General features: G+C 40.6%; 5 protein-coding genes across 11 annotated transcripts in view; 2 read left to right on the top strand and 3 right to left on the bottom strand.

Annotated features, from left to right (window-relative positions):
* usp44 (ubiquitin specific peptidase 44) overlaps positions 1–430 on the bottom strand; it is a 24,768-nt gene extending 24,338 nt beyond the window's left edge. For all 3 annotated transcript variants that reach the window (XR_008388566.1, XR_008388567.1, XM_053650358.1), the window contains exon 1: positions 1–430. This exon is cut by the window's left edge and continues 3 nt beyond it. The gene's annotated coding sequence lies outside the window, so the exon portion shown is untranslated.
* A 1,556-nt stretch (positions 431–1,986) lies between these two features.
* On the top strand, positions 1,987–8,318 carry depdc4 (DEP domain containing 4). The gene is made up of 9 exons (XM_053650176.1): positions 1,987–2,249; positions 3,020–3,428; positions 3,509–3,660; positions 5,007–5,199; positions 5,438–5,673; positions 5,973–6,115; positions 7,060–7,185; positions 7,316–7,394; positions 7,487–8,318. Exons 1-9 carry the CDS (start codon positions 2,168–2,170, stop codon positions 7,684–7,686), a joined length of 1,620 nt encoding a protein of 539 aa, XP_053506151.1. The 5' UTR covers positions 1,987–2,167; the 3' UTR covers positions 7,687–8,318.
* A 1,534-nt stretch (positions 8,319–9,852) lies between these two features.
* Positions 9,853–40,298, top strand: scyl2 (SCY1 like pseudokinase 2). The gene is made up of 18 exons (XM_053650175.1): positions 9,853–9,967; positions 13,905–14,100; positions 17,116–17,273; positions 18,163–18,307; positions 21,552–21,701; positions 21,935–22,156; positions 22,716–22,832; positions 23,052–23,177; positions 23,456–23,632; positions 28,258–28,380; positions 28,510–28,623; positions 28,718–28,850; positions 29,083–29,201; positions 29,412–29,512; positions 34,132–34,207; positions 34,300–34,389; positions 34,678–34,803; positions 34,948–40,298. The coding sequence occupies exons 2-18, from the start codon at positions 13,924–13,926 to the stop codon at positions 35,578–35,580; spliced, it is 2,787 nt and encodes a 928-aa protein (XP_053506150.1). The 5' UTR covers positions 9,853–9,967; positions 13,905–13,923; the 3' UTR covers positions 35,581–40,298.
* Positions 40,299–42,123: 1,825 nt separating this feature from the next.
* Positions 42,124–49,922, bottom strand: si:ch211-244b2.3 (uncharacterized protein LOC557230 homolog). Of its 4 annotated transcripts, none has more exons than XM_053650774.1 (15): positions 49,080–49,922; positions 48,898–48,945; positions 47,204–47,321; positions 47,046–47,071; positions 46,813–46,867; positions 45,486–45,627; positions 45,244–45,394; positions 45,011–45,131; positions 44,826–44,904; positions 44,562–44,694; positions 44,334–44,439; positions 44,179–44,254; positions 43,956–44,019; positions 42,776–42,896; positions 42,124–42,602 (listed from the first exon to the last, which is right to left on the bottom strand). In XM_053650774.1, exons 5-15 carry the CDS (start codon positions 46,823–46,825, stop codon positions 42,547–42,549), a joined length of 1,062 nt encoding a protein of 353 aa, XP_053506749.1. In that variant the 5' UTR covers positions 46,826–46,867; positions 47,046–47,071; positions 47,204–47,321; positions 48,898–48,945; positions 49,080–49,922; the 3' UTR covers positions 42,124–42,546. The 4 variants fall into 4 exon arrangements, with proteins under 4 accessions (XP_053506749.1, XP_053506748.1, XP_053506750.1 ...); XM_053650773.1 differs by having other exon boundaries at positions 48,898–48,919; XM_053650775.1 differs by having other exon boundaries at positions 47,204–47,297; positions 48,898–48,919.
* A 2,495-nt stretch (positions 49,923–52,417) lies between these two features.
* The window catches only part of si:ch211-244b2.4 (uncharacterized protein LOC541512 homolog), an 8,389-nt gene continuing 8,306 nt past the window's right edge, over positions 52,418–52,500 (bottom strand). For both annotated transcript variants that reach the window (XM_053650820.1, XM_053650819.1), the window contains exon 10: positions 52,418–52,500. This exon is cut by the window's right edge and continues 486 nt beyond it. The gene's annotated coding sequence lies outside the window, so the exon portion shown is untranslated.

The raw sequence follows: 52,500 nt of genomic DNA, 5'->3' as shown, positions 1-52,500 counted from the left end.
CTCTTTTTCTACAGCGGTATCTGAACTTACACATCGGGTTTAACCGCAGTCGCCATCTTGTCTACAAGTTGTCGCGTGGTGTGCGACATGACGTCGAAGGCCACTGACGTAATGTCGCGCGGAAGCCTTGCGATGACAAAGGCAGGCTTTTCCCTGAATGCGTCAGGAAAGTCTTATTTTTTAAAAACTCCGCATGTTTGATAACTCTGACGTACCCACAAACGACACTTTTGAGAAATCCTGTAGCATATGTCACACGATTTGAGCTTCCGATTATCAACAAGGGCGAGGGTTTCCCTGGCAACACTTCCACGGGTCCTTTCATGTTAGTAAACAAACATGAAAATCCCGCCCAAATACGTAATTTCCGCCTAATTTATTTCACTTCCCCCCCGCGCAGGTCTGCCGGTTTTCAAATCATCGAGTCGAGGGCTTTGAAAGTGAAGTTAAATAATCACGTGACCTAGCAAGAACATTTCCAGAATAAAAAAAAAGATAAACCAGAACAACTGAAGCCCTAGTGGTCCGATCAAATGTCCATCTATTTAAAGTTTATAATAAGTTATATTATTTCTGCTGCTTGTTTGTCTCCTGTAGCTCCCAGCAGCTTGTAACAGGACCACTGAGGTATAACCTCTTGCTGTGATTGTACAGTTCACACTACAGCTGCAGTGGTAAATCTCACTTTATCCTTTATCCCCCCAAATGCACAGTCATTTCCAAAACAAATGATTGATTTGACACAGAATATTGAATTAAATTGGTTTTGGAGGTTACATGATTCTGTGTACATCGAAACGTTGAGAACTGTGAACAAACGACCCTTTTAGAAGCTGTGGAAGAAGCACTTTTATAAACTCAATGTTATTAATTAAGTGAAATGGTGGGCTGGGATTGGTCGCCTGTAGCAGAGCCAGTTATGTTCAACATTGTAACATACATTTTATGATTCGGTGATTGGATAAAGCAAGTAAGCAACCAACCAACAAGTAAAAACAACAAGAACAAATAAAACTTCAAGCCTTATCACATGTTTATTCACTAGCAACTTCAAAGCAAGCTGAGGCAAGTTTTGTTTTTGCAATGTTATTATTATCTTTTGCGAAATAATAATAATAATAATAATAATAATAATAATAATAATAATATATAATAATAATAATATATAATTATATATTATTATTTGGGCGCACGGTGGCTTAGTGGTTAGTATGTTCGCCTCACACCTCCAGGGTTGGGGGTTTGATTGCCATGTTTGTGCGGAGTTTGCATGTTCTCCCTATGCTGCGGGGGTTTTCTCCGGGTACTCCGGTTTCCTCCCCCAGTCCAAAGACATGCATGGTAGGCTGATTGGCATGTCCAAAGTGTCCGTAGTGTATAAATGTGTATGTGATTGACACCCTGTCCAGGGTGTACCCCACCTTGTGCCCCATGCTCCCTGGGATAGGCTCCAGGTTCCCCATCACCCTGTAGGATAATCGGTAATGAAAACGTATGTATTATTATTATTATTATTATTGTTATTATTATTGTTATTATTATTATTATTATTATATAAGTAGTAGTATTAGTAGTAATAATAATAGCAGTAGCAGTAGTAGTATTAATAGCTGTAGTAGTAGTAATAGTATAAATATTAGTCTGAGTATTATTATTGTTATTAGCACTAGATTTCATAGTATTATTATTAGCAGTATTATTATTATAAGCACTAGATTTAGTAGTATTATTATTAGCAGTAGATTTATTATTATTATTATTAGCAGTATATTTAGTATTGTTATTATTAGCAGTAGTAGTAGTATTATTATCAGTATATTTAGTAGTATTATTATTAGAAGTAGTATTATTATTATTAGCAGTAGATTTAGTAGTGTTATTATTCGCATTATTATTATTATTATTATTATTATTATTATTATTATTAGCAGTAGTAGTATTATTATTAGCAGTAGTATTTTCTTGCACTTGTCAGATCTGTTGTAAGGTTGTGTGCAGTACGCTGTCTGAATGTAGGTCGCATGTTAAATCCCAGTGTACTCTTTCCATTTAGAAAACATTAAAATTGTCGTAACACACTGAAACTGTTCCCAGACCCGCGGTTCACCGCCTCCTCTCGTCTTTCTGCCCGGTTCCACGTACCCACTACGTCACTTCCTGTTTGACGATGATGGCGGTGGATTTGACTCCGAGGTTTAGAAGGCTGAATAGTCAAACGAGATGTTTTAACGAGAAGAAACACCCAACAGGTCTCTCTCTTTAATAAATAAATAACTACACATACATAAAGTGAATATGTATTAGTTATATGTAATTTGCTAATTCTAGTGTTATTACCTCACGCTGTGGCGCATTAGGAGTTAACCTGCTATGAGACGTTAGTTAGTCATAAATAAACTTGTCATATGTTCATTCAGTGCTGGGAATTTTGCTGTAACGTTTACTAGCCAAGACACCTCTCTTTAAAACAACAACAACAACACATTGTGTTTGTGTCAACATAAGAAGAGGGGAGCTTTAGGGAAAAATCAGTAGCTTTCCTTTCTTAGTTATTTTCTGATCAGAAAAAGTCAGAAGAAACGAGGTAATGCCTTAGGTTAAGGTTATTTAATGCATTAGTTAACTTGAACTAACTAATAACCTCAACCTCTAACCTTAGTACGCTATAAGTAATACAAACAACATAAAGTAAAGTGCATTTGTATCATTAATTCATTCATTGGGCGTGAAGTCAGAGTACATCCTGGATTAGGCGTGAGCTCTGTGATAAAATAGTCATGTCGTGATTCTCAGGCGTTTCTGTGATGTACAAACTGTGAGCGGTTGCATTTTAAAACCTGTTACTTAATGTAAAGCACTAAGAAAAACTCCACGGTTAAACTGACCGTGAAACACTAACCCACATGGCTCACTATAGATGGACAAGATGAACTGTTGTGTGGAACGTGTCCTGGCTGGATGTGCCACGTGACTGTCTGACTCTCTCTCTCTCTCTCTCTCTCTCTCTGAACTGTGACAGGACCGTTTAGAGCGACACAGCTGTGGCGTAACATCGTAGAGGCCTTACAGACGCAGGTGGAGGTCAGGCGTCGCCGGCAGCACTTGCGAGTACACCGAGACTGCTTCACCGGCTCTGATGCTGTCGACGTGGTTCTCAGCCACCTCATGCAGAACATCTACTTCTGCACCAGCGACGTGACACGCCTCAAGGCTGTCAGGCTTTGCCAGGCTCTCATGGACGCCCGGGTGTTCGAACCCGTTGGTGTGAAGCTCTTTCGCAGGGAAAAAGAGCTGGCCTTCGAGGACTCCGGCTGCAGTCTCTACCGCTTTCTGGATTCCGACGGCCTTCCGGGATCAGCTAAGCGCAGCGCCGGTATGGAGAATGAATCACCTGTGAACCAAACTGGAAAGAAGAAGAAGGGGTCCAGGTCAGAAAATAATTTGATGACACCGTATCAACCTGAATTATTTTTTTTTTATTTCGCTCATAATACATGTGTGTTTAAAGGTTTGATGACTTAAGGACCATCTCCAACCCCTTGGCACTGGGATCCTCAGACAGACGGGTGGAGAGAATACTGAAAACCATTAACCTCCAGCCGTCAATGCCTTCTGGTCTGAATCGTGCTGGTTTATCAACTACCTACCTCTCAAAGCAAGGTAAGACGGGTCTCTGTAAAGGTCGTCTGTGTTGCTATTTTAATAAGTTGCATCACACAGATTTGTTTTTTTACACAGACGGATGAGTTCAGAAAAATCTGAGACCACATTATAAATCTGGGAATTAAAAAAAAATATTTAAAATTGGAAATAAACAGAAGGTTTTAGAACTGTGAAATATTTCAAACAATTAAAGTAAACATTCAATATCTTGACTATTTAATATTTAAGATTCTGCACTATTTCTAGGTCTCTATTTAAATGGAAGCCGACCATGTTAAATGCTTTGTACAAAAGGGCAGATTTTCCTTATGTCTAATCTCTTTTTGAGACGACGCTCCAATGGATTCGATCTAAAAAGGATCATAACGTTTTGCACAAACTTGTGGAGTCCACACCAGCTCGAGTGCGCACTGTCATTAAAGCAAACATCGTTGTTGTCATTGATGTCATTTGTGTAATGCAGATTGTTGTATTAAATTACAAAAGAATGCAAAATAGAAGCATTTTCACTAGTGCTCGCTTGGGACATGCTGCCTTTACACCTAATTACTTTATGAAAGGCAAGCTACCTTTAGAGAGCTACGTTGACCTAAAGTATCAAGTTCCATCCAATCAAAATCCCATTTCATATGTACACTATATGGCCAAAAGTATGTGGACACCCGACCATCATACCTATATGTTGTTCCTCCAAAAAACAGTAAGCCACAAATTTAGAAGCACACAATTGTATAGAAAGTCTTTGTATGCTGAAGCATTTGATTCCCTCTGCCCTGTGTGTGCGGAGTTCGCATGTTCTCCCCGTGCTTCGGGGGTTTCGTCCGGGTACTCTGGTTTCCTCCCCCAGTCCAAAGACATGCATTCTAGGCTGGTTGGCATCTCTAAATTGTCTGTAGTGTGTGAATGGGTGTATGAATGTGCCCTGTGATGGGTTGGCACCCCGTCCAGGGTGTCCCCCACCTTGTGCCCAGAGTCCCCTGGATTAGGCTCCAAGTTCCCCACGACCCTATGCGGTATGGAAAATGGATGGATGGATGGATGGATAATTAGTCCAAATGCACAGTCAGGACCTGGCTGTATAAAACACCATCGGTTTGTTGACAGTGGTCTAAATTCGAATCCATATGCAGCACTTGTATTGCGGAAGTATTTTAAAAACACATGTATACATGATTGTAATTATACCATTAGAGATGCACAGAATTTGATCATTTTTAAATCTATTCAAGTCTGTTTTTGTCTTATTGTGTAAAGTGCCTCGATAAGCTGCTTTAAAGGCGCTATATAAAAATAAGGTTTATTATTAATATTATTATTATTATTACCTTTTTGTTTTTTTGCAGTGGTACAGGAAGTGTGGAAACAGCAAACCCTCCTCCAGCTGTTGCAGTTAGTGGAGGTGCCTGTGTTGGACTGCGTCCTGACGTCGCCCTCCAAACCTGCTCCTCTTCGCACGCGTTTGCTAAGGAACCATGACCTGGTCATCTCCAACACCTGCGTGGACCGGGAAGTGTCCCAGGTCCTCAACCTGCCAGAGTCAGTGTCCAATATGAATCAAGCAAAAGCTGAGTTCAGTTCAAGCAGAAATAAATAATGCAGTTGATTCTGTGTGGCCATTAGATAACAAATGAATTAGCCAATTAGTGGAATATAGAAAACGTTCGGAATGCCACTTATAGATTTGCAGTTTTAACATTATATTTAATCCACCTATGTTGGTACGTTACTGTTGATAAACGTAAACATATTCGCCTTGTGTCTTTGTGTCTGAAAGGCTGGACTCGTGGCTGATGGCGGCTGCAGACTGTCTGGAGCTGTTTCCGGATGAGGTGATAGTGGTGATAGGAGAGCAGCTGCTTCAGGTCCATGCTGAGGAGGGAGACGAGAGGCTGGGCGCCTACAAGAAACTGTTATTCGACACCATAGCCAAGTACTACAACAGTCAGGAGAGAGTTCCCCTGCTGGCTGAACGTTACCTGGACATCCACGTAGGCATCCTTAAGCTACTCGGTAAACGCCATACCGAACACAAGAACACTGAATATAAAATATTTAATGATTTTCTAGCTTGAGCACCTGTTTTTATACCTCGTTAGTTTTCAGTTCTATTTCTTTGCACATCTGAGAGGAAATAAAATGCAAAACGGGATATTATCTTAATGTGTTTTATTGATTATAAAATATTAAGCTGAAACGTCGAATCCAGGAAAAGTGCAAGTGATTAAGAAATTTTAAAAAAATTTTTGTTTGTGTGTGAATGCATTTTAATGTGATGTTTTTATGCCCGTGTGTGTGTGTGTGTGTGTCAGACTCAGGTAGGGTTGAGGATGCTCTAAAGGCGTCTCAACTGTGTCTGCAACTTTTGGACGCCAGCTCTAGGAACGAGTTGCGCAGACTCCTGACCTTCATGGCTGAAGCCGCAGACCCCAAGGCCTTCCAGCTACACAAAACGGTGCCATTCAGTTATCAGTTCCCTAAAATGAACTCTGTTTGTCTGGAGTTTATTACAGTTTTAATATAGCATAATCGATCACTTATTTAAGACGGGGTTATGGTTATAAACGTCTCCGTTTTGTTTAAATGCCATTTCTGGAGAAGTCATTTTTCTAGTTGGTAGGAATAGTTTGGCTAGAATAAATGGTACACAATTTTCCTCCTACCCCAAACGTACTCGATCATTAAAGACGTGATGATTGGTGCGTGAAGTGCCTTTAGTAATAATACTCTTGAGGTCAGAAGATTACACAGAATCTGCAAAATGTTAAAAATAAAAATAAATAAATAAGAGGGATCGTAAAAATTGCATTTTGTTTTTTATTATATACTTCTTCAGATGTTTACATATAGTCCACAAGACACAATAATAACTGAATTTACACAAATGATCCAGTTCAAAAGTTTACACACGCTTGATTATTAATACTGTGTGTCGTTACCTGGATGATCAGCGACCGTGTTTATGTTTTGTGAGAGTTGTTCACGAGTCCCTTGTTTGTCCTGAGCAGTTAAACCACCCACTGTTCCTCAGAAAAATCCTCCAGGTCCTGCACATTCTTTGCTTTTCCAGCATCTTCTGTATATTTGACCCCTTTCCAGCAGCGGCTATATGATGTTGAGATCCGTCTTTTCACACTGAGGACAACTGAGGGACTCGTACACGACTATTACATAAGGTGCAAACATTCACTGATGATCAAGAAGGAAGGAATGAACACGATACATTAAGAGTCAGGGGGGTGCAAACTTTTGAACTGATGATCAGTGTAAATTTGGTATTGTTTTGTCTTCTGGGAAACATGTAAATATCTTGTATAGCTTCTAAAGGACAGTACTGAATGAAAAAAAAAGAGAAGAAAAATCATGAAATGAAAATGTGTCCCATTTGTCTGGGAGCAGATGGAGAACAGGTCTCTGATCAGCAGGACATTCATGAAGGCTGTGCTTCAGAGTAAAGACGTGTCTCGTGTCCAGTCTGAGCAGCTCCTACTGTTTCTCACGGACCACCGTTTACACCTGTTCAAGGTACCGTCACTCCACTCATTTCCTGGAAAAAGACAGGCTTGCATTTTGACTTGTGTTCGTCCTGGAATCCGGGCAAACCTTACAGCCTGCCTGTTCTTATTTCTGTTTTGATTTGACACACCGACTCTAGATGCCGGCGTCTCTGATCGAGGCGGTGACGAAGGCCCTGCAAACCCTGCAGCAAGGCCAGGATCCGAACAGCGTAGCACGTACGTTTACGCAGATGACACATTTCCTGACCGTGCTGTCTGGATCGAGCGTGCACACTAACACCTGTCTCTGTTCTGTCGTTGCCGTGTAGCGTTCGCCTTCTGTCAGCAGATGTCGACACGTCAGTTCGAGGAGCGACGAGAGAAGACCACCTTCGAGAGCCTGAAACAGCTCGCTGAGCATATCACACTCAGTAACGAGCTGTCGATCAAACAGAAGAGGCGGCTCATCAAGGAGTTTCAGAAGCACCACCCAGCAGTGTTTCTCCACCATTTCTCCTCCACCTTCTAGAACACGCACTTATGCTTTAAACGGAAACTGCTCTAGTTTAGTATGCAAGCCTAATCCAGTAGAATAACACTGGCGAATCGATAGTCGTGTCGAATTGTTTGTCCTGCAGCTGCACTGCGCACGTTCAGTTCTGACAGGAAATCGATATCGCTGAAATGCACTTAGCTAGAACTCATCATTCTTAAAACCCAGCCCCTTTTTACAGTGACGCTGCGCTTCGGCGGCTGATCACCTGCGCCGATGGTCACGAAAGGTAATCTGCCACACCCGCACACACCAGTGCGGTCATCAGTTGCCTTAATATTATTATTATTATTATTATTATTTTTTAGTCATGTCTCATGTTATGATCAGGAAAATATGGTCCTAAAGGTTGCAACGGTATTTTTAGTTGCTAGCTGGACTGTAGAAGCATTTCTCTAAGCTCAGATGAAATATACTCTAACGGCACTTGTTCAGCTTGTTATGATGGGTTTTTTTAGGTACACTATCGTCACTGTTTCTGTACAGTCTTTCCTTCTTTTTTGCCAAACCTCCACAGCTGAGAATTACTTGAATGGATAATAATCAGGGATGTGCTCATTTAAACAAAAAATTTGTATTAATTAATTAATTAATTAAATAGTTGAGTCAGGTTTCATGAGACAGTAAAAGTAGTAGATCCACTGGATGGTAAATGTAGAAATTTTTATGCCTTAAAATGTATGATCTGTGCAGTGTCGGTGGTAATTTGTGGTTTTCTAACGTAGAAAATGATCTCTGTTGTGAAATGTAGTCTACTTTAATTTATTAGAGCCATTCATGACACTAACACTTACATTGTGAATGTAGGAAACGAATTGTATTTTCTGTCTGAAAAGAGTTTTAACACTATATATGCTTTCTGATTAAAGTGATCGTAGATTTTGTGAAGATTTGAATGGTTATACAAGGGTGCAGAAATTGTATGAGAAAATAATCAGAGCCGGTATAGGTGGTAGAGTAATAATAAGGTTGTGTTATTGCATTAAAAAAAAAGTCTGTAGACACTTGACCATCGCAGCCATATGTGCTTGTCGAACATCTCATTCTAGATTCACTGTTTTAATAAGCTCCACACTAGATTTTGGAGCGTGGCTGTGGGGATTTGTGATCATTCAGCTACAAGAGCATTAGTGAGGTTAGGTACTGATGTTAGGTGAGGAGGTCTGGGTTGCAGTCAGTGTTTCAGTTCATCCCAAAGGTGTTCAGTGGTGTTAGGGTCAGGGCTCTGTGCAGGACACTTAGGTTCTTTCACTCCACACTTAGCAAACCATGTCTTCATGGAGCTCGATTTGTATGCAGGGGCATTGTCATGCCGGAACAGGTTTGTGTATCTTAGTTCCACTGAAGGGAAATCATAATTCTACAGCATACAAAGACTTTCTATGCAATTGTGTAGCAACAGTTTTGGGGAAGAACAACATACAGGTGTGATGGTCGGGTGTCCACATACTTTTGGCCACACAATGTGGAAGCACTTCAAATTTCTGGGATGTATTCGAAATATAACCAGGATTCAGTGTATTAGTTTTCCTATTGTTTTGTGTTTTTTGTTTTGTTTTGTTTTGTTTTGTTTTGAAGTTGGAGATGCTGTAAGTGTCAATACATGATTTTGAATAAATATTGCTGAAATAAAAATTTGTGGCTAATCTGATGATAATTATTGATCAAGAACCTTGGGTGTACTGAAAAAAAGTAAACCTAACTATGAATTTTTATATATTATTATTATTATGATTTTTTAAAAAATATTTTATTTATATACATTTTTATTGTATTTATTATAAATATGCTATATTTGATATTTTATATATGATATAAAAATATGCTGTAACCTGTTGTCTAAGTTATTAGTAGGCCTAGTTATTTTTTATCGTAATATTATTATTATTAATAATATTAATCTTACTGTAGTTATTGTTGTGATGAGACTTTTGTTGCACTAACAGTTACTCTACATTCAAATGCGGAAACAGTGTGACCTGCTCTTAGTGGACCAATCTCTAATAGCACCCTATTCCGTATCTAGTGCCCTACGTAGGGTGTAAAAGCCATTAGTTCATCCCCTACGCAGTGCAGTAAAGCCCGTGAAGCTGTTTGGGACACAGCCTGAGTGTTTCTAGCTCCACAGAATGACTGTTCACGGGTTGTTTTGATGTAACTGATCAAGGCTGCTTTTTCTCGGGCGCTGTTGATCTTCCTGTATTATTATTTATCGAAAGCGGAAATCATTTTGCTGTCACCTGATAACGGATAAAGGGTAAGAATGATTAATTGATTAACCTGTATGAAATAGTCCACTTCGTGGGTGTGTGCTCTCGTTTGACGAGTTAGCTCAGTTAGCTTAGCTTTTTCCGCATCGATACAGTGTCGGCTAAGCTAAGCTAACTGGCACAGGTTGATGGACCAGGAACACGGTGTTGTTATAATAATAATAGTAATGTTTAAAGTGACCACTGTTTAATCTTTAGCCTGCTTTTTAAACTTTATTAGGTTAATTGTTATTATTAGGCACTAATTAGTTCACCTTTTACAGCAGGTGGAGAATATCGTTAACCCTCACAGGTGTCTTTCTAACCCCAGATAACGTCAGCTAACATGCTACAACTGTTTGTTTTTACAATGATTTATTGTCCAGTTTGAGAGCACTGGGTTGTATTTCGAGGCCCAGCATGGAGTTCAGATGTTCCTGTCGGAAGTAATTATTTGTAAAATAGGAGAAATCAGTCGTCATGGTCTGAGTCACCAGTGCAATAGTCTTACTACATCTACACTTTAGAAACGTCACTCCTAGTGTATGAATCACGTGAGACGCAGACAAATCACTTGTGACGCAGGCAAATCACGTGGTTACATCTCACCGTTGTAACGTGCTGAGGGGCTTAAACCAATTGGATGGCTGAGGGGGCGGGGTTACTCTCCACTTTTCTGTTCATTTCAAAAGTACTGTTCGGACCTGATAAGATTTCTGGAAGTGTGTTGCTGCCTTACAACTCCAGGGTCCGTCAGGGTTCAATCCTAAACTCAAGTTACTGTCTGCGTGGGTTTCCTTCGGGTTCTCCGGTTTCCTCCCACCTCCCCAAAAAAACATTCCAGTAGGTGGATTGGCTAAGAAAAATTGCCCCTAGTGTGTGAATGTGTGTGCATGGTGCCTTGTTCCGATTCTACGGTGTTAGTCCTGCTTCACACCCAGTTTTCCCAGTATAGGCTCCATCTCCACTACAACCCTGACCAGTGGTTACTGGTTTCTGAGTGGTGCAGCGGAAACCGTGCTCCCTATCCTCTGTGGATCGCGCGTTTGAAAGGCGGGCATACTCTGTCCTGTCAATCACAGCGACACTAGCCAATTATCGGCATCTGTGAGGTCGTGTATGTGGAAGAGGGCAGAGAGCGAGTTCAGCGAGACCGCGTGAGCAGCAGTTCAAATATATGCGGTTGCTTAGCGTCAAGTGTCTCTTGAGGGCGACGTCCATGTTAATCTGGATAAATTTGGAAACGCATACGTTTTGTCCTTCTGTCCTCACTGATTCTGAGCTTTTGGAAAACGCTCTCCCAAGTGGATGAATTTGAAGACGCCGTTTTCACGTTGTACTGTATCGTGGACCGATAAAACGGAGATTAAAAAACAGTGACGTATTTTTTTAAAGTGGCGTGACGCAGTCACGTGACCCGTTGAACTCGAAGCGAACGAGATGGTGGACGATGTTGTACTGCAGTTGTTGTGCCTGCTATCCAGTTTGATAGCTTTGTTAAAGATTCATGTCGCTTTGTGCAGCCTTCAGATTGCAAGCTTCTTACGTTTTTCACGCATTGCTGTACAGGGATGTGAGCGTTTTCAGACGTTTCAGTGTGGACGAGCAATTTTTGGAAAACAACAACTTAGATGGCGTAAAACATAAAAATGCAGTTTTCAGATCCAATTCAATTTCGGATTAGTGTGGACAGAGCTTGAGGAGATACGTGGTTGGGGGAAGGGTAATAGGCGAACTACTTTTGCATCTGATTTGAAAAACCGTAACAAACGTTTTTTTCCCAGGTTATTCCTGTTTCAGTGGACTTTGCTTTTCCCCCACACAGCTTTGTCCTCTATCTGAACTGTCTGTTTGTAAGCGATTGGAACAGTTTAATGAGGTGACGACAGCCAGTCGATGGTCTGCAAAGCTGCTACAGTAGTGTTTAATTCCCTTTACCCGACTCCAGATGTGTGTGCTCACTGTGAGATAGCTAGGGAAACCCTTGACTGAGACACACGTACTGATCTATCTGTGGACTTGTTGACCGTGAAGGCTTCCAACACGTTTGCTTTGAAGTTAAGAGACAGTAGTCAGTGTATTACAAGCTCATTTCTGAACCCTTGGTCGCGGATTTACAGACGGATCGGCTCCAGCTACATTTTGCCTTACAGATTGTAAGAGCTCTGACTGGCTGATTCGATTTAAACTAAAGTGTGTGTGTGTAAACTACTCAAGTTACATGTAAACTTGGATATACAGACGTGACACTCAATATCACTTATCACAGCGTGTGTTGCCAGGTTTGCTTAATTTCACCCTGAGGGGTTTTAGACCGCCCGTTGTTACTGAGAGAGATGCGTGTTCGGATAAATACTTTTGAGACAAATGATTGCTTTTTTTTTGCGACAGCTAACCCGTACAAGTCCGTTAGACAAGACACCATTGTCTGACATTCGCTTCTTTAGTTCTGGAGCTACAAAGCAAATATAGTGAACGAAAACCTTTTTTGTAAATCCGTGTATAAAACCTCATCCAGTTCTTCAGTAATGTAAGAGAATCACTGCGGTTGAGGGCACAGAGTGACTTGCTTCAATCTATAAACATGAAGAAACATCACGACGTACCCGAGTGTTGTGACAATTTGGGGGCGGCCATCTTGTTCAACACTTTTTTTTTTCTTTTTACTTTTCTATAACAGCAGCTCAGCCAGTAGTGCTGGCTGTAATACAAATCACTGGTACTCATTTTTAGGATTCCTCTGTCAGGAGGAAACCTCTTGTTATTGTTAGTGTGCTTCTTCTTATTATTCCTCTTCTTATTCTTATCTCCCTAAAGTGCCCAATAACTCAAGATCTGAATGGTAAAAAGTTTTTAAATTTGGCACATTGATACTACAGGCCATGAGTAACTCCCACACCACAATTGGCCCATATGAGCCCATAGGTGTCACTACAGGTGACGCTCAAATTCTTCGTATTTTTCCCTCCACCCTGTAAGTCCAAAATGTCTGAAAATTGGTATACATGCCTTATTTCTCACGAGGAGCAAAAAAGCCATTGGGACCCATAAATAGACAAATAAAAATTTGTCCAAAACTACAAAAATCTTCTCATGAACCATAGGTCTGATTGACTTGAACTGTTGTACATATGTGTGGGATACATGTCTTTCTATAGGGTGATAAGCAGTAAGAAATCCAAAAAAATAATGAAACAAACATTTGAAATTATTCGTTAGGTATATTAGATTTCCAGTGGAAAGGAAACATTGGACACTATTTATGCCTTGGTTGTGGGACGTCATTGGATGTAAGAGGGAAATTATGAGCTGATCTAAAAAATTGGAAGCATGCCTTTAATCTCATCAGATGTGGTTGCAGTAGCTGTGATGTCTGTACAGGAAGAGGATGAGGTCGTCGTCGTCTTCTCTAATGTTCTTCTCTGTTCTTTGACCGATCTTTCCATTTTCATTCATGTGCTCTCAAACACTACGCTCACTGAGCTGTCAGTTTGAAAACACTCTCTGCTCTCTGAACCGGTCATCTTCTCCACCTTTTCATTCTTATAGGCCTCTCTGCATTGACGTAAAGCCTGTGTGATTTTATAAGGCTTTTGTTATTCACTCGTAAAGACAAAGGCGAGGGAGGGGGGGGAAAAAAAAAGCAGATGGGTGTGTGAGCTAGCGTGAAAGAGTCCACGAGTAAGTGCGAGCGAGATATTTGGCTGGGAAAGGAAGTGTGTGAGAGAATAGCGCATAACACTGCGTTGCTTAGCACCTCAGGATGACTCTGTGCCCAGGCACTGCTGCTCAACACAGAGGACACCGGTAATTAACCTTGTCCCGTCGGAACACATCTTGTTAGCGTACATTGTTGGATCACTTGGCAAACATAGATAGATACGTCTGGCAAATACGTGCGTGCACCTGGTGCCGTGTGATAGACTTCTTCTCTGATTCTTGTAGGTTGACGGCCGCCTAAACCATGGAGTCCATGCTCAATAAGTTAAAGAGCACCGTTACCAAGGTGACGGCTGACGTCACCAGTGCCGTGATGGGAAACCCTGTGACGCGGGAGTTCGAAGTCGGTCGCCACATTGCCAGCGGAGGACCGGGGATGAGCTGGAGAATCTACAACGGCACGAAGAAGTCCACCAAGCAGGTGAGGAAATTCAAGTGGCGACAAAGTGAGCGATCGTTTCTTCCTCATACCTACTGCACGGTAGTTACACTGCAAATGCTGAAGCTACCCACTTAACCAAGTAGCTCAAGGCAATAAAACACTGATCTGTTCTCTGGTACATGATCGCTGTCTATGATGATGCTGAAGGATTTGATTTTGGAGGGTAAAAAAGGTGTGTGTGTGTGTGTATGTATATATATATATATTTCATTTATTTTAGTTTATATTGTGTATAAGTATTCATGCGTTATTTTTTATGGATGCACAAAAAGCACTGAATTAAACTACGGTCCTCAATTAATAATAAAAACTCCCTTTCACTTCACCTTGTGGTTTCTGTTACTCGCTGCCTTTAGACATATTATTTTACTTTTGATCATGTTTTAATTAGACATTACAGGTCTTACTCGCGCTACACTCTGCATCAGCACGTCTGCATCATGCGTGAGGAGCACCGCGGCCTCGTTACTAACACATCTCTTCCGTTATAATAAACGACAGAATTTACACTGCAAGCGCGCGAATACACCATATAATGGCAATAAACTTAAATTAAACTAAACCTTTTAAGCAACTCGCACCAGTTCCCCCTGCCCCTTACACACAGTGGAGCATTTTGGATATAAACATGTTTGTGTTCGTGCAGCGCTGTTTGATCTCCGCGGTGTTTAATATAAAATGCCCCCCCCCCCCCCCCGCCTTAGAGGACTTTCTTCCTCAGTCATGTGACGACTTCGTCTCCGTCTGATGGAGACTGAGGTCATGTTGGGAATTAAAGGTAACGCTGACAGAAAATAAACTGAAGAAAGTCATCGTATGTGAATCTGGGTGTCTGCTAATGCTAGCGTGCGTATGACGTCATGCGCCATCTCCTAGAAGTGGCTTATACTTCCGGTTAGTGTAAAAAAAAAAAACGCTAGTGTTGTATTTTAGATGATATTACCTTTCTTAAATCCACACACACTACACGGTAGTGCAGAGTGCACAGTGTAAGTGTACAGTACTTCATTTGGGACACAACTTTACTATTTACTCTCCGAAGCGTGTTTTCGGAACAGAAGTTATGTAATGAGTAAATCTCCCCCGTGCCGCACGCAGACCAACTAACGCATAATGAGATTCGATGACAACGATTTTCATAATCGATTAGTTGTTGCAGCTGTAATATATATGTATATGTATTACATATAATAAAATACCAGACATTATGCAACCCTCCACCAATCCTTCACCAACCCTGGTGTGTGGCGCGTTTTCCCTCTCAGTGCGATTCACTGGTGAAGGTCCGGGCAAACCAATCGCACTCTGGAGTGGACTGAAACAATCACCTGAGTGAGGTGGTCTCAGTCCAGTTCCACTCGAACTCTAGTGAGAAAGCGATTCAACCCTGAATCCCATGTTGACTTGGGAGCTGAAGTGCCTCAACGTGTTCTGGAAACTAATAGCAGGATGCGATGCACATAATAATTCAAACTAGTTATTAATGTTATCATCTATCGTTTATCGAGAGCCAGCTCCATGTTCTCCATGCTCGGGTGATTTCTATATGTGCTTGCCAAAGGTTTGTTTACATTTGTGTTTTTCCCTCCCTTGCTGCATTTCTGGCCAAAGAATGTTATTCGATGTGTTGACGTAATTTCCACTGAAACAGGAAGTCAGGGCGGGACATATCGAGTGGCTCCTCCCAACCTTTTAAATAGCCAGTAGCGTTTAGCTTACCTCACAGCCCGGGCTAAGCCGTACTTGACCGTTAGTACCGTGGAATAACGTCTGTCCCAAAGCCGTAATCCGGCACAAATACCTCCCTCCTTCGACGTGGATGAATTCAAGCCGTTTCCTTCTTAATCAATTTACAGTTGGAATACTGAATAAAGCGCACATGTTCGAACAGCCTGAGACGTATTTACAACCCACGCATGCTGATATGATTCCTCTCTCTCAACAGCGCCAACTTCAGTAAAGTGATTTTCATAAAGTTGGGGGCGGGACACTTCGGATTCTAGAGAGCGTTCGATTGGACAGAAAATCTGAGTGCAGAATGATGTCATCATCATCATCATCTTGTTGGTGGTAGAGAGAAACTGTACATTTTGAACGTGTATATCTTCTAAATGCGAATTTTGTCATTGTTTCACAGCACACGAGCTTCTAGATAACCTTAAGCCTGACGTGTTCATACTGAAATCCACCAAAACCGCCATTTTGATTTCATGAGGACAAAAGTACTTTTCCAATGCAGTAATAAAAGGTTTGCTGGTTTACGAACACCGCTCCTGCACCTTGTTTGAGTACACAATGCATTTATTAGAAATCATCGAGGCCTATTTCGATGTACGGAATATTTTTTTTCCTCGTAATTTTGTTGGACATCCCGTCTGAAACATTCGCGTTATCTTGCTGCAGTGCTGGTTTGGTTTTTGTTGGTTAGACTGCTTTAAAGTGATGCAACTGCTAATGACGCGGCATCTTTATATTTGTTTCCTCATGATGGTGATCTAGCATGAATAATAGATAATACTGGTTCATAAACCTGTGTTGGTTCATGGTGTGGTGTTGCGGTAAACCTCATTGTTTTCCGGACAAACGTTGAATATTTATATGTCGTGAACCCCTCCTGTTGTTCAGTTATAATTCGATTATTCATTTCAAAGCAGAAGGTCCACATTTGAATGTTTTAAGATCCCACATGCCGGTTTAGAGACGTAAAAGGAGTCTACTGGAGCACCTTGTATTTTTGATGAAGAAAAGGAGATTTGAGTAAAGATTAAATGATCATGTATTTTATTTCATTATGTAACACTATTTAACTGAAATAAAATAGTCGAAATGGACGTACTATGTTTTTTGGTGTATGATGAAACGACAGTATGCCGGACCCTATGGAAGCCATTTCACTGAACTGTATGTTGGAGAAACTTTACTACCGTGTCAATAAAAAGAGCCAGAAACTTGGAATAGAGCTCAAGTTCATGAAACCTTGTGTTGTTTATACAGGAAGTAGCAGTCTTTGTATTCGACAAGAAGGTTCTCGACAGATATCAGAAGTTTGAGAAGGACCAGATCATCGATTCACTCAAACGAGGAGTTCAGCAGCTAACACGTTTACGACACCCACGCCTTCTCACAGTCCAGCATCCTTTAGAGGAGTCGAGGTGAGCCGCACACACATTCTGTACAGACAGGATTTACAGCATTTAGAGTTCATTCTGAAATATAGCTTTGTGATATGATTTCGTGGCAGAGCGGACACTCTGGCAGACTGTCGAAATGAGCGAAAAGAAGGGAAACGTAAACGTGTTTTTCTCTTTTTTTTGTGAACAGTAAAGCGTCCTCAATAAATGCAGTTCTTGGCTGAAACAGCGGCTCTTGTGTGTAGAGCTTCATCAAAAGGCACGGCTCAGCTTTGTGGGAAGGGACTATGAATAATACATGTAGGAAAGAGAGAATAGGGAACAAAGATGTTCATCTCCTCATATTCACCCTGTACAAACCATATCTGCTTAATCCTAGTGCATAGTACACGATTTTAGCCCCCGATTTTGGGGCTCGTATTATTATATTCTCAGAGGTGAATCGCACAGCGCGAACCCCTCTGAGACTAGTTGTAAGTACAGCAACGAGATAGCAGCCAGCGAGAGCCCGAGAAGAAATCAGATCGGTCTCCTGTCAAGCGCAGCAGATCTGTCATCCATCTGTTTTTGTGTGAGAGGACAAGGGCAGAATGTAAGCATTTGCCAGGTTCTCTTTGCAGAACAGACAATCCTCACTGCTTGCATCACTCCAAACAATGGTTTCGCCACATCGTCTTGCCACATGATAGACATGTGTAGTGCTCATGGCGCTACGTCCACCAAACAACTGATCACAAGCGATCACGTTAACGTCACGTAGCGAGGCCGTGATTCTGAGATGTTGAAATTCGTGTAGTGTGTACATGGATTTATTGGATGAATGGATGAGTCCTCCAGGTGTTACTGTTAATCGTACTCAAATCTCCCTCGCTTTATTTCTTTATGCCCTTTTTTGTTTGTTTGTTTCCAGAGACTGTCTGGCGTTCTGCACAGAGCCTGTGTTTGCTAGCTTGGCTAATGTGCTGGGCCAGTGGGACAATCTGCCTAGTCCTGTTCCCACAGACATCAAAGAGCACAAACTCTTCGACGTGGAGACAAAGTATGGCTTACTACAGGTGAGACAACAGCGAAGGAGAAATCCACATATTCTCGCATTCCTTCTATGAATTATTACATTTACATACAATTTTTTATGGATTTTTATTACATGAACTATGTGAAATTCTTTTGCGGGGTGGGGGGGGGTTTAAATTGTTGCCGTATGGCAACAATGCACAATGGTGGAAAGTATCATATAGTTTAAAAATATCACAAAATTTTGGGGGGGGGGGTTAAATTCTTTCTCTTGAATTCTTAATTATTTTTCTTGAAACATGAAATTTAGAAGATAAGGTGCAACTGCCGGTTTCAGTTCATGAATACACATACCACAGTTCCATTATTGCATGTTGTTGCCATATTTTGCATTTAAACGGAACACTCAAAATATATATATGTGTGTGTGTGTGTGTATATATATATACAGTGAGGGAAAAAAGTATTTGATCCCCTGCTGATTTTGTATGTTTACCCACTGACAAAGAAATGATCAGTCTATAATTTTAATGGTAGATTTATTTGAACAGTGAGAGACAGAATAACAACAAAAAAATCCAGAAAAACGCACATCAAAAATGTTATAAATTGATTTGCATTTTAATGAGGGAAATAAGTATTTGACCCCTCTGCAAAAAATGACTTAGTACTTGGTTTAAAAACCCTTGTTGGCAATCACAGAGGTCAGACGTTTCTTGTAGTTGGCCACCAGGTTTGCACACATCTCAGGCGGGATTTTTTCCCACTCCTCTTTGCAGATCTTCTCCAAATCATTAAGGTTTCGAGGCTGACGTTTGGCAACTCGAACCTTCAGCTCTCTCCACAGATTTTCTATGGGATTAAGGTCTGGAGACTGGCTAGGTCACTCCAGGACCTTAATGTGCTTCTTCTTGAGCCACTCCTTTGTTGCCTTGGCCGTGTGTTTTGGGTCATTGTCATGCTGGAATACCCATCCACGACCCATTTTCAATGCCCTGTCTGAGGGAAGGAGGTTTTCACCCAAGATTTGACTGTACATGGCCCCGTCCATCGTCCCTTTGATGCGGTGAAGTTGTCCTGTCCCCTTAGCAGAAAAAAAACCCCAAAGCATAATGTTTCCACCTCCATGTTTGATGGTGGGGATGGTGTTCTTGGGGTCATAGGCAGCATTCCTCCTCCTCCAAACACGGCGAGTTGAGTTGATGCCAAAGAGCTCCATTTTGGTCTCATCTGACCTCAACGCTTTCACCCAGTTGTCCTCTGAATCATTCAGATGTTCACTGGCAAACTTCAGACGGGCATGTATATGTGTTTTCTTGAGCAGCGGACCTTGCGCGCGCTGCAGGATTTCAGTCCTTCACGGCGTAGTGTGTTACCAATTGTTTTCTTGGTGACTATGGTCCCAGCTGCCTTGAGATCATTGACAAGATCCTCCCGTGTAGTTCTGGGCTGATTCCTCACTGTTCTCATGATCAATGCAACTCCACGAGGTGAGATCTTGCATGGAGCCCCAGGCCGAGGGAGATTGACAGTTCTTTTGTGCTTCTTCCATTTCCGAATAATCGCACCAACTGTTGTCCCCTTCTCACCAAGCTGCTTGGCAATGGTCTTGTAGCCCATTCCAGACTTGTGTAGGTCTACAATCTTGTCCCTGACATCCTTGGAGAGCTCTTTGGTCTTGGCCATGGTGGAGAGTTTGGAATATGACTGATTGATTGCTTCTGTGGACAGGTGTCTTTTATACAGGTAACAAACTGATATTAGGAGCACTCCCTGTAAGAGTGTGCTCCTAATCTCAGCTCGTTACCTGTATAAAAGACACCTGGGAGCCAGAAATCTTTCTGATTGAGAGGGGTCAAATACTTTTTTCCCTCATTAAAATGCAAATTAATTTATAAAATTTTTGACATGCGTTTTTCTGGATTTTTTTGTTGTTATTCTGTCTCTCACTGTTCAAATACAACTACCATTAAAATTATAGACTGATCATTTCTTTGTCAGTGGGCAAACGTACAAAATCAGCAGGGGATCAAATACTTTTTTCCCTCACTGTATATATATATATATATATATATATATACATATATATATATATATATATATATATATATATATATATATATATATATATATATATATATATATATATATAATTGTTTAAAAGACAGAAAATAAATGTTAACTTATCTAAGATAGTGTTAAATTTTTTCTCTCTAAGTAGTTTTGGCTAAATATTGAAAAATTACTCAAATTTTGAGAATCCTCCGATGAGGCGCAATAGTCCAATTTTTTTTATTTCCTACTTGTACAAAATAACCGGAAGATATGTAGAACATGATAAATAAATAAAAAAAGCACTGGGTTACGCAGTGGCCATTTGGAAAACTGATTTCTGGTCCAGAATGCTTGTTTGTGTTTGGATGCGATTCTTTGTCCGCCATTTTATAGACTGCTCTACGGGCCACATCGTGTGGTTCGCCGTTGAATAACGCGATTGGTTGACTAATGTACTTTGTTCACAATAGCGAGATAGGCTTTGTGGTCTGATACAGAATGCTTTCTGGATGTGTGGAGTCGAGACACAGCTTTTACAGATAGTCTTCATGTGAATCGTTAATGGTAGTTGAGTAAAAACACAAATTAAATTAAGAATGCATTAATAAGAACAGTTACAGAGTGCAGCTGTTGTCTGTTAATTAATCCGGCGTATGACCTTTTAAATGTGTAGGAGAATTAATACATTGTTGTAAACCAAAGCCGTCCAGGCATGATGAGAAATCTCTCGTAGATACACTACCAGCATTATCAATATGAATATTGATACGATATTGATTACGATTATACAGTAGCAATAATCGTAGGAATTGACCCATTAATTTGCAGAGCAATAGACTCAAATGAAGTATATTCCGGAAGAGATATGACTTTCCTCTTCTCATTCTATAATATCGCTAAACCCCCACCGCGGCCCGAGGCACTGGGTCTGCAGGTGTAAACATGGGGGAGCAGATTGATTCAGTTGAGTGAAGGCATTGCTTTGTTGCCACGTCCAAGTCAGACAGAGAAAGACAGACTTACGGTCCGAGATCAAATCATGCACAATAGGACAGCGATTGAATGTTCCATAATCCAAAAGTAAGATCATTCTTACCAGTATTTGTGTCGTCTAACCTGGCTAGCTTTGCTAGCATGCTATGGTCCACGGCCTGTGGATATTTCTTTGAGGGACGAGGATCGGAAGACCTGAAAATATACTGAAAACTGTCCTGTGTCTCCTCTACCCAGATTTCTGAGGGATTGTCATTCCTGCACAACGGGGTGAAGATGGTGCACGGTAACCTGTGTCTAGAGAACATCGTCCTGAATAAGAGTGGCTCTTGGAAAATCATGGGCTTCGATTTCAGCATCTCTTCCAGCAACCCATCAGATGCAGAGGTCAGAAACACTGCATATAACACTGCATAACAACCTGACTGGTTATGTAAATGTGTATGGGGCTGTCAGATGAATTCAAAATCCATAACAATCAAAGTTTTCGGTTTTGTTGTTGCTACCCGCCATCTTTAACCCGTCTCACTATATAGGATATAATGTAATGGTGTTGAATGTGGATGAAATCAAATATATACGTTTTTATGTGTGTAAATGTGTTTGCTTTTGTGTCATAGCCCAAATACGTATGTAAAGAGTGGGACCCCAATCTGCCCCCTCTCTGCCTGCCTAATCCGGAATACGTGGCTCCGGAGTACATCCTGTCTGTCAGCTGTGACTCTGCCTCTGACATGTACTCGCTGGGTGTGGTCATGCATGCAGTCTTCAATGAGGGGAAGCCGGTGTTCAAGGTCAATAAGCAGGATATTTATAAGAGTTTCAGCAGGCAACTAGACCAGGTGAGACTAAAGTGCTTGGTGTAAAACGGGGCGTGATTTATTTATTTTTTTTCCCTTTTCCACAAATGTATTCAATCAGTCAAGATGCTTCATGTCTGAAGTCTGAAGTCTTTAGTTTAGCACTTTAAAGGAAGCTGCCAGGTAGCATTTTGAAAAAACTATATGGCTGAATCATCACATTCATCCAGATTGGGTTGCATGGTTCAGGATCTCAGTTTGTTTGGGTTTCTGACATCATATGACTCGCTGTTATCTATTTAAAAAAAAAAAAACAGGACTCGAAGGAAGATAGGTCAGAAGGGTTTAGTATCACGTGTGTTCATGCAGACATATTTGTCTCCCAGAGTGCATTCCATGCTCGTCTTGTAATTCCTCCTCGGCTCGCCCTGGTTCCAAAATTTGTTCTTTGTTTAATAAAAAAATAAATAAAACCTAGTACTGGGGAAACGCCTCATTTCTATTTCGAGTCAATAGCTTTTGGATATATGCAGAGCCCCACATGTAAATCGATAAGATCATTTTTAACTGGAGCCGAGCTCTCTTCCTTCCTCTCCTTCAGTTGAGTCGTCTGAGTCCAGGAGTGCTGAGTAAGATCCCGGAGGAAGTGCGAGAGCATGTGAAGATGCTTCTGAGCGTCACAGCCAACGTGAGACCAGACGCAGACCAGGTGACGAAGGTGAGATCCTGTTCTGCTGCAGCACGTCTAATCCAGCTCGTTAAGAGCTTGATGAAGCTCAGGAGTAAAACCAGGCGCATTGTGCAAAGGAAAGTGCACATTACAGCTGAAATCCGATACGCCTAATTTAACCAAGAATTATGTAACATGAGTAAAGCATTGTATCACATCACGACCAGACGGATATAAGCTGTTTGTGTGTGCTTTCTTTTCTCTCAGATCCCATTCTTTGACGACGTGGGTGCAGTGACTCTGCAGTATTTCGACTCATTGTTCCAGAGAGACAATTTACAGAAGTCCCAGTTCTACAAAGGCCTTCCCAAAATCCTTCCCAAGCTGCCCAAGGCAAGGAATAATGACCATGTGATCTGTAACCACTGTCCCTTGATATTTCTCTCTCAGCTGCTCTTGAATATCCCTGTCTTGTCTCCATCTGACTCAGCAGTACTAAATATACGTAGCCCTGATCAGTCAGGACTCGGTTGTGTAGTTATTAAGCCGTATACGGCTTAAATGTGCCGAGGGAAATGTTTGAGCCATGTGACCTGTGCACGTACCATACATTTGTGGTTGCCATGATTGGGCAGCAGTTTGTGTTTGAGTGTTGTTCTTCTCTTATACAGAGAGTGGTAGTGTACCGGATCCTTCCAGCCCTCACCTCTGAGTTTGTGAATCCAGACATGGTGCCGTTTGTGTTGCCCAACGTGCTGCTCATAGCAGAAGAGTGCACCAAAGAAGAGTACGTGCGTCTGATCCTACCAGACCTCACCCCAGTGTTCAAACAGCAAGAACCCATTCAGGTACATGGTGTATCCAAGAACACATACCCACACACATTATAGTAACAAATGACTTATGATATGTTTAGTTTTATGTCAAGTTACTGTGAGCAACGAGCTGATGCTGCCACATTAGATCGCTTTGTCATTGTGATCTTTTGCAGTTTTTTGTTTGTTTGTTTGTTTTTGGTGGGATTGCCTAAATGATAATGAACTTAATGTTAGAATTATATTGGCCATTGCACTGCACATGCGCACAAGCGTTCATGTAACGACTGCCATTTCTGTCAGTATCACTGAGCGGTGAACACGACTGGAATGAAATGTCTTGAGCACTGTCCTAAATGCTCGCTTTTACAACATCTATCACTTCAGTGAACTTTGAGAACGACCACACGGATGTTTACGGTGTGGCTTTTGAGACACGGCCAGAGAAAAAGTACCTTGTTGCTAAGTGGGGTGCGTTTAGTGATTCCTTATAGTGTAAAATATTCCAAATAATTCTCTGATGACTGTATGTAATGTAGTAACTGCACATAGTGTAATAAGTATTACATTATTAGTGTAATCTAACATTCATAATGTAATCATTTTCTCAAAATGTAATAAAATCTTGAGCACATAATGTAATAACGATTTTCATATTGTGAGAAATTTCACATTATGCCTTTTTTTAGACATAAATACATTGGTATTCCATTACAGTACTTTATCTAAATCTAGTCTTATTCTACCTAGGAAATGCACCAGATTTAAATATTCATGCAATTATTATTATTATTGTTGTTATTATTATTATTTCTGTACATTACTTCAAATTTCTTCAATTACTGTATCTGACAATGAAAAGATACTGACAAATGACAGTGCAATAACACGGTACAATGTATAGCCTACATTATAATTATTACATCATCGTGTTTTTGGTGAGTTTATAATGTAATAAATTTCTCCTAATAAAAAACTCGTTATTACATTAATGAGCTCAAGATTTTTACATTTTGAGAAAATGATTACACAATGAACATTATATTACATTAATAATGTATTACACTGTGTGCAGTTATTACACGATGCTTTATTACATTATGAGTTATCACAATGCCAAACTCCACTGTTCCATTGAACATCCAGCGAAGTTTTAACGAAAGAACAGGATAGAAATCTGTTAAAACACTGCTCAAAAACCGACCGAATCAGACTCTCGTCTGAGAAACTTCCGCATTTGTGTAAATTCTAATAAACGTTGCTTGTCCCAGCTTTCTGTCTCACATCAAAAGAAGCTTACGCAAAACTTTAACCCATATTAAAGATCTCCCACTTTACACTGAAAGGATTAAATAGGGGAACATTGTGGCTTGTAGTCACTGGGAAGTCATCTATTATACAAACTTCACACTACGTATTTTGTCCATAAGCACAACGTTAATTTCAAAGTCTGGGCCTTTTATATATATTTGTAACTGTGAGTGAGGACACGCACACGTACACACGAGATGGATGAGTCCCACGTGTGCCACTATGTTAAGTTAATTCCATGGCTCCACGTTAGTGAGTAGTGGTGCATACTGTAGTGTTCACTGGCACACACACTTCACATCCTTCCAGCTGGCCTATTCTTTCCTCAGTGGATAAGTGTCGTCACTTTTTCTCCTGAACCTCTTTTCTTGTATTCGTTTCCTTCCTTCATGCTCTCAGGCCAGCAACATGGTGAGTGGTCTTTACAACCTGTCGTTCAGCGTGTTGTGATTGTTCATGTTTCATGGTTGCATCATCTGGCGTTTTGTCCAATAGTTCCAGTAGTTCCAGCACTAATAAATTATTCATTACTCACTTTTTATTTGTTTGTTGTTGTTCTGTAGAAGTTAGTAGTGAATATTAGAATATTAGTGAATATGTTGTAGCAATCTGGTCTAACATTAGGTGACTTTTTAGTTAGATATTCTTACTTTATACCATGGTCACTGAAAAACTCATTTGACATTATTTCATTACTTTTTTATATTGGAAACAGCTCTAACGTAGATGCAAATCTGGAAAGTGGTAGAAAATAACCAATTATGCTGTGCAATTATCACTAAAACCCCCCCGCAAAAAAACATGATGCAGTTGAACTAATACGTAATTATACAGAAAGGAATGACTCATAGGCTGCACTGTGAAATGTTTTTATTAAGTTTGCTGTTTTAACATTATTCAGTTTTGATACTTTAGTAATCCTTAAGTCTTTAGTAAGTAAGACATACAAACTTTCTGTTTCTTAAGCAAGATGATACTGTGCCCTCCACTAATATCATCACCCCTGGTAAATATGAGCAAAGGCGGCTGTGGAAAAAGTGCCTCTATTGTTTAACCTTTTGATATTTTGTTTAAAATATTCACAATAATACTCTGCTTTCATGGATATCCAACGATTGCAAGCAAAACACAGGTTTATCAAAAAAAATTTTTGTCAATTCTTTGTGCTAGCTCCCTTTGCCAAGATAACAGTTCTGAGTCTTCTCCTATAATGCCTGATGAGGTTGGAGAATACATGGTGAGGGATCTGAGACCGTTCCTCCATACAGAATCTCTCCAGATCCTTCGAGGTCAACTCTGGTGGACGCCTCTTCAGTTCACCCCACAGGTTTTCTATGGGGTTCAGGTCAGGGGACTGGGATGGCCATGGCAGGATCTTGATTTTGTGGTCAGTAAACCATTTTTGTGTTGATTTTAATGCATGTTTTGGATCACTGTCCTGCTGGAAGATCCAACCACGGCCCATTTTAATCTCTCTGGCAGAGGCAGTCAGGTTTTCATTTAATATCTGTTCATATTTGATAGAGTCCATGATGCCATGTATCCTAACAAAATCTCCAGGTCCTCTGGCAGAAAAACAGCCCCAAAACATTCAAATTAAGACGCTTGAGTGTGTTTTTGGATGAGAGTAGAGGCTTGTTTCTTGAACCCTTCCAAACAACTTGTGGTGATGTAGGTGACTTCAGATTGTATTTTTGGAGACTTTCTGACCCCAAGACGCAACTTAGTTCTGCAATTCTCCAGCTGGGATCCTTGGAGATTTTTTGGCCACTCAAACCATCCTCTACACAGTGCGTTGAGATGATATAGACACACGTCCAATTCCAGGTCGATTCATTACATTTCCAGTTGACTGGAGCTTCCTAATTATTGCCCTGATGGTGGAAATGGGCATTTTCAATGCTTGTGCTATTTTCTTATAGACACTTCCCATTTTGTGAAACTCGGCAACCTTTTGCCACACATCACAGCTATATTCCTTGAATTTGGTCTATGTGTTACCTCATATTTATACCCCTGTGAAACAGGAAGTCATGGTTGAACATTTTCTTGTTCCTAGTCACCCAGGTGTACTAAAAAAAGTAAAATATCAATGGGAATATGCTTTAAATATATTTTTCTCATATGAATTCATAGGGGTGCCAATAATTGTTTTATTAAGGGTTTTTTTTTTTTTTTTTTTTAAATAAACCTGTGTTTTGTTTGCAATCGTTTGATATCCGTGAGAGCAGAGTATTTTTGTGAATTTTTTTAAGCAAAAGATCAAAAGGTTAAACAATAAAGACAGTGTAATAAATAACGAGTTGTGCATTGGCTCTGCTTCATCTGAATTGTGAGTTATCTCTTCCGTAAGGAATAAAAGATGATTGGGAGTGTGCTTACAGTAATATAAATAACAGGGTGGTGTGATACCCTGTCACCTCCCTGAAGTGGATAATGTCTCTATAGCAGCATGTCCTGACGTGTTGTATTACTTTTATACCACAGCAGTGTGCCACCGATTGCCGTGTTTCATTGATTTCTGAATGACAAAGCATATTTTTTTAACCATGTATAGTTCCCTCTCATTTTATGGCGGCTATAAGATTTCCTCACCAAACTTTCCTTTTTTTTCCCCCCCTTCCTCTCTTTTGAATTTAATAACTAGGAGGTTTTTTTTTGGGGGGGGGGGGGGGTTTGCTCAATTTTGCTGCAGATCTTTTCACAGTTTGATTTTGTGCTTTTTTGCGGCGAACTACTCGAATCGGCAAAATTGCAATTGCGCTAAATTGTTTTGCGCGGTCTTTCACAGTGACGTTTGTTGGTAAATGAGACCTTTTAGCCGTACTCATGTTCGACCCGCTGTGGAGGTTTGGAAAAACTTGCAAGCTTCTCCAGATATTGCGGCGTTTGCTTGATTTTGCGTTCATTTCTGCGCTCAAAAAATCCGTGAAATTCTGGAGGGACGTATAAGGCAAAAACATTTTTTTTTTTTAGCTTATCGTGTTGACTTTCCTGTGTTGGAAAACTGTTACACAGCACTGACACTGGAGACTCCATCTACAAATCTAAACTGAACATCCCCTTACCGAAAGCTTCACCATATCAGTGATTAAACATGTTTCTTTGTTAAATAGCAACACATTTTTAAAACCCGTTCATCATGTGGCGTGGCTGCCTTACAAGTCCGTGTGATCTGCCTTGCAGCCGGCGCTTCTGTTAGAGAAAATGAATCGACGCTCAGATTTGAGAATTCTGCAGCGCTGTGGTATAAATCTAGCCTGCCAGTCTGTTTTGGTGTGGACTGTGTTTAAGAGTTCTGTCTCTCTCATCCGCCTTTTTCTCCTGCTCTCTGTTCACGTGCTCAGATTCTGCTAATATTCTTACAAAAGATGGACCTGCTTCTGACCAAGACGCCGTCTGAGGACATCAAAAACAGCGTGCTCCCTATGGTGTACAGAGCACTAGAAGCTCCGTCTACTCAAATCCAGGTAGCCATGCCGTGAGCAGCGTGCATGCTTGCTGAAAATAACAGATTATTGATGTCACATGCTCTAAATAATCAGTGTGCTTAAAACGTACTGTTCAAAACCCGTGCTTTAAAAGGATTTTGTTCGCAGGAGTTGTGCCTGAATATTATCCCCACCTTTGCCAACCTGATTGACTATCCGTCCATGAAGAACGCACTTATCCCCCGTGTCAGATCGGCTTGTTTACAGACTTCCTCTCTGGCAGTGAGTGCTCATTCTGCACGTATAAAGATGAAAAGTTTTGCTTTATGTGGCACATGCATTTTTTTTTCCCCCCCTTCTTGCTTTCTATTTTTAGGTGAGGGTGAACTCCTTGGTGTGTCTCGGGAAGATTCTGGAGTATCTAGATAAGTGGTTTGTCATCGACGAGATCCTGCCATTTTTACTTCAGATCCCCTCCCGTGAGCCTGCTGTCCTCATGGGCATTCTGGGTAATTGGTTTTATCATAATGAGTCATAGGCAGTGTGGGTCATTAATTGAATATCCTGACTTGGATATTTGCGCCCTGTGACTAATAGTTAGCTTTGAGGGCAAACACTACTGAGGATCGAATAACAGAAAATAATTAGGTGTACCACAATGGCACGGAGAATTTGGCCCAAGAGTGGTTTATAGACGTGTGTGTCTGTTTGCAAGTTGTGAGAGCTTGTTTGTTTTTACAGGCATCTATAAGTGCACATTTACCCATAAGAAGCTAGGCATCCCAAAAGAGCACCTTGCAGGAAAAAGTCTGCCTCATCTGGTTTCCCTTAGTATCGACAACAACCTTAATCTCAACCAGGTAAACGCACACAGAAATCCTCTACGCATAAATAAACTCTGGAGGCCCGGCTGAGAACGGGGAACAGCTAACATTGCTTATAATACGACAGAATGCTTGCATAGTGGGTTCTGTACGCACGCACGCACACAAACACACACACACACACACCTGCATCTGCACCTGCACCTGCTTAAAGCCCTTTGATTCATTCAGTTCACTGTGTTTCAGTTTAACTCTTTCATGGCCGTGATCAGAGATATGCTGAGTCGGATGGAGGCGGAGCACAAGACCAAGCTGGAGCAGCTCCACAGCATGCAGGAGCAGCAAAGGTGCCAGTTCTCTCTCTGTCTCTCTCTCACTCTCACACTCTCTCTCACACTCTCTCTCTCTCTCTCTCTCACTCACTCTCTCACTCACTCTCTCTCTCACACTCTCTCTCTCTCTCTCTCTCTCACACACACACTCTCTCACACACACTCACTCACACTCTCTCTCACTCTCACACACACTCCCTCACTCTCTCTCACACACTCCCTCACTCTCTCTCACACACTCCCTCACTCTCTCTCTCACATACTCTCTCACATTCTCTCTCACTCTCTCTCACACACACTCCCTCACTCTCTCTCACACACACTCCCTCACTCTCTCTCACACACTCCCTCACTCTCTCTCTCACATACTCTCTCACATTCTCTCTCACTCTCTCTCACACACACTCCCTCACTCTCTCTCTCATACTCTCTCTCACACACTCTCTCTCTCACACACTCTCTCACTCTCACACACTCCCTCACTCTCTCTCACACACTCCCTCACTCTCTCTCACATACTCTCTCACTCTCTCTCTCTCACATACTCTCTCACATACTCCCTCTCTCTCTCACACACTCACTCTCTCTCACACACTCACTCTCTCTCTCACATACTCTCACATACTCTCTCACTCTCTCTCTCACACACTCCCTCACTCTCTCTCTCATACTCTCTCACACACTCTCTCTCACATACTCTCTCACATACTCCCTCACTCTCTCTCACACACTCACTCTCTCTCTCACATACTCTCACATACTCTCTCACTCTCTCTCTCACACTCTCTCACACACTCTCTCTCACACACTCTCTCACTCTCACACACTCCCTCACTCACTCTCACACACTCCCTCACTCTCTCTCTCACATACTCTCTCACTCTCTCTCACACACTCCCTCACTCTCTCTCTCTCACATACTCTCTCACTCTCTCACACACTCACACTCTCTCACACACACTCTCACTCTCTCTCACACACTCCCTCACTCTCTCTCTCTCACACTCACACTCTCTCTCACACACTCTCACACACTCCCTCACTCTCTCACTCTCTCTCACACACTCTCTCACATACTCTCTCACTCTCTCTCACACACTCCCTCACTCTCTCTCTCTCTCACACACTCACTCTCTCTCTCACATACTCTCACATACTCTCTCACTCTCTCTCTCACACACTCCCTCACTCTCTCTCTCATACTCTCTCACACACTCTCTCTCACATACTCTCTCACATACTCCCTCACTCTCTCTCACACACTCACTCTCTCTCACACACTCACTCTCTCTCTCACATACTCTCACATACTCTCTCACTCTCTCTCTCACACACTCCCTCACTCTCTCTCTCACACTCTCTCACACACTCTCTCTCACACACTCTCTCACTCTCACACACTCCCTCACTCACTCTCACACACTCCCTCACTCTCTCTCTCACATACTCTCTCACTCTCTCTCACACACTCCCTCACTCTCTCTCTCTCACATACTCTCTCACTCTCTCACACACTCACACTCTCTCACACACACTCTCACTCTCTCTCACACACTCCCTCACTCTCTCTCTCTCACACTCACACTCTCTCTCACACACTCTCACACACTCCCTCACTCCCTCACTCTCTCTCACACACACTCCCTCACTCTCTCTCACACACTCCCTCACTCTCTCTCTCACATACTCTCTCACATTCTCTCTCACTCTCTCTCACACACACTCCCTCACTCTCTCTCTCATACTCTCTCTCACACACTCTCTCTCTCACACACTCTCTCACTCTCACACACTCCCTCACTCTCTCTCACACACTCCCTCACTCTCTCTCTCACATACTCTCTCACTCTCTCTCTCTCACATACTCTCTCACATACTCCCTCACTCTCTCTCACACACTCACTCTCTCTCACACACTCACTCTCTCTCTCACATACTCTCACATACTCTCTCACTCTCTCTCTCACACACTCCCTCACTCTCTCTCTCATACTCTCTCACACACTCTCTCTCACATACTCTCTCACATACTCCCTCACTCTCTCTCACACACTCACTCTCTCTCACACACTCACTCTCTCTCTCACATACTCTCACATACTCTCTCACTCTCTCTCTCACACACTCCCTCACTCTCTCTCTCACACTCTCTCACACACTCTCTCTCACACTCTCTCTCACACACTCTCTCACTCTCACACACTCCCTCACTCACTCTCACACACTCCCTCACACTCTCTCTCACATACTCTCTCACTCTCTCTCACACACTCCCTCACTCTCTCTCTCTCACATACTCTCTCACTCTCTCACACACTCACACTCTCTCACACACACTCTCACGCTCTCACACACTCCCTCACTCTCTCTCTCTCACACTCACACTCTCTCTCACACACTCCCTCACTCTCTCACTCTCTCTCACACACTCCCTCACTCTCTCTCTCTCTCACATACTCTCTCACACACTCACACTCTCTCTCTCACACACTCACACTCTCTCTCACACACACACTCACTCTCTCTCTCTCTCTCACATACTCTCTCACTCTCTCACACACTCTCACTCTCTCTCACATACTCTCACACACTCCCTCACTCTCTCTCACACACTCACACTCACTCTCACACACTCCCTCACTCTCTCACATACTCTCACACACTCTGTCTCACATACTCTCACACACTCTCACTCTCTCACACACACTCTCACTCTCTCTCTCACACACTCTCTCTCACACTCTCTCATACTCTCTCTCACACACTCTCTCTCACACTCTCTCTCTCACACTCTCTCATACTCTTTCTTGCTCACTCTCTCTCTCACACACTCTCTCCCACACTCTCTCACTCTGACTCTCTCACTCTCTCTCTCTCTCACTCACTTGCTCTATCTTTCTCTCTCTCTCTCTCTCTTTCTCTCTCTCTCTCATTTTAAAAACTACAAAACATTCACAAAAGTTAGGTTTCTGTTGACTTCGATGGAGACATTTTTCATTTTAAGGCAGAACCCGATTGCTAGATAACTTACTGCGGTTGAGCAGCTTCGACAGCGTGAGTACAGGAAGGATGTTGGTTCTTCTCTCACGTTGATTCGTGGAAGTGAAACAGAGCTCTGTAGAGCTAGTCTCTCTCAGGGACATTTGTGTAACGCGGCGTCACCTTATTATGACCGACATTTGTGTTTACACGTTGTAAAGGACACATTAATGACATGGTGTTTATAACATTATAACGTACTGTGTAGCAGCTCGTTAGCACTGTAAAGCTAGTGATATTGTTTATTAGTTTATTAATGTGGACAGTTTCCTTTCACATGTAACTGTCAGAAATGAATAGTTAATAGTTTTTAGAAAGATAAATAGTTTGTCCTACTACCTGGTCCATTGCTTGTACAGACAATGAGTTTGTATATAGGTTCGTTTTCTACTAGAAAACCTTTTTTTTATTTTTTTTTTTTTTATAACTGTTGACAGGAGCGCCATCGCTGGTAATAGTGTCTTCATTAGAAGAGTTCGGGGGGACTTCATCTCAAATGAACAGATAGACATACTTATTAGATCAAATGCTGATAGTTACTGATAGTTATATTACTGGTTACTGATAGATAAAAACTGATAGTTCAGATAAAAACATTTAAAAAGTTGCCATACAGCTAAAGTATTGATTCATTTTCTGCTTATAAGCTTTTATGTGAAAATATGAGTTTATAAGGGCATGAAGATCAGCACCTGTGTGAGTATGATTTTGACTAATATCCAGCGTAGTGTTGTGAGTCTTGATTTCAAAAAGATACTTTGGCAATCAATCTGTAAATAGCAAACATATTGATACATATTGATCACTAGCTGTAAAGTTCTGATTTCGTCTTTTTTTTACGAATGCAAATCTCTTACCAAATCAAATAAGTAACTAAAAAAAATGACCGGTTGGAGCAGCGTAACACCGACCAACAAGGAGACCAGAGCAGAAAAAATGTTAGTTTATAACAGTTACAGTTAAAGCCACATCTGTACGACTCTGCAGTGGTTTAGCCTTGTCGCTTGAGCCACTAACTTGATCTCGCCAACCCGAGTCAAATGACCAATTAGACAATGTCTGATCAGTGGTGATATTTTTACAAACAGCACGGAAGTTATCAAATGAAACTGTTTCCCATGTTGTAGTATTGAAAATGTATCACAGGGTTTTTTGTTACTTTGTGCAGCTCTGTATGTGATTGTGACTTGGAAAAAAAGCAACCTGAAGAATTATGGGTATGACCTTACAGGGCAACATCAGTGCAAAGAGATTACATTAAGGAATTTCTGGCTCTATTACTGTGTGTCATGAAGAAATATTTAGGTCCTTCTTGGCATCCATCAGGCCCAAGTCAGCATTTTGCTCACTTGTTTTTAGAGCTGGCAGATATGTGAGAGAGAGAGAGGGCAAGAGAGTGAGAGCGAGCGAGCGGGCGAGAGCGCTCGAGCAAGAGAGAGCGAGAGCGAGACTTGTATACAGACACCATGCGGACTCATCTCTCAGTCAGGAAGAGCACAGATGCACTTACAGAAACACATACTATAACAATTTATAATAATACTATAATATCTTATATATTTGAATGTGTAATATTGTATTTATATTATTTATAGGAGCCTTAACCTCAACCAAATAAATGCATCCGAAGAGACAAAGAGCAACCCCAGTCCACCCAGTCAAGTTCGAAACGTGAGTTCTATAGTGTTATAGCTGTTCTTAGTTACAGATGAATTATTTTCATGTCACACTGTAAGGAAATGACCTTCCTGTGCGTCTCTCAGATCGATGACATCTTTGGCGGGAGCTCGACGAGCACAGGAGTGAACGGCAAAGAGAACGGCTCCTCCACTGCCCCCTCCCAGCCCTCGAGAGTGAGTCCAGCACACCACAGACACTGCACTGAAACACATACTGATTACACAGTGTGTGTCCACAGTTCATTACTAATGCCTGGGCAGTTCTTTGTGGTAGAAATTGTGAGAACGTTCTCGAATTGAACTCGCACTACACTTGAGCGATATGTTTTAAACCTTTATGATCTAAATCTATTTTCCTGTCACTATATGTATATTGTACATACCACTACCACATCACACCAAACTCTCGTCGATTACTTTTCCTAGGGTCATGTTTTATTCCTTTATTTTTTTGTGTTTTAGGTGTCTCTGACTCTGGAGGAGAAGCAGCGCTTGGCTAAGGAGCAGGAGCAAGCGGCCAAACTGAGGAACCAGCAACCTCTGGCTCCACAGAGCATTAAATCTGCGACAACATCTACATTTACACAGGTATAAAATGGAGTTTGATTTATAAACAAACATAATTTGAAACCCTCTGACTGCAAAGGATTATTTTGTTGGGAAACGTCAGATCATATATTATCTAAGGTATGTACTTTATGAACAATGCTCCCCCCCCCCCCTCTTTCCCAGGCAAAAGACCTGACCAGCAGTCTCCTGAACAACATGAGCTCGTTGAACAGTCTCTCGCTGACCTCTGGCTCTCGCACAGCACCCATGCAGACGGGTGCGCTCTCATCTGGCTTCCCCTCCACACCCACTGTGGCTGGCATGGGCACCATGGCTCCCATCAGCAATGGCTTCAACCCTCCCATGGGCTTCCAAACAGGAGGCATGGGCATACGGCCTACCGCGCCCGGCCTCTACGGAGGCATAGCCGGCACCAGCAGTACAGCAAACTTCAGTGTCCTCTCGCAGAACCAGAATCAGTCCAGCAAGGCGGCTGACATGTCTGCCCTGGACTCTCTGTTCTCAGGTAACAAGCCCAAAGTCAGCCTCAACCAAATGGTCCCCAAACCAGCTGCCGGCACAGCACCCTCCCCCTGGATCAACCAGTTTGGTACAGCCCAGCCCTCTCAGACTGCGCCCATGCAGGCAGTACCGATGGGAATGACAGGGGCGCAAGGAGGGTTCGGAATGCAGGCTAACCCCTTCTTCAGCCCTCAGAACTTCTCTCAGCCCGCTGCTGCTGCTCCCACCATGCATACAGGCATGCTTAAACAGAGCATGTCGGTCAACAACGATCTGAAAGACCTCTTCGGTTAAAAGGCTTCTTGTTTCCATCTGTCTAGTGACAGGAAGGTTAAAGGAGATGAATCGAGACAGACCATTGTTTGTTTGTTTTTTTTATTGTGCTGGACCTTGCATTCAATCAGAGGATGACCACCAGCCTTAACCAAGCAGGGTCACGTCACACTAGTCTTACAAGTTGCACTCGTTTTGCTGTCATCCCTGTCCGAATATTGCCCGCTAGGCAGAAGTGTGTTCCTTTGGTTTGTTCTCTAATATCTCACACACACACACACACACACACACACACACACACACACACACACACACTCACATGAAAGCAGAATTTTCCCCAAATAAGGAGAAGGCATGGATAAAGCAATGGAAGTGCTTCACCTGAGGAGGAAGCCAATTTACTTGAATGGGAAATGGTGCAGGAATTTGCTTTTTATTAACTTTACACCAACTTCTTGGTGGACTTTTGGAAGAGCGAGGAAATGAAACACATGAGTGGGCTCTGGTCAAAAAGAAATAGAGGGCCTGCTGATTTATTTTATAGCTTTCACAACAGACTTCCACATTGTTGCTCACAGTTGCTAGCTAGCGACTGTTACCAGATTGTTCCTTTGGTAAAGTAACACCACACCAGGACTTCGGTTAATGATCTAAATTTACATCCGTCCTGACGAATGAAAACACAAAGCGGATATCTGCTGTAACTTCTGCTTAAAATAGAATAATAATTTCCTTCATGACGCATTCTTTATAGCGAGGTGTAGGGGTCATGCATTCTCAAGTTTGCGCCAGTTTTATAGTTCTATGCTAACACTCACTCAGCTGTTTTATTCTTTTAGCGTCTAACAGACTGAATTCAGCAGAATTTGATACCCAAACATTGGCGATTGACGAGTCGTTGGTTTTCAAAAAAAGTCATTTTTGTGTACAACTCCTGGCAAATATTATGGAATCGCAACACTTAGAGGATGATCACCAGGCTTTTTTTACTTCGTGTGCTAATAAACAAATCACAGATATGACCCAAAACAATCTTTGTTTAATAGCTGAACATCCTCGTTTTGTGAAACATACCTCATGTTAAAGTTAAATGAAATTATTTTAATTAATGGCCAAATCAATTAGGGGAAAAAAAATGACGGATTCACCTTGTAATTTGCATTTCTGAAACAAATACCAGCACAAGTCTAAAAATTGCTAATTAGTCTGCAGTTAAACGAGTGCTTTCAGACCTTAACCTTGGACTTTGTGAAAGGAAACATGGCACCAACAAGAGAGTTGTCAGTTGAAACAATGGAAGGGATTCTAAAACTCCTTCAAGACGGAAATCCAACATGGAGTGTGGCAGAAGATGTCGGTTGTTCCCAGTCAGGTCTGAAATGTGGTGCAAGTATAAACAAAATGGGAAGGTTATAAAAGGAAAACATACGGGCAGATCAAAGAAGACGCCAAACATCAGGATAGAAAACTCAACGCAATGCGCCTTGAAAATAGAAAATGCACAACAAATGAAAACCACATGGGTGGCAACAGGAGTCAATGTTTGTGACAGAACTGTAAGAAATCGGCCGAATGAAATGGGATTCACATGTAGAAAAGCCAAACGAAAACCAGCACTAACACAAAAGAAAACAAGGTTACAGTGGGCTAAAGAGAACAATGATGGAGTGGATGATTGGATGAAAGTGATATTCGGTGATAAATCACGAATCTGCACTGGCCAAGGAGATGATGCTGGAACTTTTGTCTGGTGCTGTTTTAATGAAACGTACGAAGATGACTGAAGAAAATAATCAAATTTCCTCACTCATCTATGATATGGTGTTGTATGCCAGGACCTCAACAGTCAAAGCACAGGTGTACACTGAAATTTTGGACACTTTTCTCATTCCATTGATAGTAAATAGCCTCGGTGGTGATGAAGTCATTTTTCAGGATGATAATGCATCTTGCCACAGAGCAAAAAGTGCTAAAGCTTTTCTGCAGGAAAAGGCAGATCAACTCAATGCCATGGCCGGCAAACAGTCCGGATCTCAACCCGATTGAAATTTTATGGTAGAAATGTGAAAAACTGGCCCATGACAAGGCTCCATCCTGCAAAGCTAATCTGTCAATCGCTATTTAAGAAAGTTGGAACCAGCTTGATGGAGAATATAGTTTTTCATTAGTGTAGTCCATGTCTCAAAGAATTCATGCCATCATAAAAAGCCCAAGGAGCAGCAACAAAGTACGAATTGTGATTTGTTTTTAAAATATTTTTTTGATTCCATAATCTTTTGCTCTACTTGATCTGGGGGAAAAAATATGCCAATAATGAAAACAGTTTCAGGTATGTTTCAGAAAAGCAGAATGTTCAGCTATTAAACAAAACTAAGTGTGGTGATTCCATCATTTTTGCCAGGGGTTGTAAAACTCCTCTAAACAGCAATTTGATTAAGAAGTGGATTCTGGATCAAAATGGATTATAATGCATTGAAAAATTTCCCCCCATGGCCCTCCCTCATATTTCTGTTACTGATAGGCATCACTTTCGATTTGCAATATTTGAAATGCAATTCGGACCGACGCATTTGATTATATATTGTTTTAGTTCTTTTTAATATGGAAGCTGTTGCATGAGGACTAATACTAATCGATACATCTAGGAAGTTCCCTCAATCGATCCAGTCCCCCAAATTTTCAGTATATAATACTGATATCGTAGCATGAAGCATAATGCAGTGATGCACACTCATCAATTATTTGATATTGACATATCCTCATTTCCCAGTTGCAGAGGCTGTTTGTAAGGTGGAACAGTACTTTGGCTTTGTATAAAATTGAGAAGTTTGTTGCTTGACATCACGTGCTTTCATGGCATGTGTATAAACACTCACTGACCACTTAAATAGGAGCACCTGTACACCTGCTCATTTACAGTATGCAGTTATTTCATCAACCACTCGTGTGTCAGCAGTACAATGCAGATACAGGTTAAGAGCTTCAGTTATTGTTCACATCAGACTTTAGAATGGGGGGGGAATCACCTGGTCTTTTTCAAGTCTTCAACTGTCCAGTTTGGGTGAGTCTGTGCCCATGATTACTGACAGCCTCAGATTCTTGTTCCTGGCTGACAGGAGTGGAACCTGATGCAGTCTTCTGTTGTAGCTCATCCACCTCAAGGGTCATTTCGTGCATGCTGAGATGCTTTTCTGCTCACCACGGTTGTAAAGAGTGATTATTATTATTATTATTATTATTATTATGTCAGGTCAAACCAGTTTGGTCAATGTCCTCTGATCTCTCTCATCAACAGGGCGTTTCAACTTGCAGACCCTCTGCACGCAGGATGTTTTTTGTTTTCCGCACCATTCTGGGATTTTTTCCTCACCAGTAGACAGAAATTGTAAAATCATAAGTGTGCAATTGGGTTCATTCTGATACCAATCCACAGTTTCGGGTTCGCATCAGAGCTAGATCAATATTCAGTGTAGGATCTGTGCATCACTTCTCACCACACGTTTACCGCAAGTGTTGAAGGAGTAAATAAATCACAATTCTGGTGGTTCAGATTTGAATCATGTAGTATTTCAGGAAATGACCACATTCACACACTGGTGCTTGTACCATGCTGTGTAAATGTAGTCCTGACAACGGATGACAAAGTGCGAGGATACGAATGTGTTTAAATGAGAACGAGGGAGAAACGTTTGTATTGTTACACGTATGCTGGAGTTATTACGAACTGACAGTGTGCTATGGTTCGAGTTTGAGCGTAACGGAGCAAATTCTTGTCGATTGCGACAGTCCACGTAGGTGGAGAAATTCTTGGACCCAGAAATCAGGAACGATTTCTCTATATGGCTATAAATTGGATTCTAGACCACTTAGAAAGCTGCAAGTCGTCAGTCAAGTGTAGCGTACGTGTAGGTTCAGTTTGCGTCTGGCTTCGTGTTTGTCCGGCTGCTGCTGTTTGTGCGAGTAATGTCTGTTTAGTGTTCGCGTATCTCCTTACTGATGTGACAGTAGCATTGACACTGAACGGATTCACATGCTTAAAAAAAAAAAAAAAAAAAGAGAAGAAAATCACACATAGACCAACCTAACCTTTTAATCTTTATCATGACCAAATAGATATCATGACTGTGTATTATATTTACATATCATATGAATGCAGTGTATAGTAAACTGAGATTTATTTGACATTGGTTGAGTTTTAACAAATAAAATATAAATTATCTTGGGATCACTTTCATAAAGGGGACCTCTGAGTACAAATGTACAAAAGAAAGATGATTTATGACGAGAGCTGTGCAATAATAGGTCTTGGAAGGGTTTTGTAAAATTGGCTTGAAGTCGATGCGTGTTTTAATCACATTGCGGTCTTCATATATGGACAGTATCGAATCTGTATAATTCACCCGCGTTTCCTTAATTCAGCGTTTCCAGTTACTGTAGATTTAGGCCGAAAGTAAGTCCGTAAACTTGAACAGAATCTCAGAAGATCTTTGTATTTCATCTGTTTCCTTTTCAACTTTCCTTTGCTATGTCATGATCTGGTTTCAGTTTCTGATCAGTAATTTGACCTCTAAATCAAAAGAAAAGAAACAAAGCCTATTCTTCTATCTTTATATTCTACCAATGTAATATGTGTACAGTGTGGCACTTTTGTGAACTTTGTATCGTGTTACGAGATTGTACTGTCTGAAGTTGACAATTTGATGAAAAAAAAAAAAAAACGACAACAAAAAAAAAAACAACAAATCTGTAAATATTTCTCAAAATACACACGCTGATGTTCTCTTTGAAGCTTTTCAGTCGTTTTCTCGAAACAGATTTGATTGTGTAGATTCTTAATTGCAGTGTATAGTTTTGGACAGAAAATAGATTTGAAGAATAACCAGAAGGTTGAAATAAAGATCTTCAAACAACGAGAACTGGCGAAATGATTTTGTGTCCGAGCTCAAACGTGGTAATGAGGCAGCTTCTCAAAAGACGTACACCTTTGTTCAATTAATATATTCAATTTGCATTGGTTGTGAATGATTAATCATCGAGCTCTTTCTGAGCCGACTGTGTGTGTCAACCAGCGTTGATTTTTAAAATAACAGTTAAGATAGATATTAAATGTACGGTTTTCCTTTCACCCCAAATGTAATTGATTAGAGCATCATGTAGCAACCTGTTCAGCATTGCTTTAAATGGCATGTCAAATCATCACACATTCGCTTCAACAGACATCATTTGGCCTCATTGGAAACAGGTTTTAATATCAGAATAACTCTATATTTAAAAAAAAAATTAAGTACAGAAAATAATTATGATATTTGTATCCAAAACGTCTACTTGAGCCATTTATCTGTGCAGAGTGACACTAAACTATGTGCTGAACAGGATAGATTCAAGATGGTTGCTGCGTTTTTTATGACCCTGCCACTAGGTGGTGAAGTTGTTATATTTTTTGGATTGTCCACTTGTCTGAGATTATTGTTATAACAATATGACAAGAACGAGTGGTTGAATATTTGTACCGATTTTTATGGCATTATCACTGTAACCTGCAGATGCACCGATTTTAGATTTCGCAATCGAGCCAAACAGGATCAAGGTCACAGCAAGGTCAAATGAATTAAGTAATTTTTCTTCCATAGCTTCCTTCCTGTTTGAGGCATATTTTAAGTGTGTTTCAGCCATAAAAATTTATCACGAGACGATCTAGACTTGGCAACTAGACTGTTGACAGTGTAGGCATCTAGTTCTGCTTGTTTTTATGTATGCAGCGTCCTTTTGTCTACGGAAGAATCTGACGCAGCTGGAGGTGAGTGTGTGTGAACTTGGACTCCATGACACTCAATTCGCATAACGCTTGATTTGTCTTAGTCAGAAGGTGTTGGTTCATTTTCTATAACAGCAGCTCTGACAGACAAGACAAACCACACATTTATATTAACATGCTCATTTACATTTACGGCATTTGGCAGACGCCCTGATCCGGAGTGACGTACATCTATCTCTCTTTTTTTTTTTTTTTTTATACAGCTGAGCAGTTGAGGGTTAAAGTCCTTGGTCAAGGGCCCAGCAGTGGCAGCTTGGCAGTACTGGGATTTGAACTCAAAACCTATATATATATATATATATATATATATATATATATATATATATATATATATGTATATATATATATATATATATATATATACACCGAAAATTTGCCATATTGTCCAAAATGTCACTTACTCTATATATAAAGTTCTTGTTTATAACCATTAATTGTTTGTTATTCTCCTTTTTAAACTCAAAGCCATTTCCCTAGTACCACAGGACTATCGCAAGAAAATCACCATACCTGTCTTTTTATCATCAGCATAAAAAGTGGAAAGGATCATAGGTTAAATCTCATTTTCCCCTCGAGACCTCGTTTTCAGATTACTTTGTTTTGTGTGCATATAAAACACAAGGAAGCAGAACATAGTTTCATGCTTCAGGTTTCTTGTTTACATAAAGTTTAATGAAAGTGCATGATACATTTTGGCATTTGAGTATTTACAGACAATTTTCTTCAAAATTCATGTTCCATGACAAAAATGGCAGTGATCTTGGCTAATAACCACTGCCAAATAAACGTACACAAATTACCCTCTTACCTGCAACCACGGGATAAAGAAAAGAAAGGAAGTAAGAAAGGAAGTCTACTTAGTGGTAATAGGGGACTGGATGTCTGGGAAGACTAAATCACCAATAAATTAAACGAAAACACAGTCCTACACCCGCACAGGGATACCCATCTTCTATCTTTAGTTCAGAAATGCACAGTTCTGGTCCTATTTAATGCACAGCTTGATCATTTTCCTACTCTAGCAAATCATTTAAACTTGGTTATAAACTGATGAGGTTTTTTTTCAGGCAGTAAAATTGCCAGGACTTCAGATATACAGAACAACAGTTGGGATGGAACAGATGATTACTAAAGTTTTTTTTTTTTTAAATTAATAAACATCCTGAGAAACGCTAGACACGACGGACCGGCCTCCTCGTACCAGTGGACAAGTTTGTTTGGATCATTTCTGCAACAACAACAACATAAGATAGCAGTTAATTTTGTTTTATTATGTTAGGGATAGATTTAGGTGAAGGTATAGCATTAATTCGCTGCATTAATAATTAGTCAGTTGAAGGTCCTCACAAGCATATTATGACAAAAGAACGGGTGTGTGTGTGTGTGTGTGTGTGTGTGTACCTGAGAAGTTGAGGTGGTAGTTGAACTGCCCTGTGCTGTAACTTATAACTCCTGCTCTGTTCTGCTGGTACTGCATTTCAATGTCTTGACTAGAGACGGTACATTCTCCACGCCCTTCGCCCTACACACGCGCACACACACACCAGGTTTACAGTAACATTGGTTAATAGTTGTATTTTCAGCCTAACTTTATGTTGCAGCTTAAAATTTAGCCTTTTGTTCCATTATGAAATAGTTTAGGGGGTGGGGTAAATTTGAGTACACTGCCTGGTCAAAGTATGAAAATGTTCACTGCAGTGTTTTGAAGTAGTAAGTCATGGCAGGCAGTTACTGTCACTGTGCCATAAAAGATAAGAGGGAGCACAGTTCCAATGTGAAAATGCACACAACACAGCTTTACAACACAGCTTTACAACACAGCTTTACAACACAGCTTTACAAGATTTACAGGCCGTTCCAAGTCGCATACTTGTACAGGACTGAAATGAAGTATGGGAGTTTCTTTGTCTTTGTCTGCTGGATAATGGCATTTTTGGTAGGTTTTGGTGCATCATTGGTTATAATAATAATAATAATAATAATAATAATAATAATAATAAAAAAGTATCATCTTCAAATTGAGTTTTGGGTAACTAATGTCTGGCTAGAGTATAGGTATTCTCTAATCTGAACAGTATAAAGGCTCAATAAATTGTTAGTCGATTTTGGCATTGTTAGAAATGTTAAGATTTGAGAACTGTGTGAATTCAAGTGCCAGTTTTTAATATATTTTTTTTATTAATGTTTGCAAATAATCTTTGCAAACAGTGGTTTTCTCCCCCAATTTGGTCACCTGCCAATTCCCACCCAGCAGCCAGCTCTCTCCTGTCATACAACAGCAACAACCAGGGATGGTGAAGCCTATCGCATGCTCTCTACGAGACACGTGAGGTCAGCCAACTGCATCTTTTCAGACTGTTGCTCATGCTGCATCACATGGCAGTGTAACATACTCAGAGGAAAGTATTATCTAACTTAGCACCATAGGCTAGTGTTGCTGTGACAGACAGAGGAGAGAGCGTAATACCATTCCCTTGCCATTTTCCTCCTTTGTCTCCAGGCCTGGATTTGAACTTGCTACAAACAATTTGTTGGAACAGATCTTTTGTATCGTGTAGCCACGAATGGACATTTCTCTTACTTTAATAAAGTCTGCCCAGCAGCCCTTCATGTCTTTAAACTGCCAGCGAGCTTGGCACAGAGTACTGTGGAGGGAAAAGTGCAATGTCATTGGAAACAAACAGCACACAAGCCGATCAGCAAGGTTTTAGATTATAATTAATTTGCCAATTTCGCAGCTCTACAACTCTTTAACTTCAAAGAGTGTTTAGATGTGTTTACACTAAATCATGACGTACCCCTACCTGCTACTGTTCTCATTTGCAGAGATTCTCCGGATAGCTCTTTTTGTCTTAAAAGTGTTGTTGATCTGGTACCTTCCTGTGGGGAAAAAGGCATGCCACATTAAATGCTGATAAACTGTGAGAAAGTTATTGGTTGGAGCAGGTGTGAGACTTACCATTAAAAAAGAGAGTGTAACTGTAGTACCCAGCGTTGAAAACAAGCTGGCTCTGAGGATTACTCTGATACTGTCTCTCTATATCCATACTGTTCAGAGAGGAATGCTTAAAAAAAACATACACAGTCCTATGAACAACTCTGACACATCCTTCACTAAAGATACACTATTCTCTAAAGACTATTGCATGTGAAGACTGTATCTCTGGCTAGGAAGAGCCTCACTCACTGGTTTCTGATACTCTGTCCAGATGCCTTCATCACCCATAAACTGCCAGGTAACCGCAGTGGATGGATTCACAGAAGGTGTAGCTGATGGAAATGGAATCATGGTGGATGTAGACGGTTCAAAAGTGTTCAGACTGTACACAAACACAAAAACATAATAACAACAGGGAACTGAGAAGTTGTTTTGATACTTTTTACTACATTTTCCACAATTATATTAGAGAATAGTCAGTTTATATTCTTATCAACGTTATAACTGCAGCACCTGTTATTTACAGAGGTAAACTTTGGCCTCCTCCTCACTTTCCTCTGTTTATGAGTGGACAGGTTCATTTGCATCATGTCTGTAAAAAAAAGTAAAAACAAATACTGAAGTTGTTGTAATTTTCATGTTTCAAAAGTCTAAATGACCATAAAGCATTCACTGTATTGTATCAGGAAAAGGATTACCAGAGAAGTTCACAACGTAGGAATATTTTCCTGCTTTAAACTGGAAGGAACCTGTAGGGTTGGAGTTATACTGCTGCTCTAAGTCCCGACTGCTTATCGCCGACGTGCCGTAACTCGATCCCTGTGTGGGATGACAAGTGTATGACGTTCAGGAGTTCAGAAATGTCCTGAAATTTCACTAACAGTGTTCTCTGCAATAAATGAGCATCTATATGCACAAAAATATCCCTCACCTGTACCCCATATTCACACCAGTAACTGTTGTCTTTGTAATACCAGCCCACATCTTCTATCTGGTTGTAAGACAGTGACGATAGTCGCCGTACAGCGAGGTCAGCAGAAGGGCCCCTTAATGTCATGGCATCAAAGTCGATGTAAAGAGACCTGTCAAAAATGGGGAAAAGAGCATGCTCATCAGAGCCCAATTAAATAGGCTCAATATAATGATGCAGAAATAAAACTAAAAGAAAATCACCCCATGTGAGTATTAACGGTGATCAGTGTATCAATGGTGATCCCTCTTGCTCCTGGCTGGCAGTAGTTACACTCGATTATATGATCGTTTGCTATCGGGGACCATTGCTGCCCATTATACAGCTGCCACTCGTAATGTTTTCCTGTGAATCAGTAAAGGAGTACATGCATTCAGTCTGACCCACATTGTTCAGTAATGGCCTAATATATGTAGATTTTCATTTCTTTCAAATCCCTTCTTGTGCTCAGTACTATCTTCGCTGGTGATGTTCTGTGAAATTCAAATCCCAGGGGTGTCAGAGAGCCATCCACCATCACTGCTCGGTTAGATACTTGGAACGAATTCTGCCTCACTTCAGAATTAACACTTCTTGTATGAAATTCCAAGGTTTATTAGAGTCAAATTAAAATACAAGGCAAATAAATTCAATTATTGCAATTTTTAGAGGGTGTGGCACATGTCGTATATAATTATTAGACATTGCTCTATACACCCCTTTGTAATTTTTGTCTAATTTTTTTTTTTTATCAAAATTGGCTGTGCTTACAGGGAGGGAAGGACGGGTGGCATACTCTCTCTCCCCTATCAGTCACAAAGACACTAGCCAATCATGGGCATCTGTGAGCTCATAGCGCTTTCCTCAGTTGGATGAGCAGCAATTCGATAAAGTGTGCTTCCTCAACAAACAGTCTGTAATATATATATAATAATATTCTACAGACAGCTTTTAAGAATACAGTCAACTTGGTATTGCTATGTCTTGACACTTGAGTATGTTTACAACTTTTTGGTGATGGCAATAAATAAATAAATAAATAAATCAGATTTTGGCAATAAATAAATAAATGCATTTAAGTACACTTAAAGTCAGTAAGTGACTGAATTTATTCCTGACTACGTTGTAACCCACGAAAAATGCACCAAAAGTTCTCATAAAGGGTTAAATATAAGATATCCTAGAAAGCTATCTACATAATCAGGTGTTTAATCTGCTGTTCCAAAGTTAGGACTGATTTTCCTTTCAGTTTACTTTAACACCTGCTCCCCTAATATTAGTGTCTTAGTCATAAATTATTTTGTGTACTACATAGCATATAGAAGTTATTATCCTTATAATCTCTGCAGTTGGGTTTGGGTTGTATGTTTGGGATGGTGAACGGGATGAGTCTTAAACAGTCTGAAAACACACTTCAAACTGACAGTATACATAAAAACAAAACTTCTGAGGTTCTTGTAAAATTGACTTGATTTTAACACGAGGACATTTGGCATTCTAGTAAGAGTTCATCTATTTTTTTAAAGAGTAAAATAAACATTGTGTTTTTACCTGAAGCATTCATTTGTTAAGGAACTGCTGTATAGTCGTCTTCCTGAAATGTGTCCTGTGTCAGTAAAAGAGAACATTTTAATATGGTACAGTTTTACATTTTAAATGCCAGAAAATGAAGAACCACACTGTTTTATTTCTAATACATGGTAATGTTTACGATATTCAAAGTTATATCTCTACTTAGATAGTTGTATAGGAAAAGTATAACTTTAACTATAACTATTACTTACCAATTCTGTCTCACCAAGGCTTGACACTGAAACAGAGCAGGTACAAACAGAAAAGAAATGAAACTCCAACAACCGGTTAGATCACTTGTTACATAGACTTGTCAATTTACATTTACATTTATGGTATTTGGAAGACACCCTTATCCAGAGCGACTTACGATTATCTCTTTTTTTTATACAACTGAGCAATTGAGGGTTAAGGGCCTTGCTCAAGGGCCCAGCAGTGGCAGCTTGGTGTTGCTGGTATGTGAACTGGAGAATTTGGACATGGAGAAGCTGTTCAGAGATTTGTAAACACAAAGACAAATTTTATTTAATTAATTATTTGTTGTTTGTTTCTTTATTAATAACTGCTCTATCCTGGTCAGGGTCACAGTGAAGCTGGAGCCTATTTTGGAAACACCAAGTGTGAGGTGGAAATACTCCCTGGATGGGACATCAGTATTTATTTGTATGTTTGTTTGCTTGTTTTCATTTTTAAACTCAGAATTTAAAAGTCAGAACTACGGAAGCCCTAAGCGGCCATGCATTATAATTTTTTTTTTTTTTAATTCTGTTGTTTTCTCGTGATCTTGACTTAATTTTATCATGATCTCGACTTAATTTTCCTGTGCACTGGACATCCATCAACCCGAAGTCAAATGGGTTTTTGAATGGGCTTTTTGGTTAAATGCCTGAAATAAGGTCTGTGATTAACACAAGCTCGAGATATGTTCACATTTTATAGTACGACATAAAATACATCAGTAATACCCCACTCACGATTTTTTAAAAAGCTTTTACTTGTCTTGAAAAAGGCGGTTGCTAACAAGTGGCTAAATGGGACTACAGAGTTTGTCGGGGACATTAGACGTCATCACGCCGAACAGGAAATCTCATCTACTACAGCCTCGTTGTGTTTATATTGGCGCAAACTGTCCAACTTGTAGAGCTATCTACAAAAATAGAGATAGTATTTTCCGATTGTATTGTTTTTGTTTTTTTTTAAATAAAGCTTGAAAGAGTTGTCTGAAGTGTAGTGGTGGTGAGGTTGAAGTCATGTGACCATGATGTAGTTCTTTCATAGTCTAACATTAGCCTTTTACTTCTGGCGATTGTATCTAGGCTTCAAAATCCTATGAATCTTAAACATGTAAGAATCATAAACTTGTGTTGTTCACAGAGCTTATTTTCTGAAATAATCCAAAAGCTAATGGAAAAATCATATTGGCTTTTTGTCGAGTCAACCAGGGTGATGCTAACTTCTGGGGTGGCCTCCAAAAATACCTCATCCCTGCAGGACTGACGACTTCCACATTAGCGTCCGACAATTGATAAGGACACACACACAGCCCTCTCTCTTAATGCGGAGATCAAGTCCATCTCTACATCAGGTAGTTTTTACATTTATGATGCCAGCGTGCATGTAATACCAGTCCCAATCACCAAACGTGAGATTTTCTCAGGATATAATTACGTTGTGCGCAAACAGTGTTTTGTTATGTCGAGATCATGAGAAAATTAAGTCGAGCTCATGAGAAAATCTCATTTTCCTTGTGGTTTTGTTCAAGTATATCAACTTCATTAACAGGCACGGTTTCAAAGACGATCAGATGTTTGCTTGTCCAAATATGTCAAAAAAAAAAAAAAATCAACAGTTTCCATGGGGTGCACTTATTTTCTTCACATGAATGTATATGGGATGTGTGAGATACAGGCTACAGCAGAGTGAAAACACTGCCAACCAACCCCGCTCTCCCCTATTTTAAACGTTCATTATATCCACACAAGGAGAAAGGAAAAACAACAGACTATAAATTCAACTGAGTTGAGATATTTATGCTAAATTTATGACAAATAATGAGCAACTTACCCAGTCTGTCTCGCTGTAAACACTGAAATACACAGAACAGAAACGAAACTTTGCAATGACCGGTTTAGTCAGCTCTTAGGTCTGTTAAAGACTATATATAAATGAACTAAAATACTATGTTTTATCACTTCATAAGCACACCCTTGTTTATCAACAATGCCGGTCTAAACTAATACACTTACTTGTGAAAGGCAGTAAACATAGACCAGTGTTGAGGAGAAGATTTTTCTTTGCTTTCGGTTTCCTTTCCCTATCAGCAGTTTTAATATGCTAACACGCCCATGTTGTTCTGCTCAAGTCTTTACGCTAGTCTAGTGTGTGTATACCAGGAAGACATCTGACCCGTGCTTTAAATAGACTCTCTGTGACTTTAGAGGAAGATATTTTCGTGTTAATATTTCGTCTAACCTGCAATTTAAACCCACATCATGGTCGGCTACACACTAAAACAAGGACACTCACTCGTGCTGCTCGTGTGTTAGCATTTCCATCATCTGAATTTGGTTTCTTGGATGATAAACATCATAAACATCATTCAGTGTACATCATTCATGTACTGTCTGTGAAAATTGGGTCGCAGTTCTGAGGAAAAAAAACAAAACAAAACAAAACAAAACAAAATCACCACTAGCCTGGGTCATGAAGGTCAAAATGAGATTACAGACCTACTCATTAGTTGACTTACATACACCAGTTTTACCTTTTTTACCTTAAGATACAACAGTTCACAACAACTACTTCCCAAATTAGAGCGTTCATGTGAGCTCAGCTGTCTGAAGTCAGAAATACACTATATGACCAAAAGTATGTGGACACCTGACTATCACAGCCATATATGCTTTCTGGACAACCCGTTCCACTCTTCTGGGAAGGCTTTGAACAAAAACTCATCCACAACAATATTAGTGGGATCAGGTTAGGTGAGGAGGTCTGGGGTGCAGTTAGTGTTCCAGTTCATCCCAATGGTGTTCAGTGGGGTTGAGGTCCCCCTGAATCTGTGCAGGACACGCGAGTCCTTCCACTCCAACCTTCACACACCATGTCTTCATGGAGCTCGCTTTGTGCACAGGGGTGCAGGGGTATTGTCATTCCTGAAGGAAGCCGTTCTGTATTTCTCAGACATCAGCAACTACTGACCGATATCACTTCTCTATTATCTGCAGCTGCATGATGTTTTTTGAACCTTCGTAAGTTCTCCCACACCACCCCATTGCAAAGCTTCCCCCACTGGCTTCCTGTATCTGCTGGCGTCAGATTTAAAACACTGATTTTTGCCTACAAAGGCAAATACAGATCAGTACCCACTTCCCTCAAAGCACTAATCACACCTCGCACTGCACCACGCTCCCTCCGATCCTCCAGCACCGCTCGACTGGTCTCACCATCTCTCAGGGTACAAGGAAGGCAGGCATCAAAACTCTTCTCTGTTCTGGCACCTAGCAGAGGAATAAAGTTCCCCTAGATGTCCAAACAGCTGAGTCACTGGCAGTAATCAAATGACATCAGTAGACCTTACCTCTTTCTGAAGTATTTAAATTAGCACTTTCATTTAAAACAATTGTGTTGTCTATTTGCTTTTATTACTACATTATTATATACTACAACCAGTATCAGGATGTATTTATTGATAGACACTTCTCTAAGTCACTCTGGATAAGGGTGTCTGTTACATGCCATAAATGTAAATGTAAATGGAATTTAAATTTAAATTTACATGTTTTGGCCTGTTCCGGTGAAGGGAAGTTACAGGGAAGCTACAGCATACAATTGTGTGCTTCAAACTTTGTGGAAACAGTTTGGGGAAGAACCACATATGGGTGTGTTTGTCAGGTGTCCACAAACCTTTGGCCATATAGTGTAAAATTAACATTCACTGTAAGCTGTCTATAGAAACTGGAATTACAGTATTGTTTAGTTAATTCTTCATTTAAAGTGGATGTAATAATTCAATGTTTATAGCACTGAAAGTTACATGAAGGAGCAGTTTGATTTAAAAATCTTGCAGAAAGCAAATGAACATTTCAATTATCAAAGTATGACCGAGTATTTAGTGACTTCAGAAGCTCAAAAGCTGCTTATAATCCTTAAATCATGCTGTTATTCTTTTGTTCTGAAAGTCAACACAGATTGAATGAGGAGGAGGTTCTTCCCACTGGCCATTTGGGCCCTTAACCAGGACTACACCTAGGACTATTTATAGACTACATATACATATAAATACATACCTTGGATTTCTTTGCACAACACTCACACACCCAACATTCAAGTCAGTACACACAGCATATCACATATTTATATTGCCGCTGCTTTTTCAGTGCATCTACCTCTTTTCGATGCTGTACATACAACTGCAAATATCTGCACTTTATACCACATATAGTTTATACGTTTTTTGACGCTGATAACAGCTTGGATGGTCCTTTTCCTCTTTGACCCAGAGAACAGAACGGCTGTTTCGTCCAAAAATTATTTGAAATGTTGACTCATCAGAAACACAAAACACGATTCCACTGTGCTACTGTCCATCTCAGATGAGACCGAGCCCAGAGAAGTCGGCGGTGCTTCTGGACAGTGTTGATGTATGGCTTCTGCTTTGCATAGTAAAGCCTTAATTTGCATCTTGGATGCAGCGACGAATGGTGTTGACTTACAAAACTTTACCAAAGTATTCCCGAGCCCATGTCAGGATATCCATTACAGACTCATGACGGTTTTTAAGACAGTGACGTCTGAGGGATCGGAGATCACGCACATTCAGAAGTGGTTTTTGTCCATGCCCTTTACGCACCAAGATTTGACCAGATTCCTTGAATCTTTTAATTATATTGTGCACTGTAGAAGGTGAAATGTCCAAAATCCTACCGATTTGTCTTTGGGGAATGTTGTTTTCAAAGTGTTGGATTATTCACTGATGCATCTATTGGCAGATTGGCGAGCCTTGACCCATCCTTGCTCTTGAAGGACTAGTCCTTTTTTGGAGGCTCCTTATATTCTATGATTAGATAATTGCCTCATCTGTTTCACATCACCTTCTTATTTCAACTCGTCACATCGCTATTAGTCCTAAATTGTCCCTGTCCCAACTTTTTTGGAATGTGTTGCATGCATCAATTTCAAAATAAACGTTCACCTTCAAAAAACTATGCAGTTGATTAGGTAAAACATCAAATACCTTGACTTTATACGTTTTTTTTGTTAAAATACAAGTCAAAGTACACTTACAAATCACTCCTCTTAATTTTTATTAGCATTTTCCATACTGTCCCAACTTTTTCGGAATTGGGGTTGTATTTTTCTTTTTCTATGTAAATAAATTGTTTTATGTCACCGGACAGTCGTAAGAAAAAAAAAAAAACCCATTTCACTGCACATCGTACTGTGTATGGCTGCATGTGTGTGATCAATAAAATTGTCTTTGATTTTGTTTTGATTAATCCATTTAATTACCCTTATAATATAATTAACACAGTATAATTAGAATTCTTAAGTAATTCCAAAAAAGAAACACTACACAAATGTCTTCTTGTTTCATTTAGTTTATTTAATTAAACAGTTCTTGCGAACGGCATTTTTATATTTAAGGAAAAATGAAGAACACAAAAA

Source organism: Ictalurus furcatus, chromosome 19 (genome assembly GCF_023375685.1).
Source record: "Ictalurus furcatus strain D&B chromosome 19, Billie_1.0, whole genome shotgun sequence".
Taxonomy (NCBI): domain Eukaryota; kingdom Metazoa; phylum Chordata; class Actinopteri; order Siluriformes; family Ictaluridae; genus Ictalurus; species Ictalurus furcatus.
The sequence above is the reverse complement of the archived record's forward strand: the minus strand, read 5'-3'. Positions and strand labels throughout refer to the sequence as shown.

What these genes read in the sequence shown, in the direction of transcription:
- depdc4 (XM_053650176.1), top strand. Translation starts at nt 2,168, where the DNA reads ATGATGGCGGTGGATTTGACTCCGAGGTTTAGAAGGCTGAATAGTCAA. An exon ending in CGAGAAGAAACACCCAACAG is followed by an intron (nt 2,250 to 3,019) that starts GTCTCTCTCTTT and finishes GAACTGTGACAG; the next exon opens with GACCGTTTAGAGCGACACAG. An exon ending in GGATCCGAACAGCGTAGCAC is followed by an intron (nt 7,395 to 7,486) that starts GTACGTTTACGC and finishes GTTGCCGTGTAG; the next exon opens with CGTTCGCCTTCTGTCAGCAG.
- scyl2 (XM_053650175.1), top strand. Translation starts at nt 13,924, where the DNA reads ATGGAGTCCATGCTCAATAAGTTAAAGAGCACCGTTACCAAGGTGACG. An exon ending in CAAAGTATGGCTTACTACAG is followed by an intron (nt 18,308 to 21,551) that starts GTGAGACAACAG and finishes TCCTCTACCCAG; the next exon opens with ATTTCTGAGGGATTGTCATT. An exon ending in TCAGCAGGCAACTAGACCAG is followed by an intron (nt 22,157 to 22,715) that starts GTGAGACTAAAG and finishes CCTCTCCTTCAG; the next exon opens with TTGAGTCGTCTGAGTCCAGG.
- si:ch211-244b2.3 (XM_053650774.1), bottom strand. An exon ending in GGTGTGAATATGGGGTACAG is followed by an intron (nt 45,132 to 45,243) that starts GTGAGGGATATT and finishes CATCCCACACAG; the next exon opens with GGATCGAGTTACGGCACGTC. An exon ending in TTACACTCTCTTTTTTAATG is followed by an intron (nt 44,255 to 44,333) that starts GTAAGTCTCACA and finishes TTTTCCCCACAG; the next exon opens with GAAGGTACCAGATCAACAAC.